The sequence below is a fragment of the Tenrec ecaudatus genome, chromosome X, assembly GCF_050624435.1.
Source record: "Tenrec ecaudatus isolate mTenEca1 chromosome X, mTenEca1.hap1, whole genome shotgun sequence".
Lineage (NCBI taxonomy): Eukaryota > Metazoa > Chordata > Mammalia > Afrosoricida > Tenrecidae > Tenrec > Tenrec ecaudatus.
The window spans coordinates 158,625,099-158,697,187 of record NC_134548.1 but is presented as its reverse complement, the minus strand read 5'-3'; the positions used below and the strand labels follow the sequence as shown (position 1 = coordinate 158,697,187).

General features: G+C 41.9%; 1 protein-coding gene and 1 non-coding gene across 2 annotated transcripts; both read left to right on the top strand.

The window, feature by feature from the left end:
• The first annotated feature begins 27,311 nt into the window (after positions 1 to 27,311).
• Positions 27,312 to 29,913, top strand: SLITRK4 (SLIT and NTRK like family member 4). Its single transcript, XM_075539586.1, has one exon. The coding sequence runs from the start codon at positions 27,400 to 27,402 to the stop codon at positions 29,911 to 29,913; it is 2,514 nt and encodes an 837-aa protein (XP_075395701.1). The 5' UTR covers positions 27,312 to 27,399.
• Positions 29,914 to 40,171: 10,258 nt separating this feature from the next.
• Positions 40,172 to 40,229, top strand: LOC142435329 (small nucleolar RNA SNORD56). Its single transcript, XR_012781405.1, has one exon. It is a non-coding gene; the product is annotated as a small nucleolar RNA SNORD56 (small nucleolar RNA).
• Positions 40,230 to 72,089: the final 31,860 nt, after the last annotated feature.

Here is a 72,089-nt window from a genome sequence, read left to right as displayed (position 1 = left end):
TTTCAGTTTTTAGTATTTTTTTCTATTGAGGTTTCTCTGTTATATTTTTTCATTGTTGTTGGTTTTGTTTCCTGTTTTTTTGTAATTGTATGATTTTCCATATATGAAATCCAGGGTAGGTCAATCTATAAAGAGAGTCACTGGATTGAGAATTACCTCAGGAGTATGGTAAGGGAGGTTAGGGGTGGGGTGGGTGGTGGATAGAGAGCTAAACATACTGAGTATGAAAATTAAATATTTTGAACTTGATGGTTGGGATGATTTCATCATTCTTAATATGATTGAATAATCCTATTGTATGTTATGTGAATTATATGGCAATAAAACTATTTTAAAATAAATAAACTTTATATGGAAGTGGGGGCACTCTCAAACAGATTAGAAGAGGGTCCTAGAAGATCTTGAAATTATCTGAATGTCTCCAAACTCAATGTGATCATGACGCTTACCAAGAATAATGATGGTACAAAGATGGATCTACTTTGGCTTGGCATCTGAACAGTTAAGCTTAGCATGCAATGCCGAATTACCCTGTGTTGCACTTGTTTTAAAAACACCATGGGTTTCCTTTGTTCTGATTGCAAATTGTCTCTCTTATTATCAGAGTGGAAGCTCCCATTTTTCTGTGTAGATAGCACAGAATGTACCTTAATCTAGACACAGAATGAGAAATAATAAGAAACAGTGCCTCTACGTATTTTGAAAGATCCTTTACATCAACATGAGCACCATCCGGTGTTTTCTGTTGCGCTGCCGAAGTTTTACTACAAAAATGCCTGAGCACAAAGTCAGTGTTGAAAAAATTGTTGTGGAATAAATGAAGCAATGGTATTTTCATTATCCTCCATTTTTTTCCTCATGCTGATAAACAAGAAAATACGTTCATGAAGGAGGACAATTGGTAGTGTGCAGGAAAGAAAAACCGCTAAATCCTCTTCTGCTGTCAGTCTTAAATTGGGGTTAACCCTGAGAGTCTACGATGCTTGGTGAAAAAGATAAAGATGAAGAAACACAGAATATGGAATGAGGAAAAACAAGTGTTTAGCGAGCCTGTCTGGAACAGGGACATTTGTCATGTGTAAGGCCAGTGTTGCTCCCTTAAGTTTACCATCTATTTAATTGTGAATCTACCTGGTGTATTGTGAATGCCATCTTGGAAGTCATGTCAATCTCTTTAAACGTTAAGCCATCACATCTAACTAAACTCAGTTGGCTATGCTACCCACATTTTTCCACGGGTCACTTGTCACAATGTGTGCCTACTGGTCCTTCTCGCTGTGTCAAGCTTCAGGACATGGGCCATGTTGCCTCCTGTGGCTATCTGGAAAGTTGGCACCAATAGCAGTGGCAATTTAATGAACTGTGATATTATTTCACAATGTGCCTGTGAAAACCACCTGCTACTTATACGTTTGCCATCTCAGAAGGTTGATCCTGATCTCCAAGGGGAATTTGGTTCCTGTTACTCAATGTGAGTCATAGAACAATGTTTAAAACTGCCTTCCTAGTGCTTCCAAATGGTCTCTTAGTACTTTCTTGATCACTGGGAAAAGGTTAATGGAAAACTAAGGGAAAAGGAGGAGAGGGTGCAAGGCTAAAGTTTCATATCCTTCAAGAAAGATTTGGGTCACTGCACCGGGGAAGGACACAGGCCGGCAGAGTCCTGGCTCCAGAGCAAAGGAAGCATGGGGGAGGGGGGGGGTGGAAGGACGTAATTATAAATATTATTTATGGCCTCAAAAAGGAACAAAGACTATAGCAGCAATGCTTAGTTCCTTCTTCACTTTCCCTGTGTGTGTATGATTTGCCCCAAATGGCCGCCATTTACCCTGGCAGTAACAGTTGGATCTAGTCCTTAATTACGTTAACTTCCCCAAATCACTTTTTTCTGTTCATTATTGATCATATTTAAATTTCCTGCCTTATACCATCAGAGAAGATGACTGTAGTGTATCAAACTAAAAACCAGGAGACCCCGGTTTGTTTTGCTTTTTCAAAAATGGGTTTTAGTTTACTTTTTCCCAGCTCCTACCTTATCAGGTAATATAACTTTAATCAAATTAGTTCTACTTGATTTCTTATATTACAAATGGGGTTATGAGAATGTCTTCTTTGGGTAATGTACAGAGTCTTGTGAGCATTAACAACAACTGTCTGCATCACGATCACTGAAGGCAAAGTAAGTACCTAAGCAAATATGGTGAAGAAAGCTGATGGTGCCCAGCTATCAAAAGATATAGTGTCTGGAGTCTTAAAGGCTTGAAGATAAACAAGCAGCCATCTAGGTGAGAAGCAGCAAAGCCCACATGGAAGAATCACACCAGCCTGTGTGATCACGAGGTGTCGATAGGATCAGGTATTAGGCATCAAAAAAACAAATAAAATCATATCATTGTGAATGAGGAAGAGTGCAGAGTGGAGGCCCAAAGCCCATCTGTAGGCAACGAGACATCCCCTTGTTGCGGGGAGGAGAGGAGCCAATCAGGGTGCAGTAGAGCACTGATGAAACATACAACTCTCCATTAGCTCTTGAATGCTTCCTCCCCCCACTATCATGATCCCAATTCAACCTTACAAATCTGTCTAGACCAGAGAATGTACACTGGTACAGATAAGAGCTGGAAACACAAGGAATCCAAAATAGATAAACCCCTCAGGACCAATAATGAGAGTAGCCATACAAGGAGGGGAAAGGGAAGGTGGGGGAGAAATGGGGAAAAGATCACAATGATCTACATGTAACCCCTTCCCTGAGGGACTGACAACAGAAAAGTGGGTGAAGGGAGATATGGGACAGTGTAAGACATGACAAAATAAATAATAATTTATAAATTCTCAAGGGTTCGTGAGGGAGGGAGAGTAGGGGAGGGAGAGGAAAATATGAGGAGCTGAAACCAAAGGCTCAAGTAGAAAGAAAATGTTTAGAGGAGGATGAGGGCTACAAATGTGCTTGACACAATGGATGGATGTGTGGGTTGTGATAAGAGTTGTACGAGTCCCCAGTAAAATGATTTTAAAATAAAGAACTGTCTGCGAAGCTTCCTAACAATGGAAAACAAGAGCATTTTGAGCTAAGATTCAGTATGGCCAAAGAAATGACAGATTTATAATATACACAGCTACCAATCTAGATGAATAACTAATAAGGTGGAAACCAGTCAAATAATAATACGGTAGCAACAGCAGAAAATAAAGGGTTTTTGGTTTTTGCTTCCCAAATACGTTTCGCTAAAGAAAAATAAGTAATTACATTTATAACTCTCAACTAGATTGAATAGCAAAGGTGATTTCAGTGTAAATCGCTAGACATTAGATGCTTCGGTTTGGAGGTTGCTTGGTTTTTGGAAGGAGGCATAAGTGAGGGTGGGCTGTGGGTTTGGCATCTGAGAGAGCAAGGACAAACTCTGATGAACAAGTTATAATGGTCTTCCTGCTCAAACTCTAAGCAAGGAAATATTCCCCTAAGCACTGTTGACTGGTGGTGGACTGTGGAATAGCACCAATTAAATACCATGTTAGGGGAGGGGCGGAAATCAGAGCAACCAACAACATCAATGAAAGAAAGTGCAATGTCTCTTGACATCCGTAAACGACAATCAGAAGGCATCAATGTCAGGCTGAGGAAGGATTCCCAAGGCTAAGGGCTGTACGAAGAAAATCTACAGTCTGTTTTGACCTAGTAAGGCAGTTAAGAATATATAATCTTCTTTTCAGCCTTGGTTAAATTATTTCAGTAAAGAGGCTTCTCTTTCTTGAACTATTTTTCAAATGACCCATTTAAATATGACAACACATTTGTGTCCATCTGAGTGTGAGAAACACCATGTTAAAATGGACCCTCTGACATTTGGGGAGGATGGCACAGGACTGGGCAGTGCTTTGTTCTGTTGTATACAGGGCCGCTGTGAGTCTCAGTCGGAACTGACTTGAAAGCCCCTACCAACAGCAAGCCAGTACTCATTGCGAATAAGTTATGGTTTGGTTTTGACATCGTCACCACACCTGTTGCCATCCAATTCAGATTCCTGGTAACTCCATCTGCCACAAAGTAAAACTGCTCCACTGGGTTTCCTTGGCCATCGTTTTTGGAGAAGCAGATCTCCAGGCTCTGCTTCCAGGCCAGCACTAAGTGCTTTCAAATCTCCAAACTTTAGGCCGCATGTAGAGCAAAATCCTAGGGATCTTTTCCAACACCAGATACTCATATAGTGTGAGGGTTGTGGTGGAGGTGGAGGTGGTAGTGGTGGTGGTGGAGGTGGAAGTGGTGGTGGTGGTGGTGGTGGTGGTGGTGGTGGTGGTGGTGGTGGTGGTGGTGGTGGTGATGGAGGGGGTGGTAGTGGTGGTGGTGGTGATGGAGGTGGTGGTGGAGGTGGAGGTGGTGGTGGTGGTGGTGGTAGAGGTGGAGGTGGAAGTGGTAGTGGTGGTGGTGGTGGTGGTGGTGATGGAGGGGGTGGTGGTGGTGATGGTAGAGGTGGAGGTGGAGGTGGTAGTGGTGGTGGTGGTGGTGGTGGTGGTGGTGGTGATGGAGGGGGTGGTAGTGGTGGTGGTGGTGGTGATGGAGGTGGAGGTGGTGGTGGAGGTGGAAGTGGTAGTGGTGGTGGTGGTGATGGAGGGGGTGGTAGTGGTGGTGGTGGTGGTGATGGAGGTGGAGGTGGTGGTGGAGGTGGAGGTGGTAGTGGTGGTGGTGGTGATGGAGGGGGTGGTAGTGGTGGTGGTGGTGGTGGTGGTGGTGATGGAGGGGGTGGTAGTGGTGGTGGTGGTGGTGATGGAGGTGGAGGTGGTGGTGGAGGTGGAGGTGGAGGTGGTAGTGGTGGTGGTGGTGGTGATGGAGGTGGAGGTGGTGGTGGAGGTGGAAGTGGTGGTGGTGGTGGTGGATGGTGGAAGTGGAGGTGGTGGTGATGGTGGTGATAGTGGTGGTGGTGGTGAGGCTTCAAAGAGTTCATGGAAATAATGGAAGTAAAAGATAACGGAATGTATTTGTTATTAGAGTTCCCTCTTGGATTGACTTGAGAAGTCAAGTCTCTAAACCCGTGTGAGCTTCAATGTCCCGAAAACATGACGATTTCTTCCTTTCCATGCCACCGTTCTCCAAGTTTTCATGCGCAGCAGATCCTTAGTGTTTCTTTACCTTATTTCATTTTGTTTCTTTGGGTTGTTTGCTATTTCAATTTCTGGGCCTTTCAAATGATTTAATTTCTTATTTTGTAGGACAGTTCTTGTTAATGTTCTTTCCAAATATGCCTGGCAAACTGTCTATTTTGACTCTGTATTCTGGAGGAATACCAAAGTTTTGGACTGTGTCATCTCTAGAAGGACATATAAGCTGTTGACCTTGTCATTTGATGGAAGGCAATGTTCTGATTTTCTTAATTTCCTTGAATATGTGCCCTGGAAGCCTACCATGGCTGCTTTCAACTATAGCATCTCGCAATATTTAATAAAAGTGAGAAATTTGGTAAAGTCTAAAGATGAGCACTCAGTAGTTCAAGGGCATTCTCTTTCAATACTGTGAAACACTTTTTATTACAGCCAACTCCCATCAGGGAAAACAGAGGCTGTTCTTTTCATCTTGGTATCCAAAGCCTAGTAAATAATAGACGTTCAATAAAGATTTAGTGAACTGAGCTTTATGGTTGAGTAGATTATTTGCAATCAGGCTCCCTTACCAGAACTTCCTATGTTCTTGAAATTCATGGAGTTCTTTGAGTCTGGAAGGAAAGGCAATTTTATATTGCTAGAGTAGAGAGGGTGGAACATGTTAATTTGTTTTCAGTAAAACTTTTGACTCTGGGAAAGTGCTGCTATCAAATTAGCTGCTGGGACACATAGGATGAGAAGGAGTAAATGGTACTGCTGTCTTTTTATTGTGGACAGTAAAAAGATTTTGTCTGTGTGGTGTATGAGGCAGCATGGTTTTTCCCCACTCTCTCTCCAAAGAAACTCTGCATGCAAATGCATTCAATTTACAGTTAGTGGACAAAGGAGGGAAATGTTTGGTTATCAAAAAGTAATTACTTGAATTGGGTAATGATTTGAATGAGAGAGAAAAAAACCTACAAAAATTATGTATCTTTTTGCTATCATTTGCATGGCGATGCTCTAATGTCATGTGTGTCTCCTTTATCCATTCTCTCCATCTAGGCAAGTCTGTTCTTGCCATGAGACTTAATAACTGATAAAAGCAAAAGTACTAATGAATTGAAGATAGCTTATATAACAATATTTAATAATGAGCTCTAAAAGAGACTCAAACACATTTACCTTTCAAGCTAAAATCCACTTAATCACCAGTTCTTGTGAGTCCTTTATTATTATGGAAATACTATAAGAAATTAACTCCATATAGAGTCGGAGAAGTTGCCATCATTGCCATAAAAAGAAACTACTTTTATAGCAAGATATACCTCCTCTTTAGAAATAATACTTTCACAAATGTCTATAACTTCTTTACAAACACATTAGTAACTGAGAAGACGTTCTTCTCAATATATTTCATTTCAAGCTTTACACCAGTGGTAGCTCAGAGGCATCCAGACTAGCTTAAAGATCTTTGATTGGCCAATTGGCCAACAGACATCTGGCCATTCACCAACTTTTAGAATAGAGAAGGGTTCTTCTTATACTTGCATATGAAACCCCTCTGTGAGTGGACATGGCGAGTAACAATGAAAGCTCAGGGTAGGAGCACTAGCCCTACCCAAAGATGCCCTGCCTTTGGTCCCGTAAGACGTACTGCCGAGGAGAAAGCCAGAGCGGTGGTCAACAAAACTCTTCTCTCTTGAAGGTTCTGGAAACACATTTTTTGAAACACAGAGGACCGAGAAGAGTCTCCATCGTCCATGTATAATGCGCAGAGTATTTGGATCTTACAGTGGGTATCTTGATATTTCTTTTTCCATAAAAACTAGCAATAAAGGAAATTTCAAAAATAGTTTCAGCTATAAATGAAAGTAAAATGCCCACAAGCTTTAATTCTGTACAAACCAAAAAGAAAAAAAGAAAGAAACGCTGTTTAGAGGTTACACCTTGAACATTTTTAACTTTAAGGTATATTTATTATAAAACAAGTGCACACACACACAACCCCATTGCTTTCAAATTTAAAGTTGATTCCATCTCATAGCAACCCCAAAGAACAGGGTAGAGGAGCCTTGACAGGCTTCCAGCACTGTAAATCATTACTAAAACAGACTCTATCTTTCTCCTAGAAGGCAGATGGTGAGTGCGAACTGCAAACTTTTACGTGAGCAACTCAGAGCTTTAACCACGGCACCATTTTTATTTTGTGCCTTCCACTCATTTCCAACTCAGAGCTAACAGAATGAAACACTGCTTTGTCCTGAGCCCTCCTCAAAATTATTTCTACGTTTAGTCCGTTGTTGTAAACATTGCTATCGCATTGTCTAGGTCTTCTGCACCGACCCTATACTTTCGCAAGCATGATGTCCTAATGACAAGTCCAAAGTACATGGGATGAAATATTACCATCCTCACTTCTAAGGAGCATTCTGGATGCACTTCTTCCAATATACATTTCTTTGTTCTTCTGGCAGTTCGTGGTGTAGTTAATATTTTCAACAAAACCACCACACTCCGAATGCAGTAATTTTTCTTTGGTCTTACTTAGTCATTGTCCAGCTTCCATATGCATACGAAGCGATTGAAAATACCATGACTTGGGTCAGGTGTCCCTTAGTTATCAAAGAGAATCTTTGCTTTTTAACTACCGACAGGCTTGCTACATATAACACTTCATTTGCTTTCTTAAGTGATACTTCCATGGACAGTAATTGTGTATTTACGGAAAATGAAATCCTTAACAACCGCAATCTTTTTTGGGATTTATCATGATTCATGCTGTTTTATTGGTCCAATTTTAAGGAGTTTTGTTTTATGTTGAATTGTAATCCATAATGAAAATTATAGGATGCTATCTTCCAATAAGTCTCAAGCTTTCTCTGCTTTCAGCAAGGAAGGTGGTGTCATGTGCACATTTTATATCATGTATGAGTCGATCTTTAATCCTAAAGTCATATAGATTAGCTTCTCAGATTATTTGTTCAGCATACAGATTTAAAAGTGTGGTGAGAGGATACTACCTGACACACACTTTCCCTGATTGTAAATCAGGCAATATTCCCTTGTTCAGTTTGAACAACACCCTCTTGGTATTTGTTCAGTTTCTACATGAGCATACTAAGGTATTCTGGAATTTCCATTCTTCACAATGTTATCCGTGCTTTGTTAGGATGCACACAACAGGAGGATGACTTTCTTGCATACGCAGTACAACAGGTAAACACCGTTCTATTATTTTCTGCTTTCAGATAAGATTCATGTGACATCAGCATCAATAGCCCTTATCCTAAGTCATCCTCTGATTCCAACTTGAATTTCTGGCAGTTCCTTTTTGCTACCCTACTGCAACCATTTTTGAAGTGTCTTCTGTAAAATTTTACTTCGATATGATAATAATATAGGTTGGTAATTTCTGCATGCTATTGTATCACCTTTCCCTGAAATGGGCAAAAATATGGATCTTTTCCTATTAGTTAGCCAAGTACCTGTTTTCCTAGTTTTTGCTGTTGTTGTGCTAATATAGTGAGCACTTCCTGGATTACATGTTTGTTCTAACACCTAACTTCTTGGAACTTTGCTTTTCACTAGTGCCTTCAGTGCAACTTGGACTTCTTTATTCAATACCATCAAGTTTTGATCAGATGCTACTTCCTGACATGGTTATAGATTGACCAAACTTATCGGTACAGTGTCTCTGTGTGTGTGTGGAAAATATATGTAGCAAAATATAAACCAATTCAACTGTTTTGAGATGGATAATTTAGTCACGCTGGTTGCATTCTTTGAATTGTATCATCCTTTTTCGGAATTGCCCACCCTCATTAACATAAAGTTAATGACCCTTCCACTAAGGTTCTTTTATATCCATTCAAACTACTATTGCAAATTTGATCCCATATAATTTGTTCTTAAAGGAGTATTATGCTCAAAGCAGATTGTTTTTTACTAGTTAAGGTAAAATATTGTTTCATTTTAAGACTTCAGTGATTTTTTTAATTTTATGATTTAAAGATTATCTCAGGGCAAAAGATACAGGGGTTCATTCAGCCTCCCTGACTCCCCAAAATCTAGATACCATGGTGGTGTAATGTGTTATGGGTTGAGCTGCTAACTGCAAGCTCGCCAGTTCCAAACCACCAGGGCTCCATGGAAGGAAGATGAAGGTTCCTACTCCCATAAAGAGCAACCGTTTTAGAAATCCATAGGGCAGTTCTACTCTGTACTATATGGCAATGAGGGATTTGGGGTTCCATATAATCTAAAGCCCATGAGACTATGAAATTATAATCATTTCCCTCTTTTGATCAGGATTCTTCTGTGGAAATTTGATCAAATATTTATTCATGGCAAAGGAGGTAGTTATTTTATGGAGGCAATTACCAGCACATTCGATATCCTCCTCTCTCTCTCTCTCTCTCTCTCTCTCTCTCTCTCTCTCTCTCTCTCTCTCTCTCTCTCTCTCTCTCAAACTACTCATTGGAAGCATGGTTGGCAGCTTTATCTTAGGTAATTTGGACATGTATATCACAGTGGACCGCTTCCTGGAAAAGGTCATCACACTTGCTAAAGCAGAGGTCAAAGAAACAGAGGAAGACCTTCAGTCAGACGGATTGGCACAGTGGCTGCAACAATGAGTTCCAGCATGACAACCGTACATAAAGTCACTATGAATCAGAGCCGACTCAGCAGCAGCAACCAAGGCACTAAGCAATGAACTGGGAAGTAGAGTAGAGGCATCAATCACACAATCAGGCCTATTAGCTCAGATGTTCCATGAAACCATGACCCTAAACCACTGAAACTGGGGTCTAAAACCCATGAAGGGTTTGGTTTTGCACAGGCAGCCTCAGCAGCTACTCATAATTTTTTTGTGGTGGTGGTGGTAAATATGTCTAGTATACAAATTTTTCCAATCCTTCCATCTTCTTTTTGAGTCAATGTTGCCTATAGACTCTTTCAGTATTGCAACTTGTGGCTTGACTTTTCTTTCTTTCATTCTTTCAATTGAGAAATGCCAAGCATGTCCTTTCCTTTCAGTATCTAAGACCAAGTCTTTGTATGTTGTATTTTAATATTTTACTTTTACTTCTTGAGCTGCCCTTTGAAATCTGTTGAACATATTTTAATCACTTTATTAGGGGCTCATACAACTCTTATCACAATCCATACATACATCAACTGTGTAAAGCACAGCCTTACATTTTACGTTATCATTTCTTCTTCCCTTTTCTTTAGCTACTCTAGTCTACATTTAAGAGCAAGTTTGAGAATCTCTTTTGACTTCAGTTTTGGTTTTTCTATTTTTTTCATTATCTATTTACATATGCCTTTGATGTCATTTTGTCTTCAGTCATCAAATCTGTTCTTGTTATGGTCTACAAATTCATGTGAGATAGATTCAAGGTTATTATTTGATTCTCAAGGGCTTGTGTTGATTTTCTTCAGTTTCAGCATGAACTATGAGCAATTGATGTTCTGTTCTGCAGCCGGCCACTGGCCTTGTTCTGACTGATAATTTTGAGCTTCCTCATAGACTTATTCACAGACATCATTGATTTCATTCCTCTGCATTCCAGCTCATAAAGTCCATTGGTAAAGGTGCCATTATGTTGTTCAAAACAGTATTTACAAGGAATGAGTTGCTGATTTTTTGGATATTCTCTCATGCAAGTCCCAACTTCATTTCTATCAGAGAGGCTTTATTTATCAACTATTGATCCTTCCTCTTTTTTTCAACTTTTGCATGCCAATCATCAGCAATTATCAACACAACCTTATTACATGTTTGATAAATTTCAGACTGCAGAAATTATTAAAAGTTCTTCATCTTTGACATTAATGGCTGATACATACATTTGAATCGTAACCGGTGTTCCTTGTAGGTATTATTATTCTATCACTACCCATGTTATATTTCAGGATAGATCTTGAAATGTTTGTTGTTGTTGCTGCTGCTGTTTTGACAATGAATGCATTGCCATTTATCACCTAGTTATATTTCCAGGTTGTTAGAACATATGATTAGCTCATTCAAAATGACCAATGCTCATCTCTCAGCTCACTAATTTGAAGTTCCATTTGCTTTTGGACAACTTATTCCTAGATTCATACTTCATAAAGCCCATGTTATTTATTGATGGGTTCTTATGGGAATTTCTCCTCATATTAAGCAAATGAAGCCTCCAAAACTGCACTTCATCTGCTTCCTTAAGGTTGACTCTACTTTAAAGAATTAGCTCTTCCCCAGTTCTATTTTGAGTGTCTTCCAACCCGAGGGACTCATCCTCTTCTAATAATGTGTTCTATTGCTATCCCCAAGGTTTCCACTGATATATTTTTTAATAAGGAGATCACCAGATTCTTTTCCCAAGTCTGTCTGGAAGCTCTCCTGAAACCCGTACACCGTGGGTGACCTTGCAAGCATTGGAAATACTGGAAACTTAACCTACCAGCAAGTTCTCAACAATACTGAAGTCACCAAAGTAAGACGAACTGACAGAGAGTGGTGGATTTTTATTATAGGGAGGTGCAAGTAGAATCCAGACAATAGAAGTTATAGCTGGACATCTCCAACAATGTATATTCATAGAAAAGTCCATTAATAGTAGCTCAGATACACGCCAATCGACTCAGTATCTGTCTGAACAGTTAGTGAGTGATTGAGATTGAATTAACGTATGCCTACTTCACCACATTATCATCATCTTAGGTATAATTATATCATTTCTTGTCAGGTCTGACTGTCTTATCGAAAAACAGCATATGTCTTGCTTATGACAAAATATTCTGATGAATAAAAGAACAGTGGTTCTCTAAGTCAATAAGTTTATAAAACGATGGTTTGGGGAAAGCATATGAACAAAATGATAAAAAGAGTGTCCTGAAGTCACTTGAAATTTGTTTGCACATATATTACAAACAGCGAGGCTGTCTATTCTTGGTTTCCTTTGTCCCTCTTCTTTTCTCCTTCCTGTGTGTTTACTAAAACAACATATTCACTAACAAGCTTAAGTCAAAACATATTTTAATTGTCTTTCCAGGGTGTTTATGAGGATGTCTGTAGAGTTCAGAGGATCCGTACCTAGACCAGTGGCCGGAACAGAGTCTCTTTAAAAAAAAGTAATGAGGGGATTTGTGATACACAGTGTTGCAAAGGTTTGGTTTTACAATTAATAATAATAATAACAACCTATCTAGTAATAGACTGGAGTAGAACAGAAACTAAAGAAGAATGGGATGTACAAGAATACATGGGTTACTTTAAAATACTGGTTTCTAACTTTTGACACGATTAAAAATAAATGAGAAAATCACATCACACTCTCTTGCTCATCAAACTTAGATAGACTCTAATACAAAATGCATCCATATATTCACTTTTTGTATTTTAACCTTTTTGTATATATATATATATGATGTTTATGAGTGGAAGGAAAAAAGAATATTCTATGTACAAAAGGCACTTTGCTAGGTACTTCACATACATTGTCTTACAGCACATTGAAAAACAAAAGAAACAAAAAGCAGGAAGATTGACTTTGCTATGTCCATTTTACATGAGAATTCATGAAAGCTCAGAGAATTTAAGCTAACTATCCCAAATCACATATCTATCAAATAGTGAAGCAAGAATTCTACCCCAAGTTTATCTGGTTCCAATTTCTGTCTTTAGACTTCCCCTAAACATCTTATGTGATGTTTAAGAAACGTCTCATTTACAAAACAGGATAAAAATTCAAAAGCTCTCCAATTTCTAAGGATTGTACTGGGATTTTACCCTTTATTAGGAATATTGAAGCACTGAGTGTTCATCTGATGAGGATCTCAGATTTGACTATGAGGGATTAATCCATAAGAAGTTTAAGACTCCATTAGCCCCTGGAATTCTATAATTAATCCATACTGTCCACATAGAAGAGATAGTAGAATTTGTAATGAACAATTTTCCTATACTATGATAATCAATGGGCAGGATAGTTTTTTTCATGAAGACCTTTTGCAGGTAGACATTATTTAATTTGAGTCAGATAGAGAAATTAGAAGCTCCAATTTTGACCTGGGATATAAAGTCATCAATCACAGCACATGGCAGTAGCTTTACAAAGATGCTGTATTTTCTCTGACTCACCTTTTGAAGCTCAGAAAAGAATATATTCAATTTTTTATTTAATAATTTGGAGATGTCACTCTATAACTCACATCTTCATATTATACCTTGTATGCTTTCTTTATGTCTCTGATACTGACCCAAGTTTTGCCCTATCCAAAAAGAATCTGTAAAACAAAAGAGTGACTAGGAAGAAGACCAATTTTGAAGGGAAGGTTAAAGTCTACACTTCCAAGGAAAAAATAATATTTGGGGGGAAGCATTAAGGAAAAAGACCCTCAATGTTTTTATCAAAATTAAAAAAAAAAGTTTTCTGGCTGGGACAAGACCCTGGCTCTCCAGGTAGAGGTGAAAGTGTGAAAACGACAGGCTTCTCATCACCTTTCTGCTTCTCTGACAAAGCTGAGTTGATGTTATGGAACATGTTCAGCCCATGGGAATAATTCTCACAGTAAATTGTTTGGCTCTTAACTTCCTACTTTTTGTTGTTTCATGATCTTTATTATTTCTGAGTTGTCTGAGGGCAGTTGAGCTTGTTGCTGGGCTCTAACCTTTAACAGTGAGAGAGAAAGATGTGATCTGTGGCTGTGACTTAGCCAGATGCTAGTGTGTATAGGTGGTACCTCTGAGCCAATATCACAAAGACCCCTACAAACAGCATACCTCTCTTTGTTATTCCTCCAGAGGTAACAATTTGTGAATGAAAGGTGTTGAAAAATCAACCAGTTCCTGGATATACAGGCTTTAATGCATTAACAGCTGACACATTTGTTTCTGGGAAGGAAACTGGTTACCTCCTGTAATATAAGGAGACAGTCCGGGGAAAATGGAAGGTCAGGTGAGTTGATATAATCTATTCATGTAATCAACTAATCTCATATCTTCCAAATCATTTGGCACCCCACTGCATAACAGTCCTTTTGCCTTCAGCTCTGGAATAGTCTAGGGATCATCAGGTCTGTTTTACATAGCTGTATGTGCATCAGTTGGAGCTATTAGGCACAATTGTGACATCATTATAGAGCCAGAAATCAACTCAGGTATGAGTTTAAGGAGCAGTAAGAATGGATCCTCGCACTACTGACAAAGGATCTACTTAACGAATCAAATCAAATTTGATTAATTTATTTTGAGACACCCCCCCCATCATGTACACTTGAGAAAAACTCTGTCTCATGCCCTTCTTTGGTGTCTCCTGGTGATATTGATTCTATAATACTTGAAAATAGTTATGTCCCAAATGTTTATCTTTGGGCAAGGAAATCTATTTTGCTTTCAAAGCAGAATGTGCTTTGATTTCCCTGTAGAGTAGGAAAGGTCACAGGAAGATAATACAGATGTGGGGTCAAATACTGAACGTCATTTACTTGCTATGTAACCTTGGGAAGATTACTCAACCCTGAACTTCATTTTTTTTTTAAGTATAGTAATCTCTGCCTTATAGAATTTTTTAAGAAAACTGAATGGACGAATGGTTTGTATACAACCAGGTTATCAAAAGACCATAAATAGAAGGACCACGGGTGGTGCAGTAGTAAAGACTAGACTGCTAACCAAAAGGTCAGTGGTTCAAATCCACTAAATGTTACATGAAGATTAACAAAAACAAAAAACACCCAATATCATCAAGCAGATCCTGAGTCACAGCACCCCTACAGGACAGAGCAGAACTGCCTCAAGAGCGCTCTAAAACCAAGACAGATGCAAACAGGCACATATTCCCCACCCTGAGCCACTGGCGGGTTCAAATGGACCACCCTGTGGTTACTGGCTGATCCTGTTCACCACTGTTCATCAGTGCTCCACAAAGATTGTTGCTGTTGTTTCAGGTGTTGTTGGAGGTCCAGTCAGTGCCAACTCATAGTGACCCTATGTATAGCAGAATGAAACACTGCCCAATCTTGTTGCATACTCACAATTGTTCTTAAATACAAGCCTATTGAGACAGCCACTGTGTCCAGCTATCTCGTTGATAGAGGGCCTTCCTCTTTATCAAGCATGATGTCTTCCGGGGACTAGTCTCCTAATAACATGTCCAAAGTCCATAAGACAAAATCTTGTCATCTTTGCCTTGCAGAAGCATTCTGACTGTAGTTCTTCCGAGACAGATTTGTTTGTTCTTTTGGCAGATCATGGTATTTTCCATATTCTTCTCCAGCACGATCCAAACGCATCGGTTTCTCCTGCACAGCTCATTCCAAACGCAGCTCTTCTTCTTCTTTCAATGTCCAACTTTCACATTCATTGGAAGCTATTGAAAATATCATGGCTTGGATTAAGCATACCTTAGTCATCAAAGTGAAAGATTTGCACATCAGCACTTTAAAGTTGTCTTTTACAGAAGAATTGTTCAGTACAGTACATAATTTGATTTTTGACATCTGCTTCCTTGTACATTGATTACAGATCTTCATAAAATGGAACTATAAGTTGTTCAGTATTTTGCCTAAAGAACCCTTTAATATTGAAACTCAAGACTTGCATTTTTTTCTTCAGTGCTTTCAACCGAGAAATATTAAATGTGTTCCTGTCTTTTGGTTTTCTAACTCTTGGTTCATTATAATACTTAATCTTCTCAAGCTGTCTTTACATTTTTCTGTTCAGCTCTTTAATTCATAATTTCTTCTTCACTTTAGCCACTCTGTTCAAGAGCAAGTTTCAGAGTCTTTTAATATGCATTTTTATTTTTTCTTTCTGTTTTTTTATTTTAATTTTAACAGTTTTATTGACATATAATTCACATATGCAACTCAGTGGATTAAACTTATTAAAAAGAGTTATTCGATTATCACCACAGTCTATTAAGGCTGTTTTGTTTTAATTACAGGATCAAAACTAGAACCCAGAGCTACCCCTCAAACAAGTGCTCTTTTTGTTAACTGTATTAACTGAGGTTGACTTTTTAAAAATAGTAATAATTTATGAATGATAGAGGGTTCATGAGGTAGTAGGGAGTGGGGAGGGAGGGATAAATGAGCAGCAGATATTAAGGGCTCAAGTAGAAGGCGAATGTTTTGAGAATGATGATGGCAACAAATGTATATATATTCTTGACACAATGGATGTATGTATGGATCGTGATAAGAATTGTACGAGCCCCCAATAAAATGACTTTTAAGAAGTCAACCTCTTTCTGGTATTTTGATGACCCTTTTGCTTTCCTCACGTTTCATGACCTTTATGTCAACAACCAATTTAACTGCTCTTCAGTCATTATTGTTCAGAGCAACAAATCTATGCTTGAGATGGTTTCCAAATTGAGGTGGAATACACAGAAGCTTGTTATTTTCCTCTGGTGAACTTGTTTTAAATTCCTTCAGATCCAATCTGAATTCGCATTTGAGCAATTGATGGATTGTTTCTCAGTAAGCCCTTGGCCTTGTTTTGGCCAATGATATGGAGAGGCTCCATCATTTCTGTCCACAGATTGGGTCCATTTGATTCATGTGTATTCTATCTGAGGAGATCCACATGTATGGTCAACTTTTATGCTGTAAAAACGACGTATTTGCAATAGATAGGCTATTGGTCTTACAGAATACTCTTGTGATCTTCAGCTAGTTAATCATGGCTCAAAGCATGCAGCATTTCTCAATATTATTTGATCACAAATATATAGGGTAAGAAAAACTACTAATTGCTAGTTTTTGAAAATTTTATAGAATATAGTTGCTGTCACCAATGCTTTTCCAACTACTGTTTCTTCCTCTCTGTTTCTGATTTTCACATTCCAATCACCTGTAATTATCGCTGCTTTTTATCAATATCAGACTGAAGAAGTTAGTAGAATCCTTCAAGTTTTTCATCAATGCCTTTAGCGATTGATGCATACATATGAATAATACTTGCATTAACTTATCTTCCTGGTATGTGCTTGGATAAGACCTTATCACACACAGCATTGTACTTTAAGATCTTAAAATGTCCTTTATGATGATGAATGGGATATCATTCTTCTTCGGTTTGTCACTCCCAGCTAAGTAGACCACATGATTCAAAATGATTTTTTGTGTGTATACCATTTCATTTTTGATCACTCCCAATTTTCCTAGATTCATAGCTTGTACATTCCATGCTCTGATTATTAATGGGCGCTTGCAGATGTTTCATCTCATTTTGAGTTATGCCCCAACAGCAAATGAATGTCCCCAAAACTTTGTTCCACGTGCATTCTTAAGGTCTACTGTGCTTTGAAGAAGTAGTTCATCACCAATCTTAGTTTGAGTGCTTTCTAGCCTGTGGGGCTCAATGCTCTGTGAACATTCATAAGGCTTCCTACATTGTCTTTGTCTGGAAGCTTGGCTGAAACCTGTTCTCCATGACTGGTGGTATGTGAAATATTGGTGGCATAGCTGTCAGTATTATAAGAACACGGAAGCTACCCCAGTACGACAACATGACAGATGACTGGTGACCATAAAAAAAATCCAGCCTTGGAAAGCCTATGTAAAATCAGCTTGATCAAAATGATAATATTGTGTGGGTCAGGTTAAAACCTTAAATGTCTCTTTCAGCAACTAGCTTTTATAAAAGCTGCAAATATGAGCAATTGGCACAGGTTTTCTTAACCTGCAGACAATGGAATAATATTGGAAAATGTTGCATACTATAAATCATGATTGTGACTTTAGGGCAGTGGATTTTTTGTTGTTGTGGATACCCTTCTTCCTTAGTAAATCAGAATTCATTTTCAGTATGATTAAATAGACTGAGAAATTTTGAAGTTTAAAAAAATTGTTAAACTTTACATAACCAAAAGCTCTCCAAACTTATTTGATCATGGAAAGTTCGTTTCCCCAAAGATCTATTAACCTCCAAAGAACATTCTTAGAGAAATGTCAAATTGGTGATTTTTAAAATGCCAGAGTATAACTAAATCTTGTATAGTACAATAAACTGATTTCTGATACCTGGATACCAAAATTAAAGCTAATTTTATTTTAAACTGCAATGAGACAAGGAGGGATAAATGAGGGATACAATGAAAGTGAGACCACTTGCTCAGGCTATGTTTTGTGGGTGTTATAATACTTTTGCATTGCTAAGGTTCAACCGCTAAAATTTCCATTCCATGCAAGGATACACAGGAACTTGATGAAGTTCCTGGTATGATTGTAGATTTCTCTCCGGGGAGCAGGACACAGCTTTTCAGAGTGGCTCTATCATTCCAGTTGTACTCTGTAAAGTCAAGATTAAGTTCAGTGGACCATTTAAAAGGGGGGGGGGGGGCAGGAACTCAGGCAATTGTAAATCCATCATTTAACCAGAATGCTTGCATTCATATATTTTAGGAAAAATATTAATTTGCTCTACTTTCAATGACCATAAACATGGATGGGGGCTTTGGTTCTGCCTAACATTTTTTTACGTATTTATTTATTTGCTTCTATTTTTTGAGCTTGGGGATTCCTTTAGTTTACTCCATCTAGAAGTCAGAGAAGGTGCAATGGTGGTACAGTGGGTCGCTAACCACAAGGTCTGCAGTTTGAAATTGCAAGCCGCTCCCAGAGAGAAAAATGAAGCCTTTCACTCCTGAAAAGAGTTACAATCTCAGAAACCCACAGGGGCAAATCTACCCTGTTCTATTGGATTATTGTAAATTGGAATCAATTTGATGGCAGTGAGTTTCGCTTGGTTATTGGAGGGATCACATAATTCTAGAGGAGAGCAAAGAGTCTACAGGATAAATGGACTGAGGTTTGAAATTGCTTTGAAATAAAAAAGCGTACAAATAATGATTTATAGATTATCAAGGGTTCATGAGGGAGGGAGGGTGGGGGAGAGGGGAAATGAGCTGATACCAAGGGCTCAAGTAGGAAAGAAAATTTTTTGAAGATGATGATGGCAACTTATGTACAAATGTGTTTGACACAATGGATGGATTGGGTGCATTGTGATAAGAGCTCTATGAGCCCCCAATAAAATGAAACAAAATTAAAAAGGAAAGAAAGAAGCATAAGGCATGGGGGTCATTATATCTATTTTACTTCATGAATACGCATCTTTTCTTTCGGTAGCGTAAAATATTTTATTTTTTAAATGTTCGGGTTTTTTTTTAACATTTTATTAGGGGTCCATACAACTCTTATCACAATCCATACATATACATACATCAATTGTATAAAGCACATCTGTACATTCTTTGCGCTAATCATTTTCTTTTTTTTTCCTTTTCTTTTTTTACATTTTATTAGGGGCTCATACACCTCTTATCACAATCCATACATATACATACATCAATTGTATAAAGCACATCCGCACATTCCCTGCCCCAATCATTCTCAAAGCATTTGCTCTCCACTTAAGCCCTTTGCATCAGGTCCTCTCTTTTCCCCCTCCCTCCCCACTCCCCCCTCCCTCATGTGCCCTTGGTAATTTATACATTGTTATTTTGTCATATCTTGCCCTATCCAGAGTCTCCCTCCCCCCCCCCTTTCTCTGCCATCCATCTCCCAGGGAGGAGGTCACATGTGGATCCTTGTAATCAGTTCCCCCTTTCCAACCCACTCACCCTCCACTCTCCCAGCATCACCCCTCACACCCTTGGTCCTGAAGGTATCATCCACCCTGGATTCCCTGTGCCTCCAGCTCCCATATGCACCAGTGTACAACCTCTGCCCTATAATGACATGTTACTAACTAAACAGTTCTCAGCACCATTATAAAGTGTAATACCTCATGTTCTACAACCTGCCCTTGTTTCAGATTTCTGACCAGACTGATATGAAAAGGAACATTCTTTTCATTGCAGTTTATGTGAGGAGTCTTCAAAAAGTTCATGGGAAACATTATCTTTCAATCTCAAATGTCCAGTAACATTTTGAAACCCCTTCATATTATCAACTCTCAGAAGTTTCTGGAGTTGAATGAAAATAGGCATCGAAATGATCTGTTCTTTCCTGTCCAAATCTGGCCTTTTCAGCTATTACAGTACTTGGAATATATATTATTTCTTCAGGTTAAATTTTTTTTGCTCATTCTATTGAATCTTGTTAACATTTATAGTAAAGGACAAATAATCCACCTATCCTGATAACATATATTACAGCTCCCTGGGTCCTTGCATTTAGAATAAATGCCAACTTTCAAATTGCATTAATGAAAATGTGAGTTCTTAATGAGCAAACTCTGTTTTGTTCAAATGTACAACCAAAAAACCCAAGCCCACTGCCATCCAGCGGATTCCGGCCCACAGTGAATCTATGGGACAAGTAGAACTGCCGCCATGGGGTTTCCAAGGCTTTCAATCGCAGGCTGTACAGCCAGCTGCCGCAGCCCTCTGAGTAGCTTGTAGATTCCAACAGACCTGTTAACCTTTCTTTAATGCCAAGCACTGTAGCCAAGAAACCATCAGGGCTCCCTTAGTCAAACCAGAAAAACCATACGTCGATTCTGACGTATGGCATCCCTATATGGCAAGGTAGAACTGCCCCTATGCATTTCCAACACTATAAATAACTCTTTATAGGAATAGAAAGACAAATCTTTCTCCCATGGAGCAGCTGGTGGTTTTGAACTGCTGACTTTGCATAGCCACTACACCACCAGGGCTCCTGACATTAGTAACACGGTAGAGGGTTCTTTTCTTTTGGTTATTTTTGTTTTGCCCAACAGACTGCAGCTGTTACCTTTTGGGGGAAACGCATTTCATGTTACTCTGAAGAGCTGCACAAGTTCCGATGTTTTTATGGATGGATCCTTCCTTTCATGTTTTCTTAAGCAATGCTATTTCAGAATGGATTTCACATTGAATATAGCCAATTTTACCATTACTGCCCACTCAATTTCTGCCTCTAGGTTGTTTTTTAAAAGAAATGGTGACATTTCTCAGAGAAGTGGGGAGTGGGGTGGAAAAGGAGTCGTTAGGAAAACGCAATATTTACCAAGGTCAATAAAGAAATATGCCTACATACACATAGCTGTTTAAATATTCATTTGAATTTTGTATGTGCATCACTCTCCATGCTGTGCCCAGCAATCGTTTGCATGAACATAACCCGAAGGTAGCTTCATGAAATGACAAAAATGGAAAGAAAAAAAAGCTCATGTATGAATAGCTACTACTGATAATATCAAAGGAGGGACAGTATCCACACAAAATGATACAATAAATCAGTATGGTTTTTTTTTTCTTTGCCTAGATTTGGGCCTTTAAACATCAACCAATTATAGTGAATGTTTAACTGTAGGAGTTCAGGCAGACAGCCAAATTCTGGTTGCATCGCTATTGCTAGTTTTAGCTTTCGGAGGAGTTTTTCATCTTTAAGCAAAAGCATTACTGTGCACTGGCTATGCCCTACTGTGGCTGGAGTCACTAGGAGGTTGATTAAGTGGATTGGACAGAATTTGGGCCTCAAGAAAGGGGGCAGGCAGAATTCCTTGAAACGTGGCCAGGAGAAGGCACTAAGGCAGTCCTTCCCATTGCTAACTTAGCTTTATTTACCTAAAGCCACTTTACCCAGACAAAGTAAAGAGAGAGCACCGTTTTTTGTTTCTCAGCCAAGCACGAACCAAAACAGCATGGTGGAGGAAGGCAGAGAAGGAATGGTGCCATGGTGTCTGGCTTAGGAAAGCGGAGTATTGGAAATACACACCTGGTAAGTCAACTTCCTCATGGTGCTACTGGCTCCCCTCCCCCTTCCCCCCTCCCCCGCCAACCTTCCCCTTGGTCCCATAAGCAAATTAACTAAATTCCCTATTGGCATGACTTGGGGTTGAGCGGTAAATCTTCCTCAGGAAGTCGTTCCCATCTTGTGGAAGCACAACAAATGGGTGGGAGAAAGGGGCCCGGGCAATCCCTGCACACTGATTGCAGCCTGGGGTAAGAGAAGACAGGGCTGTGGAAGACGCTTAGGTATAGAAAGGACCCTGAGGGGCTGCTGAAGTGACTTTTCTTAGTCCATTTCAGCTTTTTCCTTCTGTGACTCTGTCACTCTTCCCTGAGCACAGTCTCTTCTGCAGGGCTCCAGAGCGGTAAACCTGGTCCCCTTTCCCAAACATTCCTTATCTCAGCCACCCACCCCCTCAACCAGAGTCCCTTCCCAGTCACCACCAAAGCCCGGAGAAGTGGAACACACACAATGACTCCCTTATAGGGCTTGAGCTGGGGAACTGGGCATGCTCAGTAGCCAAAGCACTTTGGGATTTTGTTGTTGTTGCTGTTTTAAATTTTTGGTCGCCTAGTGCAGCATCTCTCCCAGTCCCACACCTCTCTTTCCTTTACCCTGGTCCGCGCTCCCCACCCCCAGCACCCCCTTAACCCTTTCTGCCACGCAGACTCACTGAGTTCTAAGGTGCAGAGATGGAACTCTCCCTGAGCCCAACTCACTAGTCTCACTTTGGGCAAAAGCCTCACTCTTTCCCCTGCAAGCCCCCAGCCTCCAACGCGCAGCCAGGTACAGGAGTGAGACTACTACTGGGGCTCAGGACATGATCCCCAGAGGGCTGCCTCCAGGACCGCCTGCTCCCCAGAACTCTTGCCAAAGCCCTCGGCCGCGCAGGGTGACAATTAGCCTAAGGTACGGTACTCTGGCAGCCCAGCCCAGGAGCGACTGTGGCCTTTGAATGTCATTGTTATGGACTCACCCGCCTCCGGCAGGGATTGTTGGATTCCGCTTCGACTGGAAGCCCCCGTCACCTCCCATGGCTCCCTCCCCCAGGCTCGCCGAGGGTTTCTTCGGATTTGCCTGTGTTCTTGGTGGCGCTCTCTACAGGAACGCCCCGCGTGTGAGTGTGTGCGCGTATGCGCGTGTGTGCGTTCCTGGGGTGCTGGGGGAAGAGAAAGGACGCATGTTTGAGCGTTGGTGGCCGGCGGAATGGAAGTCCAGGAGTCCACCGCCCCGGCCCGAGGTCTCCACCACAAGAAAGCGGTCGTGGCTCCCCGCTGGAGCACTTTAGGCTGCGAGAGGGGGCCGGGGCCCAAAGGCAGCGCGCAGTCTCCCGGAGGGCATGCGGGTAGGAAGGGCACCCAGGGGGGGCCTGGGCGCTCGGGCGGGGGGCGCGGGGGCTGGGGCTGGGGCCGGGCTCCTTGGAGCGGGAGGCGGGCGCGGGGGCGGGGACTCGGCGCGGGGATGTAAAGGTGCAGCCCGGGGGCGAGGCCCGGGGGCGCGCGCCGTGTCTGGCTGGGGGCGCGCGCCGCTGCCAGCCTGCCAGGCTGCTCGCTGGGTTGGACTGGCGAGCGGGCACGCTCAAAGGACTGAGTCCGGATCGCGGGCATCCCAGCAAGGCAGTCTGTCCCGGAGGTGGGTGCCTCTCTCCGGCAGGGGCGACCCTCGCCGCGCCCCCCTGAGCTGCCGCCTTCCTGGCTGTCGAGCTCAGCGATGCGAGTGCGCGCGCGCGCGTGGTGTGTGTGTGTGTGTGTGTGTGTGTGTGTGTGTGTGTGTGTGTGTGTGTGTGTGTGTGTGTGAGTGTGCGCGCGGGTGTGAGCACGCGGGTGCGCGCGCGCGCCGAGGGGGGCAGGTAGCTTATTATTTTTAGTTTGCGTCGTGTGGGTTTGGGGCTGGCGGAGTGGTCGGAGCGGCCGCGGTGCCCCCTGATTCTGCCTGCTGACGGTCCACAGTCTCTGAGGATCCAGGAACTCCGCCGTCCCCAGCATCACAGCCGCAGGCGCCTGGCGGTGGGACAGTTCCCCAGCTTGGGCTGTCGGGGGCCCAGGCGCTGGGCTGGGCTTTGTTGTCTGCGCCCCACCGGTGGGTCCCCTGCGCGCTCAGGGCCCCGGGGCTCCGGCTGGAGGCGGCTGGCAGCTGATGAGACGGGGAGACACCAGGAGCCGGTGGGTAACTCTGCCTAGGTTGCCGGCCGGGCAGCGCGGGCGGCGCGACTTTGCAAGGTGCCCAAACGGGGCGGAGAGGCCGGGCTTTGCGAAAGCTGGCTGCGTGCTGGTGGAGAGAGGACAGACAGGGCCCCCGTGTTCCAGGGACTCTGCTGGTGGCTGGCGGGGCAGAGTTGCCCTGGGCTGGCGCCCCAGCTGCTCGCCCCCCTTTGGTCTGCACGCGGGAGCCTGGGGAGGCCGATGGCAGCTCCTGCAGCTGGCGGGGGGCGCGGGGGCGCAGAGCTGGGTGCTGGGTGCGCAGCGGGGCGGGAGGTCCCCGTGCCGCCCGTGCCGCCTGGAGACCGTGGCCCCGGTCCGGCCACAGGGATGCGGCAAAGCATTGCGGTAAGCACCCGCGCCAGACTGCCTCCAGCCCAGGCGTAGCCGGCCCGAGGGAGCGCACCGGGGGCAGCCCGGGGGCGTCTGGGTCCAAGCTGGGCAACCCCGCTCCTGGAGGCCGGTGGAGATGCTGCTAGCCAGGTGGTGCGCTGTTGGAGCCAGATTTGGGGTGAGCATGCTAGGTTGGTGTCTTCCGGACGGGCAGGGGAGATGGAGCGTCTCTCTCTGGACCTGCTTGAAAGAGCTCACTGGTGTGGTGGCTCTTGGTGGCCCACTTTGTTGTGGTCGTGTTTTGTTTTCCGCTCTTGTTTTGCTGTACTTTGTTTTCTCGGCTTTTCAAAATCGACCTTTTAGCAATCTGTTTTCCCACGAGTGAATCATTCCTTGTCTGTACACTCGAGGGGAAAGGATAATTCACCCATTGCCACGCCGAGGTAGAATTGAGGTAACTTTCCCTGTTTTTCTTTTCTTTTCTTTCCGATGAACGACCTGAAACAACCGCCTTACCCATTATTTGCTTACCCATACATTTTAAGGGGAGTGAAGGAAACCTTTGCCCACTTCATACAGCAAGGTGACAGTAACATTGATCCCACCCAGCCCCCTTTCAAAATTGGGATTAAATAATATAATCAGACGTTCGCCATCTCAACGTTCTGTACATGTACAATTCAGTGACTTTCATTACATTCATGTTGTGCAGCCCTCACCACTGTCTCCAAATGCCTCTACCCCCTCCCCCAGGGAAGCTTGGAATGGTTTCTTTCCTGTGTTTTTTTTTTTTAATGTGCAGGCTTTGCTGGGGCCACTTGAATGTGCAGATTCCATAGAGAACACCCCGTGGCTCTTTCGACCTTCCCCCCCCCCTTAGCTCTTTGGCTCCCTCTCTCTGGGTCCCTGTCCCCCTGGTCTCTTGCCCTTTGAGTCCCCCTTCTCTCTGTGGAGAATCCCTCCCCCTCCCTTGCCTGCCCCTCCAGCTGCATTTTGCTTGGCTTCCTCTGTTTCACTGGAGCTGCATTTGGGAACTTCCCAGCTCATCCTTGTGCCGGCTCCCCCCTTCCACTGAAAGTAGAAATGACAACGAAGGAGGGCAGTTCCTTATGCAATTTGAGATCTGTTGAGGCTGCTTGTTTTTGTACGGAATTTGGGGTTTTCAGGAGGGAGTGCTGTGTTTCTTGCCGATATATTTGGTGTGTGTGCCTTGTTTGGTTGCTCTCTTGTCTTTAGTTCGGTTGCTTTTTCATTTTACGTGTATTTTTGTCCGGAGGAGGGGAGTTAGAAACAAGAAAGGACTCCACAGCACCAGAAGAGCTGTTACAAGCCACATCAATAGCAAGTCCGAAGGCTCAAATTAAATGTTGCTCTTACATGAAAAAGTTGCTTTGGGTGATGTCATACTTCAGCATTAGTACTTCTTTTGGCCCTGCCAGTCATGCTGTTGTGCACAGGGGAAATGTAAGAGTATAGGGTGGCCCCACTGAATCTGGGCAGTGCCCACCTTATCCTGAGCCAAAGTACTTATAATTCATATCTTCCTGGGTCAGGTGGCTAATACAGTGCCCACCTTGAGACACGTTCAGCTTTTAGCACTAGCGGATGCCTCTTGGGCAAATACACAAAGGAGTTTCTGTGTGTCACTTTTATTCAATCATCCCCTCGTTGCATGTCCCTGGGCACAAGATTTATTTAATATTTGATGGTGACCATACTGAAATTGGCGGCCCACTGGGAAAGGCTCTCATGGCCTGGAATGGCACCAATAAAATGCATGACACGTGTGTTCTGTTTTAATGCTTTTCCACAAAGCATTGCATATATCGGTGTAGATCTGCAATGTGCACGAAGTGGCCTGCACCGCCTTAATTTGCCCAGCAGTGAACTCCACCAGCAAATGTTTCTCCATGTGCCTATGGACAGGGCAAAGAGGTAAGATGGGGGGAGTGGGTGTTTTGGAACTGAGCCTTTTAGGAGGAACATTTGCTTTGTGGAAGCATTCTGGCCCTGCAGGCAAAGAAAAACACCTCTAGAATGACAGCCTGGGAACTCTTCTTGCTTGCAGTGGCAAGCTGCGGGTAAAGGGAAAGAGATAAGCATTTTGAGTTAAGTGGCCATTGCACTGGGCTCAAAGCACTACCTAAAGGGACTGGAGAGGGCCAAGAGGTAGGCTGGCTCCTTCTCGGGGTGGGAAGGTGTCTGGAGCTCAGCTACGTGGTACAGGGACAAGGAGGTGCCATTCCTGCTTTCAGGGGTCCTACAGACAAAAGGCTTTTTTTCCTCCCTGTTGAGGAGATGTCTGAGAGGAAACTAAGATACAGTTTATTTGCCTAGAAATAAAATTTGGCCATACCCTTCAAAATGATTGTTCTAGAAGCCCACAGAGTGTGTAAGCCAGCAGTATACAGGAGGGAACTGACTCATGTCATGATGCTTCACTATGTGGACTGGAGTCCAAACAAAACTCTTCCCAAGACTCCTACCTTCATCTTCTGAGCAAGCCTCTCTATGGCAACCCAGCCCTCCATCACCATCCTCCACCAAGCCAGGGCTCAGATCTTGGCTCAGCCTCTTGTCAAGCTCATGCCTAGGTAATGGGCAGTCAGAAATTGAAATGCCATTGTGGGCCTCAGGACATACTCCTGGTCTGAGGTCATTTGAGTGGCAGGCAGATAGAAAGCTCATGGCCTGCCTTCAAGGGCTGTGTTTGGTGGTCCATCTAGAGAAAATATTTTCAGATGGACCAGATTAGTCCTCTCCACCTGCTCACCCACACCAACTAATTGCTGTGTGCTCTGGACGTGCAAAATCCATATAAATGAGATGGAGGACTGAGATCAAATGACCGGCACTGTTGGAGCCTATTGTTGCTCCACTGAGTGAGACTGCTTGGGGTTTCTGGGGCCATCCAAAGCAAAAGCTCAGGATTCTAGCTGGTTGTTCACTATGGTCTGCTTTAGACACACATCCCTTTTGCAAGGAATGACCATTGAAAAACTGTTTTTCTTTTTATTTTTTAGATTATTTCTCTTTATTCAGAAGCATAACGTTGTTTGCTGATTGCAAGAAGATGTTTCTTTGGCTCTTTCTGATCTTGTCAGCCCTGATTTCTTCGACCAAAGCAGATGCCGGCCTCTCGGTGGACATTTGCAGTGTGTGCTCCTGCGTGTCAGTTGAGAATGTGCTCTATGTCAACTGTGAGAAGGTGTCCGTCTACAGACCGAATCAGCTGAAGCCACCATGGTCTAATTTCTATCACCTCAATTTCCAAAACAATTTCTTAAATATCCTCTATCCAAATACCTTCTTGAATTTCTCACACGCAGTATCCCTGCAGCTGGGAAATAATAAACTGCAGAACATAGAGGGAGGAGCTTTTCTCGGGCTCAGTGCATTAAAGCAGTTGCACTTGAACAACAATGAATTAAAGATTCTCCGAGCTGACACTTTCCTTGGCATCGAGAACTTGGAGTATCTCCAGGCTGACTACAATTTAATCAAGTATATTGAGCGAGGAGCCTTCAATAAGCTCCACAAACTGAAAGTTCTCATTCTTAATGACAATCTGATTTCATTCCTTCCTGATAATATTTTCCGATTTGCATCTTTGACCCATCTGGACATCCGAGGAAACAGGATCCAGAAGCTTCCCTATATTGGAGTGTTGGAACACATCGGCCGCGTCGTCGAATTGCAGCTGGAAGATAACCCTTGGAACTGTAGCTGTGACTTGTTGCCTTTGAAAGCTTGGCTGGAGAACATGCCCTATAACATTTACATCGGAGAAGCGATCTGCGAAACTCCCAGCGATTTATACGGAAGGCTTTTAAAAGAAACCAACAAACAGGAATTATGCCCCATGGGTACGGGCAGCGATTTCGATGTTCGAATCCTGCCTCCTTCTCAGCTAGAAAATGGTTACACCACCCCCAATGGGCACACGACACAAACATCCCTACACAGGCTAGTGACCAAGCCACCGAAAACGACCAATCCTTCCAAGATCTCCGGAATCGTGGCAGGCAAAGCCCTGTCGACCCGAAATCTCAGTCAGATTGTCTCTTACCAAACACGAGTGCCCCCACTTACACCTTGCCCGGCACCTTGTTTCTGCAAAACCCATCCTTCGGATTTGGGACTGAGTGTCAACTGCCAAGAAAAGAATATCCAGTCCATGTCTGAGCTGATACCGAAACCCTTGAATGCCAAGAAGCTGCACGTCAACGGCAATGGCATCAAGGACGTGGACGTCTCCGACTTCTTTGAGTTTGAAGGCCTGGATTTGCTCCATCTGGGGAGCAATCAGATCACAGCGATCCAGGGAGATGTCTTCCACAATCTCACCAATTTGCGCCGGTTGTATCTAAACGGCAACCAGCTGGAGCGACTCTCCCCCGAGATCTTTTCAGGCCTCCACAACCTGCAGTATCTGTACTTGGAATACAATTTGATTAAGGAGATCTTAGCGGGCACCTTTGATTCCATGCCCAACTTGCAGTTACTGTACCTGAACAATAATCTCTTGAAGAGCCTGCCCGTGTACATCTTTTCGGGGGCCTCCCTGGCTAGACTGAACCTGAGAAACAACAAGTTCATGTACCTGCCCGTCAGCGGGGTGCTTGATCAGCTGCAGGCCCTCACCCAGATTGACCTGGAAGGCAACCCGTGGGACTGCACCTGTGACTTGGTGGCATTGAAGCTGTGGCTGGAGAAATTGAATGATGGGATCGTGGTGAAAGAACTAAAGTGTGAGACACCAGTGCAGTTTGCCAACATCGAGCTCAAGTCCCTCAAAAATGAAATCTTATGTCCTAAACTCTTAAACAAGCCATCTTCTCCATTCACTAGCCCGGCACCGGCCATGACACTCACCACCCCACTGGGTCCAATCCGAAGCCCCCCCGGCGGCCCAGTGCCTCTGTCGATTTTGATCTTGAGTATCTTAGTGGTTCTCATTCTGACCGTCTTTGTGGCCTTCTGCCTTTTGGTCTTTGTGCTCCGGCGCAACAAGAAGCCCACGGTGAAACACGAAGGCTTGGGGAACCCTGAGTGTGGCTCCATGCAGCTGCAACTGAGGAAGCACGACCACAAAAGCAACAAGAAGGACGGGCCGAGCGCCGAAGCGTTCATCCCCCAAACCATCGAGCACATGAGCAAGAGCCACACGTGTGGCTTGAAGGAGTCGGAGACCGGCTTCATGTTTTCCGATCCCCCGGGACAGAAAGTCATCCTGCGAAACGTGGCCGAGAAAGACAAAGAGTTATTACATGTAGATAGCAGGAAGAGACTGAGCACAATCGACGAGCTGGATGAATTATTCCCGAGCCGGGATTCCAATGTGTTCATTCAGAATTTTCTGGAAAGCAAGAAGGAATACAATAGCATAGGTGTCAGTGGCTTTGAGATCCGCTATCCAGAAAAACAGCAAGACAAAAAAACCAAGAAGTCACTAATAGGAGGCAACCACAGTAAAATTGTGGTGGAGCAAAGGAAGAGCGAGTACTTTGAACTGAAAGCCAAGCTTCAGAGTTCCCCCGACTACCTACAGGTCCTGGAAGAGCAAACCGCTTTGAACAAGATGTAGGTCATACAATCTTAATTCATACAGAGGACATTTATTTCATGATGAAAGTGCCTTTTGTTGACTTCTAACTTCCAAATACTATATTATCAATAGGCAAAGAGGCAGGTGTTTCTGAGGGTGTCTCGTTAACTGTAGCTGCAAAGATGTGTCAAGTAGAAGCGACTTTCTTTAAATAGATTTTACTACAGAAAACCTCTACTGTGGAGTCCTGTGGGGATACTGCAAACTCTATTGCCAAAGGGATGCTTTATACACATCATACACGGACTGTGACCTCTAGAGGCGAATCTGTTTGGTACCCTAACTGCAAAGCCGCCATCTCTTTGTGCTTGGGAACGCCAACTCAAGAAGACTGGTACCAATGTGGGTACCTCAGCTGGGTCCTTCGTCTTGCACGTAGATTAAGTTGGTGGAACTGGAAGAATCCTTTCGAATTTGTGGCATTGTAACAACTCTGTTTAAAGATTATCTGAACAATCAAAAAAGAAAAAAAAACCACAAAAACAAAAACCCCACAAAAACAGCATGCAAAGAGAGAACTTCTATTCGATAGTATTTGTAAATTGGTAACCTTTATGGCCTGCATCTTGAAACCGCTGGATTTATAATGTTAAATTGTGCAAATATTTGTTGCAAATATACCCTGCATTACGTAACTATACAATAAATCTGAACACTTTAAGTATTACCTGTCTATACATAAAAAGAAAAAAAAATCTAAAAGAGGAGTAATCAACGTGAATTAACTAGCGTTTGTGGTGATCTGAAGAAATATGTGATGTCTATCAGAATTAAACCTGGCTCAAATTAACTAATATTAGAGTTTGTTCTCAGTTGTGTGAAATACCCACAATCCTTAAAGGTTGTCCAAAATTAGCAAAGTGCTTACCGTGTGAGCGCACCCAAAGCTATTTTTGTAACATAATTCATATTTATGAAGTACTTTGTATACTAAGTAGGAAAATACGTACTCCTTAATATGTATTTAATATGCCTGACTTGTTGTCCTGATCACAATGAATTTATCAGTAAGTATCCATTTAGACAGAAAGAGAAAAAAATATGCCAAACTGAAATTACAACTGATGTGTATAGAACTATCCTGGACATTGTGGTCAGGTCTGATTAAAAGACAAAAACAAAAAAACCAACAAAACTAAAATACAAAAAAAAAAAGTTCTGTGCTATTCTTGTGAAATTAGCATATTACCTTCAGATTTGTTACCGATTGTGCATTTTAAAAATAGGTTCCTTAGTTTTATAGTATCTTGTCTGGGCAATTGTTATTTGCCATCAGTTGTCTTGCTTTTCAGGATTCTATGAGCTTAATTCCAATAGTTGTCACTATGAGTAAAAGAAAATTAATGCATAAGGTTAATAGTCCTATCTTATATGCATCAGTATCCTGTTCTTTCATCATTCTGACTACTATCAGATAATCAAGTAGAACAGTAAACACCATGGCAATCTTGGCTATCAAAGCCACATTGTAAAATGCTTTCATTGGTCTCTGATGACTTCACAGTTTGCAACTACAAATGAGAAGCTACTGTGTTTGCTGTGTTGTTAAGTTCTAAGTCAAAACTGGTCGAAGGAATGAAATACTTGATATGGGAGATAGTTGAAGATTCTTTAGGAGCTCCCAGTTCGCAAGGTGACATCCAGAAACACATTGCCTTCTCAGCCTGCCTCCATATCTATGTATTTTGTGTGTGTGCTCCATCTCTTACAATTACGCGAAGATGACCAACAAGGTAAGTGTAGAATTTTCCATGAATTTCTAGTGGCAGATATTTTGGTGCAGCTTCCAAATTGATAGTAGGGTTAAGTTATAACCGCAGTCCCTTTATTAGTTACTAATTTTCAGGGCTTTCTGTGTTTGTTCCAAGATGAAATCTTGACATTTTTGGGTTGTGTGTGTGTGTGCGTGTGTGTGTTTGGGAATATATGTGTCCGTGTAGAGAATTTGGAGAATTTGTGTTTGCTTTTTGTTTTTTTAAGTAGGGAAAAAAAAGTTATCTCCACCTGTATGTGCTGGTGCTCTTAAAACTGTAATGTTTAATTTTTGTGACAATGTCTGTGAAAACTTGATACGGATTTACAGAAATCCAAACAAATCATTGCATTCCATGATCGTGAAGAGACATTACGATACGTGCCCAACAGCTTGTTGTCATCTACAATTTCATAAGGACTTCTGATATGCCATTACCATGCATGTATGCAACCATGGATTAAAGGGCTCCTAATGCGTCCTGACAGGATAAAGATGCAAAAGCTTCAAAGAAGGTGTTTTAGTTGATCCTGTCAATGAAGTATGGATTGGGGAATCTTAAGTAGACACTTCTGGGAGGAACCGGAAAGCTCCCTCTCTGCTCTGGGGAGAATAGGTCATGGGAATGATGCCTTTTATTCAGTGTGGGGTTTGCTTTGAAGCTGTTTCAAGGTTTCTGCAGAGTTGTCAATAATGAGAGTACCTGCCACCATCTCAAAGCTGGCTGTAGCATATTGGCTATTTCATACTCTTCTGCTGAAAGGTATAAATGTCTAACTTTTTATTTCTAATGAAATGTAATATCACCATGCGGTTCTTTGGAGGTTCTCATTGTAAGTGAATGATAGTAACAATCCATTGGTTAAGGTTGATATATGTTCCTTAACTAAAGTCATTGTGCCTACATTATAAAGTGTGTCCTGTTTTGCACTGGTCTCATCAATTCTACTCGTCCATTTTATGATACTGTAGTTAGGCATAAGTTTTGAGTTTCGTGCCAGAGAAGTTAAAATCCTGTATCTACATTTTGTTGGTTTTCAACTATAACCTTGATGTTAGTTTCACCCCTTGAGAACTGAGATATATGTTGGTCCCGCATTTTTAGTAGAACTTTGATTCAGCTCTAGAAGAATCCAAGAATGCTACTTTGCACCATCCTGTGGTGCATCACGGGCTTCTTGGCATCGTGTTCCTGTATGAGTGGACTATTTCAGGTCAGTTGTGAAGAAAATTAGATCATCTGGAATCAGTGGAGGGGTGGAGGTAATATATTGTGTCCGTGTAATATAAATCAAGTTTTAAATTATTTTTTTATGAAATCAATAAAGATGATTCAATTCTTTAAAAGTAAATCTCTGTGAAATTTTATGAGAAAGCAGCTATTAAAGTACAGTGATCTAAGTCTATAAGGCAATTTATATTCGATATTTAGTTTTCCATTCTGAATAATAAACTGAATAAATGTATTCATCAGAAAACCATTGAAAACCGGCTTTCTTTTGTTGTTGTTGTTGCTTTTTAACATTTAATTTTTAAGCCATAAGGATACATCAGTTATACAGAACATGGCCTCACGAATCAATATCAACGGAAAACAGAGTTAACAGAAAACAGCTAGAAATCTAAGGCAGCAATGATATTGTTGTTTGCATGAATTGTACATTGACATTGTATGAAATGAGCACAGTGAGTTATTTTATTTTGTTTTATTTTTAATGTCACATCCAAAGAGCTGGGGAGAAAGTATATTAAGAATGTATTTATAATAACTATTTTGAAATAAAGAAAATACCTTGTATTGTTTTTACCCTGATATGACTATGAGTATTTGAGGTTAGTTTATAAGACAAAAAAAATCAATTCATGCTATCAGCGCTAATGTAAACCACCAAAAGGAATTGTTTTAATGACTTTTGTTTGCTTTTAATAATCTCAAAAGTATTAGAGAGAATTTATTAAATGCCATTTTTATGAAACTATTAATAAAATTGTTTGCTATAATGGTATTTCTGAAGCCAGAGTTTGTTAAGTATATATTTACCTTTCCATTATTTTTCAGAAGAAATAAAGCCGTAACCAAACTGATGATTTCCCCCTCTAGATTCGAGGGTATGGTATATAGCTTTAGAGTACTGTTTGTATTCAATATCATCGATAAATCTGTATTAAGGGATTCCAACCCCCACCCCCTGCCCAAACATCTTTGCAATCTGTGTTCTTTTCGACTGGCAGCCCCAAAGGAGAATGGTCAGGCAGTGCTAAGAGCGATATGTTTTGATTCTTGTCCATTCTCCATCACTTGGAATCTGACATCATTGCAGGCATGCAGATAATAGTATTCAACCTTAACTATCTTCTCAGACAGCTATAAAAGAGCTTCAGGGCAGCTGTCATCCGAGGCCAGCTCAACTAAGTTATGCATTCATGGGGTGAATTGTGATTTTTATGTGGTTCCTTCAAAGATGACCAAAAATTATCAGTCTATCACTATACCAAAGATTGTGGTTGAAAATAAATGAGTCCCATGGATCATGGCTAATTTGAGGGAATGAAGGAATATAAACAGACTGTGGTGACCAGTAGAGCGGGTTTAAGGCATGTTTACTTACAGGAAGAGGTATAAAAAAGAATACACATTAATTAGATTGTTGTGGCCTTCGGTCTATATCTATCAAGGCAGAAGGTGTGAAGAGTATATATACCATATGCAAGTGCCTGTGAACTAAATGTCTTAAGTGTCACAGAGATATATAACTTATTTTCGTTCTTTGTGGGCACTGAGCAGAGACCTTTTGAAGGCTCAGCCAGTTTGTGGCCTGACTTGCTGAGAATAATGAACGACACATTCTCAAGCTCACCTGGTAATTGCTAACCCTCCGCATTAGATTTGCTGCGGAGCCGACTATTGTTCAGTTAAAGACAAATCAGAAGCTCAATGCATTTTTAAAAACTTACTTTGTACAAAGCTTCTCTGAACCTACTTTTGAATTTCATTTGGACCTTTCTGCCACTGGGCGACAGGTTTGTGTTTCCGAAAGGGGATATCAAGGAGAGCCATTGTAATCGAAGAGGAGGGCTTTACTTTCACAGCCAGTCTCCCCCACTGTCCCTGTGGAAGGAGAAAGGGGTGCTGAGTCAATCATTGGAGTTTGAGGACCAGAACATTTCTATAGAAAATGAAAAGATTCAAACAGCCCCTTAATTCAGGATTACCAAAGCCAGGAAAGACGTGTTCAGCCTCTCTTTTAGTTTCCTCGTGTGGACACTGGCTAAGGTACTGTTCGTTCAGGCAATTTCAATATGACCAGAAAACTGCGACTTGAAACAGCCGAGGAATAGGGCTATCAGACCGAGAATATGGACATGTAATAAATAAACATGCAGCACCATTGTAAACTAGTTGTAGGAAGGAAGTCATCGTTTAATGTTTCTGAACAATATATTTCTCTTAGCATCTCACAAATCCTAGGTCATGTCAGAAGCTGCCAGTGACCAGCCGAAGGAAGCCTAGTTATTGAGTGGCACCTGCTCATGGAAACCTTTGAGGACCAGAGTAAAGTCTGCCGTCCCAACTAAGAAGTGATCTGTATTATCCCATCATTTCCTGTGAATTGACCCATTGTGGCAAAAGCTGGGAGTATCCAGCCATTTTAATGCTCTTTTCACAAATAAAAGTTTTTGCTTTGTTTTCTTTCCATATAGGTTCTGTTTGTAGCCATTCCTTTTGTTTACTCTAATTCGTAAACTGGAAGTAGTGAAGCTCAAATTTACAAAGAAATGCAAATCATCAGTGTCTTAGCTGATGTCTTTGTTCTATTTGTCTACAAGTACAGGACAGATCTACCTATACACTTATTTATACTGTACACACACTCAGAGGAATGCATACAAATAGCTTTAGACAAAGGGAACGGCTATGGAGTAAACAAATAAAATGCTCTGCCTCCCTATCAAGATTATTGTATAACTACAATAGTTATGGGGACCCAAGTGATAATTGACCCGATTTTTTCTTTTAAATAGAAAGAAGACCATACTGTCATATAACATAATATGCATAGAAAGCAGGTCCAGCAAATTTCTCAATTCCTTGAGCTGTGGTAACACCTACTGCCTTAGGATTTTGTTTAGCTGTTACTTATATGTGAACTCAATCATTGAGCATTACTACACATATGTAGTAACTAATATTATTCAGCAAACAAGCAAATTGTCAGGTCATTTATGTCCAAATTCTAGAACCCCAAGGTGATAATTTACTGAAACAATTGTTAGAAAATAGAAGAATTTTTTTATCCCCCTTAAGGATGAAGAGTTGATTGACAATTAGTGATTCAAGATTTATCAAGGAGGATAAAGGTCAAGGAATAAGAGGGAAGACATCTGCTTAGCGGGTACTCGTAGAACTCAGAACCTAATGTCTGAAAGTGAATCACAGTAAAATCTGTCAAATCTTATAATTTTCTTTTTCCCTGTCCCTGCTTTATTCTTAAAGTAAATAAATATAAAATCTAGGCTGTGTCAACACATCCCTAGTAATTCCTTCATTAGTGAGGAATTCCTAAGTCATTGATCAAGTAAAAGAGCCAGTTCTCTTTTTGACTCTCACTGGTTGACTGACACCGTGGATTCATTGTCAAGGGTCTTGAGACAGCTTTAGTCAGCAACAGCGATACATGTTATTTGTGTTCAATGAGGAGAGGCTGTGAAGCACGAGGATGGCACACAATACGTGGACATTTCCATGGGGAGCAAAGGACACTGGCATCAGCATCGTGCTTCCCGATCTCATGGTGAAATGCTGCTAGGCTTCACTTGGGGTTTTCAGTTCAAGAAAAAGGATAAAGTGCATACTTGAGAAGCCATTTCCTGCAAGAATCCCCAGGAAACCTTGTATTTGCCACGGATCACCTTGCTCCATAGCGGGATGTGTCTCATTTGCCAAGGCCTCCCTGCAGGGATTTCTTCTCTTCTGCTGTGTCTGAACAGCCAATGCCATCTATGGCACGAGCTACCTCAGGCAGATTATTTTTCACTCCAGTCTGGCAGTCAGTGGCAATCCACACGCATAAAAGCTATGATTAGAAACCCACACATATATTCACCATTGCAATACCCACAGAGATTTCTTCTGTTGTGTGTGGCTCGTGCATGTATTCACCATCATCCTACAATCCCCAGCAGCTACTGATAGTTTTATTCATGGCTCTCCTTCTAACTGGTAGGTAATCTCAGTCCTGGAAACAGTTCTTTATAGAAAGAATCATCATACGTCTCTCTGCCTATTTCCTTCTGTAACTTAAAGAAAGATAGAGCATTTAGTACAGGAAGTGATGAGTTGAGAAGGAAGGCTTGTTGACACACAAAACACCATGATGAGAAAGTGGAGTGAGTGATCAGAACGATGTCCATTTCAGGACGATCCTTGCTGTGCTTTAGATGCCCTGCCTTTGCGATTGGAATGCAAGGCTCCAGCTCGTGAGTTGGGCCCAGAGAAGCCAGTTTTCACTCTGGTGCCCTGGCAATCACTAAGGGAGTAGATTATTGCTGACATGCGAGCAGGTTAGCCATATGTTCCCATACACATGGCCGCTATTTTTTCGTGGTAGTTTCTTCTCAGATCATATGCATTTGCTCAGATTTGGCATTTCTTCTGCAATGCTGCTCTATCTATTCTCCCCATGACAAGGCACACAGCAACTGACTCCACCCTCCTAGGTAACTAAGCAGTCACACAGGTGTGCAGTGAAAACTACATGCAACCATCAGGATGAAGAGGCCAATTAGTATGTTCTTTAAAAAATACAATAATAATAAATACAGGGTTTAAGAGAGCCACCATGCACATCTTTTTGTCATAGGACGTTATGGGAGACCCACCTCACTCACTTTGAAGTTGGCTTCTGGGGGGCGTAGATACATGTGCCTCAGCTCCTGGCCAGCAAGTGCACCCCCTGCACCATCATCCTGGTGGCCGCGGGTGTGAGCTCTGACTCGGCGATTCCATCACACGTGCAGCTATTATTTCAGCTGTCCATTTGCCTACAAACAAATTGGAAAAGCCCATTGTCTGCTGTAAATACGATTACGAAAGCTGTGAGGGAACTGTTGGATGGTCCATCGCTCATTCTAAATATTACCAAAGTAGGAATAATTGAAAAGCCCTTTGGGTAATAGTCATTGTCAATAGTTAGGGAACCCCAGCAGATGATGGGAGTATATGTTGTCATTGAAATTTCAAATAAAAAAAAAAAGAAATTTCAACTCCAATAAACCCAAAGCCAAACTTCTTCCTGTTAAGTCTGACTCGCAGAATCCCTTAGGGGCAAGGTAGAACTTCCCCCAAAGGGTTTCCTGAACTGTACTCTTCACAGATGTAGACTGTTGCACCTTTCTCCCAGGAAGGAGCTGATGATTCCAAACCATTGGCCTTTCAATTAGCAACCGAGCATTTTCTCCAATGTATTACCAGGCCTTCGGAAGTCAGATAGGATGGTCCAAATCCCAACTCTTATTGAAGAACAGGGTGAGAGAAGGAATGTGATTTGACCTGGTCTGGTGTCAGACCTGATTCTCCTGTCTCAGAATCGGGAAGTTCTTGTGAGAACAATTGAAGATCTGTGGGTGGGTTTCAGGGAGACGTAAATATGTGCCATAAGGGTCGACAGCAGGGTCATAAATGGAATGAGCTAGATAACAAGTACCAAGCACTTTATCTGTGGAAGTGTCCAAGTTTTGATTGGTTCTGACGAGGAGGGTGGCTTTTCCAAATCAGTTATTTTCAGTATAAAGCTGTACACCACAACCTTAGAAGATATTCTGCTAAGGATATATTCCTTGAATTCCATGGGACATCCGTTAAAATACATATATCAAATAATGGATCAATGACAGTTTAATTACCAATAGGTAATGTCTAGCAAATGAATAACCTAAACTTTCAGGTAGAAAGATATTAGTCATCATGTTTGAACTATAACATCCCCTCTGGTTTGGAGCATTTTTATTTTGAGTCTCAGCATCCCACAAAGTACAGTCCCTAATGTTTGAAAATTTCACCAAGCAAAAACCAAAATCAAACAACCTCCTTTGTACATTGCACTGAAGATGGCACTATAGTAACAACCTCGCACTCAAAATGGTCAGATGTGCTTGGATTTATTATTTGTTGAGCTTGGCAAATGGATCTCAGGGTTAGTTTGTTGTGATATCATTTTCTCTGATTGGAGCTGGCTTCATTTTTTTAATTATTTGTCTTCAATTAAAAAGAATTAAAATGTATTCAAAACTATTTAGTTTCAGTTACAGCTCAACAGACTATGTTAAGGATAGCCACTCTGAATTCTCTGAACGAGGGAAAAGATACTATCAGAAAGTATTATTTGAATTTCATTCCATAGAAAGAACATTTTCTTTTTAAAAAGCCAGGTTGGGAGGTGGAGGGTGAAATCTTCAAGCCTCAAGGTATTTGGTTCTTTTGCTTTTGTTGTTCAATATGAAAGATTCTGGGTTCCACTAGGCTGAGTCTGAAAGGCAACGGTCTCCTTGTCTTTGAAAGATACCATTCGCTGTGGCCCTATAAAAAGTGGCTACTGTGAATTTGCTATACTCTTTCATCACAAAGCATATTCCCTTAGGTATTAGTAAATGACTCAAAATTAGCAGTTTTGCACCCTGAAATCATACTTCACATCTAAAATATCACACTGTTAAATACATAAATAACCTCTGCCTAATTGATTCTCTGTATAAATAGAGAAGAATAGAGGAAGGATAAACATAATGAGCTTGATTTGTTGCTAATGTAACCAGATGCCCATCAGAGCAAGGACTCTACCCACTGGACTCCTCTTTTTGTTCATCTCGAGTGTCCACTGATGTCACTCTGTTCTTCCTGTACATAGGCTGTCACACAGATCCTCTTGCGGGACCAACCCGAAAAAATACTTCTATGGAGTTGATTTCCATTCATAGCAATCCTATTGGACAGAGTGGAGTGGCAGTTGGGTATGAACTTTGTGCAACTGGCAGCTCAGTGCCTAACCACCATGCCGCTAGAGATTTTCTGCCACGCAAAATAAACAAATACATAGAACCACTGCCATTGATTCTCACTCATACGGCCCCATAGGACAGAGTCAAATGGCTTCCTAAGCTTTCCTAGATAGTCGGAGCAGACGGTCTCATCTTTTTCCTATGGGTCAGCTGGAGGATGTTGGTTTTATCCGCAAAACTCTTGGCCAGCAGTGTCATGCTTAACCCACTATGGCACCAGAATCTTGTCTCTTGGGACAGTGGCGATGTATTTCAAACGCAATCCCCTGCTCCCATCAAAAGCTTCTCTATTGTGTTTAGTGCATTATTTTTCACACCTAATTCACATTCAGATACCAAATAGAGATGCAGCTAATTCATATGCATCACAATATATGAGTATGCTCACAGTTATTTGTAGTTTCAAGAGAGGCTATCAAAGTGTAGAGGATACAGGGATGGTAATATTTTTGTCAACAGCAGTATTGATATTATGGGGTCTGAGTGAAGCTTATTTAAAAAAAAGAGTAGGGGAAAGATCCTATCAGTGGAACCAGTGGTGGCATTTTAGGCCTGGGATAGGCAGTACACTCAGAAACCTTCAGCCACAGAATGATAGAGCTCAGGTAGCACAGATCAATGGGAACTAGGAGACTAACTAAAACCTACCCTCTTAGATGCATTTTGATAATCATTGGTCTTGAAGTGACATGGAAGAGAGTGTGCCTACTAGAAAGAAATCATAACCAAACCGCTAGAAGGAAAACCAGGAGACTGTAAGGTCTTGGGAGCAAGGCTGCTTATAGGTGTTCGGTGATCTTCTGGTCATAGTTAGTCCCACTTGGATTTCATCCAAGACATATGTCAGAACAGCTGTGAGATTCCACGCTCTTTGAGAAGATGTAATCTTATCTAGAAACGCTACAGGAGCATCTTAGGGAAAGGGTGAGCTGAGAAATGAGAGAATTAAGGCCAGAATAATGGGCAAACTGGAATGCAGAGATCAGTATAAGGGGGTCTTTTGGATTCCAGCAGGGAGGCCTGGAAAGAGTAAAGGCAGCAGCGAGGCCACATGGAGTGCAGGAGGTCAAAATGGGCAGCCAGCAGCAAAGAGCATCAGGGGTGGCCTGGGGGCGGGGGTTGGCTTTCAACAAGCTCCATTACTATTAAAGATATTTGTGCCTAGTGGTCCTATCCTGCCAGGGATGAGGACCAAAAGGTCTTGGAACAGCACCTCAGCCACTGAAGCTGAAACTAGTTCAAGGTCTGCTGTTGTGGGGTCTCTCAAGCTTGTGGCTGGTGCCTGCAGTCTTAGAGTGACTTGGCAGTCTGGTGGATTCTACCCTTTAACCTTTGAGCTCTGATCTCATGCAGATGCTCCATATCAAGAAAGAAGTACTACGTGTGCAGCTGATGGCAGAGCACTGGAGCACAGAAGAGGCAATAGATGGAGATGGCAATTGATACTTAAAGATTGGTTTCAGAAAAGTGTGGTTTGATTTTTCCCACACCCCATCACTGTCATTACTAATATGAACTGTTTTTTTACTACTGGTCAGGTCAAATACCTAAGACCCAATGGGATGAAATCAAAACTTGTGAAACACTGTTCCAGATGACAGATGATAAGGGTCTAGAAGAGGGAGGGAGAAATACGCCAAAAGACAAATAATTACGTGCAGAGGATTGAGGAAGAAGAGTCAATGATGACCCAAAATAGCGAAGACCAAGAGATCAATAACATATTGATGTCTTGAATAAAGACAGCATGTGGGAAGAGGGAATTCATTCATTTAAGAGGTAGTCCAGATGCATCATTCCTGATTCATAGACATGAATAAAATGTGCAATCTGGCGATATAGATTTCATGATCCCGTGAACACAAGACTTGCACATGTAAGACCTATGAACAAGTTCGTATTGTGTGATCTAGAAAGTCATAAATGTCATAAGAAAAAGAAAAGCTTCATTCTATCTTTAGGGTTCAATAATGGCAGATGTTCTAATAGATACAAGCCATACAGATAGGTGACAATGAGGATGAAGGAGACTACCTAATCAAAGGCCCAGATCTGGAAGTGTCTAGAAAGCATTTGTGGCACAGTACCCCCAGGTTTAGCTAGGCAAATATATATTCTTCAGGCTTCTTTTGACAGTAAGTGACAGACAACCAACTGAAATACAAAAGGGAAATGTAATGGAAATATTCTAAGGGAGCTCACATAACTTGGAGAAGGGCAAGGAAAGAGGACAAATGTCCACAAGGTCATCGTAACCTCAGAGCACTACCAGACACCTCTCTCCTGCTCACATCGCTACCTCTTTCTGAAAGTATGTTTCCTCTCCTGCTACACACTGGTTTCTTTCAGATGGTAGAGGACTTGGCTGCTTACATCCTCAGGGCCTCATATATTTATCACCACTGGAAACTGAGCTGTCCGCTATGCTTCCAGCCTTCAAATTTGGGGAAACTTAGATTTCCAGAGTGGTTTAGGTCAGATGCTTTCACATTGACAAATCAATACTGGCCAAGTGCAACAGGACCAGTGCTTGTGGTGCCACATTGGTCCTAGGGTTTCACTGAGGCTTCTTGTACTTTGTTCTCCATTATCTCCATCTAGCAATTCTGTTAGAATTCATGATGAATGGACAAAACTTGCCTATTTCCCATTAGAAGCTAAACTTAAGCCATATCCAGTTGAAGGACAGAACCTGCTAATAAGCACCTGCAGTGAGAATGTGGAGTCACCTGTCAAACAAGAATAATGTGAGAACCAGAAGCCCTAGCTCAAGCCATACTGGCCCCGAAGACCTGCTTTGGTTAAGCCTTGCCTGCCTAGTGGTTACGCAATGGGCTGCTAACTGCAAGGTCAGCAGTTTGTAACCACCAGCTGCTCCACTTTCTTCTCTCATAAAGAGTTAGAGCCTTGGAAACTCACAGAGCAGTTCTACCCTGTTTCCCAGGGTTGTTATATGTTGGAATCGACTTGATGGCAGTGGGTTTGGCTCTTTTGGCTTAACATGCTCAAGGAAACATATTTTGATGAACAAGAGCTACTCTGTCTTCCTTGAGTATCATTTTCAATAGCATTCTCCATGTCCCTTCTGCTCTGCTTCATAAAATGGCTTACTTGCAGCAGGCTGCCCAAATCACCCACTTTGCATGAATACTTGACATTGAACTGCTAAGCGCAAAGTTAGTGGTTTAAACTCATGAGCCACTCCACTGGAGGAAAATGAGACCGTTTGCACCTATCATACTAGTCAGAATCGACTCAATGACAGTGAGCCTACATGATCTCATTCAGTTCCATTCCGTCTTTAAATAGTAGCAAGCACAGACAACTCCCAAATGTATAGCTTCAGCCTGAACCTCTCCCTTGGTTGGACTCCTACCTGCAAGGTAAGCCCCTGGAACCACCAGCCACTCTACAGGAGAGAGAGGAAGGAGGCTTCCTACACCTGTAAAGCTTTACAGTCCTGGAAACCTCCCAGGGGCAGCTCCGCAGTGTCCCAGAGAGTAGCTACTAATCCGAAGGAATCGGCTCCTTAGCAGTGAGGGTTTTGTTTTGTTTTGAGAAAGGGCCCTATGAGGAGCTCTAGGGGTGTGATGGGCTCTGCTTGGGCTGCTAATCATGAGTTTAGCAGTCTGTAACCGCCAACAGCTGTGTGGGAGAACGCTAAAGGTTCCTAGTCCCTTAAAGAGATACAGTCTTGGAAACCCAAGGTGGGGGGGGAGGTTCTACTCTGCCCTATAGGATCACTGTGGGTCAGAATCAATTCAGTGGCAGAGTTTTGAGTTTAATGGGGCCCTACACAATCTAACACCTATTTATTTTCTGGCATAATAACCCTCATTCACTTTGTTCTGTGTCTACTGTCTTGAGGTTCTTCAAACATGTCATTTACATCTCACCATTGCACTAGCTGTTTTGGGGGGATTTTTTTCCTGTCTGGGACACTCTTTCCCTGGTGAGCTTTATACTCGACTCCTTCACCTCTTTAAAATCGCAGCTCAAATGTTCTCTTCTTGCAGCCTGCCATAACCAACTAATTATAATTGTAACCTGACCCCAGTATTTCATGCCTCCCCCCTTACCCCATGCTGTACCTCCCTCGTCATGGCACATTGTATTTACTACATCATTAGTCTTCATCTTCCTTTTCTATACTATAAATTCCAGGAGAGAAGTGATTTTCATCCTTTTTGTTTATGGAAACAAAAACATCTTTTTTGTTTATGTTTTGTTTATTGACTCAATGGGAGCGCATTTGGTTTAAAAATCCCTAGTACCCAAATCAATACCTGACAAGAGGTAGGTGTTTAATATTTCAGTTGAAAAGAGTGGATGAGCAGTGCTCATTTGCAATCCACAGGTAGGAGGTACATGAGTGAGGGCCCTGGGCTGTGGAGAAAGAAAGTACCAAATGAAGGAAGGGATTGTTCCCACAGGTGAAAGAATCATTTCACAAAGCTTGGTGGCCACGTGACCGCCTCTCTGACATGGATGAACAGAGCTCTCCTCTCAAGACTTATGGATACTCTATTGGTCAGCAGTTAGAAACCCCCAGCTGCTCCACAGGAGGAAACAAAAAACCAACCCCCCAAACAAAAAAAACATGTAGTCAATGCTGACTCCTAGCAACTTCCTGTGGGTTTCTGAGCCCATAATGATTGATGGTAGTAGAAAGCCCTGCGAAAGGAGAAAGAGGAGGCTTTCTGCCCCCGTGGAGAGTTACAGCCCCAGAAACCTACTCAGTTCTAGAGGGTGCCTCTGAATCAGAATCTACTCAATGCCAGTGAGTTCCCTTGACAATACTGAAGTGTACTTAAATTAAGCACTGTACTCCTGGAAAATAGCAATGGTTAAGAAATACCCCCTGGATCATTTTGTGTTCATGGGAAAAGAGATTGCTGTGAGCAAACATTTATTTATGTAGGACAGGTGTGGGGAACCTGTTTTTTCTGCCAAGGGCCATTTACGACATATTGATAACATCGTGTATAGACCATGCTGGTCAATTATGTAATTAACTAGCCTCAAATGTGATGGCTGGATATGCTCTTTTTGGTTAAGTGTGTGATATGAGCTGGTATTTAAGATTTCGAGGGCCTTACACAGTCTAAGGGTCAGATGTTCCCCACCTCTTTTGACAAGCCAAGACATCACCTGGCTGACAAGTCCATTTTGTACACCTGTGCCAAAGTAGAGTGTCTCTTCTTTCTTCGGTGGTGGGTTCTGGTTTAGGGTACAAAAAGAGACCCTGATCTCAAATATAGTTTAAGCAGAAAATGTATTGAGTATTAAGGAGACCAAAGACAAAAACACGTCATCCGGATGAAAGATACCATTAGCAGAAGGTCTAAATGGCACCCAGGGATTCAGTCAGGGCAATCATGACACTAGTTAAATAAGTTCGCCATGGATGTCAGATTAATTCTTCACAGGTCAGACCACAAGAGCAGATATACGACCTTGGTTAGGACATGCACCTTATGTTAGATAGAAGGACTTATAAGACTGGTCCAGGATTAGCCCAGACTGACCTTGAGACACCTAGGCAAAATACTGAAGTAATGTAGCAGAGCAATGGGGGAAGCGGAGCAGGAAGCTTCAGAGGGAGTGCAAAGGATAGACTCTGGGGTCAGTGCATGGCACCCAATTGGACTTGACTGGAGGACACGCCTAGAGTTCAAAAATCAGACCTTGATCTATTTACAGGTTTTTCTTTCTTTTTAAATTTTTTTCTTTTTCTTTTTTAATTAATTTATTTATTCTTTTATGGGTCATTGGTTTTCTTTTTTGTTGTCATTGTTGTGTTCTCATTCGTCGCTTTGTCTTGCTGTGCCTTGTTTTTTGGTGCATATTATTATCTCTGCAGATCTATCTAGATAAGATAGGCTGGATGAACAGTCTGGAGGAGAAAACAATGGGACCGACGGTTCTGGGGGGACATGGAAGAGGGGGAGGCAGAGGTACAGAGGTGGTGTTGCCCAACCCAGGGACAGGGGAGCAACAAGTAATCCAAAATTAGTGGCAAGGAGGATGTGAGAGGCCTGGTAGAGATTCAGCAAGGGCAGTGTAACCAAGAGAAATTACTGAAACCCAAAGGAAGGCTTAGCATGATAGTGGGACAAGTGGAAAGTAAAAGGAAATAGAGGAAAGAACTAGGAGACAAAGGGTATTTATAGAGGTCTAAATAGAGGCATATACTTATGTAAATATATTTATTTAGGATGGTGAGGAAATAGATCTACATGCATATATTTATAGCTTTAGTATAAAGGCAGCAGATGGACATTGAACCGCCACCTCGGTTACTCCCTCAATGCAAGAACACTTTGTTCAATTAAATTGGCATTCCATGATGCACAATTTCCAGACATGACCCATGAAGACAAATGTGTGCATTAGCAAATGTGGTAAAGAAAGCTGATGGTGCCTGGCTATCAAAAGATATAGCGTCTGGGGTCTTAAAAGCTTGCAGATAAACAAGCAGCCATCTAGCTGAGAAGCAACAAAGGCCACGTGGAAGAAGCACACCAGCTCGTGTGACCATGAAGTGTAGAAGGGACCAGGTATCAGACATCAGAGAACAAAAAAATCATATCAGTGGGTGCCTACCTTACCGCTATGATCACTGAAGACAAATGTGTGCATAAGCAAATGTGGTGAAGTAAGCTGATGGTACCTGGCTATTAAAAGATATAGTGTCTGGGGTCTTAAAGGCTTGAAGATAAACAAGCAGCCATGTAGCACAAAAGCAACAAAGCCCACATGGAAGAAGCACACCAGCCTGTGTGACCATGAGGTGTTGAAGGAATCAGGTATCAGGCATCAAAGAAAAAAAATCCTATAATTGTAACTGAGGGTGAGTGCAGAGTGGAGACCCAAAGCCCATCTGTAGGCAACTGGACACCCCCTTACTGAAGGGTTCCAGAGAGGAGATGAGCCAGTCAGGGGTTGCAGTGAGCAATGATGAAACATAAAACTTTCCTCTAGTTCTTAAATACTTCCTTCCCCCACTATCATGACCCCAATTCTACCCTACAAATCTGGCTAGATCAGAGGATGTACAGTGGTACAGATGGGAACTGGAAACACAGGGAATCCAGGAGATATGACCCCTTCAGGACCAGTGGTGAGAGTGGTTATCCCGGGAGGGTGGATTGAAGATGAAGTAGAAAGGGGGAACCGATTATAAGGATCTACATACAACCTCCTCACTGGGGGATGGACAACAGAAAAGTGGGTGAAAGGAGACGTCTCACAGTGTAAGATATCACAAAATAATAATAATTTATGACTTATGAAAGGTTCATGAGGGAGGGATAGTGGGGAGGGAGGGGGAAATGATGAGATGATATTAAGGGCTCAAGAAGAAAGTACATGTTTTGAGAATGATGATGGAAACAAATGTACAAATGTGCTCAACACAATGGATGTATGTATGGATTGTGATAAGAATTGTACGAGCCCCCAATAAAATGATTTTTTAAAAAAAGGCTTGTCCAAGGTTCTCTGACCATGGCAGTCACAGCACAAACAGAGCATGACTCATGACTTTGAGATCCCTAGTACTGTCCAGGAAGTACCCACCCAAGCAAATCCCTAAGGAAGACTGTCCCTCCGTGGTCTAGGCTGGAGAAGAGTGGAGGCCTTTCCAGTGCCCCTTTTGAGCAAGATTGTTTTTATCCCTAGTTCAGAATCAGAAGGAGTTCAATGGAGGTTTATTCCCCACAGGAATGCTACTGCAAACAGAATGCTAAGAATTTAAGCTGCAATACAGTTTCAACCATCTACCTTTTGGTTCATAATCCAGTGATTAACCCACTACGCCCCCAGAGCCTTAGACAACGTCTCGCATAAAAAGCAACCCAAACCCAAACTCTCAGCCCTCAAGTTGATTCTGCCTCACAGTTAATCACCCCATCTAGGGTTTCTGAGATTATCAGTCTTTACTGGGCCTGACAACCTCATCTTTCTCCTGTAGAGAAAGATGGATAGGTTTGAACATCCACACTCGTCCTTAGCAGCCCAAAGCCTAACTCAGCACCAGCAAGTCACAGTGGCCATCTAGGACAGGGTAGAATTGCCCTGTGGATTTCTAAGACTCATTTACAGGTGGGGGAAGTCCAAACTTTCTCCTGCAGGGCAGTTAGTGGTTTTGAACAGCTGACCTTCCAGTGAGTTCCAACTTATGCCAACCCTATGCACAACAGAATGAAACACTGCCAAGACCTGCACCATCCTCACAATTGTTCCAATGGTTTAGCCTATTGGTATCGCCACTGTGTCGATCCATCCCCTTGAGGGCCTTTCTCTCCTTCAAGCCCCTCTACTTTCCTAGGTCATACACTCTCCAAACACCACCCCCCTTTGTTTTCTCATACGGAACTGAACAGTCGGTCTTCACTGATCAATCTGGACACAGTGCCTACTAACTTGGCTTCAACAAACTCTAGGCAGTTTTTTTCTCTCCTAAGCCTCAGAACGCCACTCGCCCTTCAGCCTGCGCCTGTGGGTCTCTGGCACTGTAAATCTTTATGAGAGCAGAAAGCCTCAACTTTGTCCCACAGAACAGCTGTTGGGTGTGAACTACTGGCCTTGTGGTAAACAGTCCAAGAGTAACCCACCAGGATACCAGCGCCCCAGAGGGTCAGCAATTTTTAAAGCCTTAGTAAACTCAAGGAGGAAATATTTTTCCGCAGCATACTCTATCCCACAGTGTAGCCAGAGTCTACTCAATGGCAGTGGGATGATTGGCTGCTGTTTTGATTTGTTTTTATTTGGTCAGCTTAACTGGATTTTGCTTTCTCCCGCACTGGAACCCCATTTGACTCACATTAGAATCTTCAGTACTTAGCACTGCACTGGTATCCATTAGTTAGAGAGCATATACATGAATAAATACACCATTCCAGGTGCTCTGGTTGCATAGTGGTTACTGGTTGGGTTACTAACCACAAGGGTGGCATTTAAGAACCACCAGCAGCCCCAGGGAGGCAAGATGAGGCTTTCTACTTTCATAAGGAGTTACTGTCTCAGAAATCCACAGGGACAGTGCCACCCTTGACCCCCTGTAGCTTCACTATGGGTGGGAATCAACTTGATGGCAGCGAGGTGGGTTTTGTGTGTTGGTTTGTTTTGTGCCAGGCGCTGGAATAGAGGCATGGAAAGACACAAAGGAGAACAAGATCTATTGTTCTCCTTCCAGGATTCTAATAAAAAATTAAACATCAAATGCACTGCGATCCAGTCAGTTCCTACCCTCAGTGACCCCATAAGGTAGAACTGCCCCTGCAACTCCTTAGAAGGGTGTAAAGCCTTGTCTTTCACCCAGCGTTTCGAATTGCTGATCTACACAAAGCTACAAACACCAGGACTCCTTAAGGATTCTGTAGCTCCCCCAAGTCCTTCCAGCCACATCCACAATGTTTATATCAAACTTCACTTTTCAGTTATGAAGGGGCTTCAAGAAAGTTATGCACAAAAAATGGAAAGACAACATGGCATTTTTTCCATGAGTTTTTTTCTTAAAACCCCTCAGATTTCTGGTGATTTGTCCTTGATCTTAATTAGAAAAGACTGAAGTCAAGGTGTTTTCTCAATCAGAGGAGAGACTGCTTCACCTTCTAGCTCAGCAAGGCCCAGGAGGGAGTTTGGGGTCATTGTTTTCCAAATCTTGAATGGAGAGTGGGGTGCCTGACTCCTATTTTCCATTGGTGGATTTACTCCTCAAGGGAAACTTTTGTTGTGGAGATTTGTGTTATTCTAATTCTCTGCAGACATTTCAGGGATGAAAGAACAGAGCATTGCAGATTTAAAAGCAAAACAAAACAAAACAAAAACCTAGCCTTCAACCCTTTCTTTCAAGGCAAAGTCTGGGGAGAGGAGTGTCTTTCCACTTTGATGTCTTTGCTTCCCTTACCCCTTTTCCCTCTCAGGTTTCCTGTTGGGCTAACTACCCCCAAGATCAGCAGTTGGGAAAAAGATAAGATTTCAGGCTCTCCTCACGATTTACAGTCTGAAAAACTCCCAGGGGAAGTTCCCCCCTGTCATACAGGGTTCCTGGGAGTCAGAATCCACTCAATGGCAGCGAATTTGCTTTGGAGCTGTACGGCAAGGTGGACTATTCAAATCCACTGTGTTCTTCAGCAGAGAGATGAGTTTGTTTGCTCCTCTACAGATTTACAGTTTGGGAAACTCCACCTATAGGACCCCTATGAGGGACATCTTGGTGGTATTGGTAGTGGGTTCTGCAAGGCAGGGTTCATTTTCACTCTTCCTTTTATAGATACATATTTCTGCTCTGCTGCCTCCGGACACTCCATATGGTCCTGACAACCAAAGCAGAAATCTGGGTGGTCTCAGCAAGGGTGCTGGGGTCTCCAGATGCCCACTAGGACCAAACCAGAGCTGGCTGAGAAAGCCATCCACGCTGCTGTGCAGTCTGTCCTGTCCTGTAGTATCTGGAGGCTGAGGTGAATTCTGCCAGGGCTCCTGGAATTGGCTTTGAAAAGGAGGGGCTTCCCTGGAAGATTTCCTGCCAGGAAGGAGTCTGCAGAACAAAACAGCAAACCCACTGGCATCCAGCAGATTCCAATTTACCGCCATCTCTCATCAGGCTGCATTGAACTGCTGGGGCCCCACAAATGTGACTTGCCTTTGTATTCTAGCATTGTGGTTTCAGTTGGCTGTTTATGGTGAATTAATTTGACTTTACTCTTGTCTTCTGGAAGTCAGAGATGAGGGTTACTTTTATCGAAATTATTTAAGGAAAGGGGAGTTAAACTGATTCATCGCAGGGTATGTGAAGGCTATGCTATATGTGCAGTTTTTATGATTTGAATGTAATTTGTTGTCGTTTCTCTAGTAGTAAGAAGTGAAACAAATGATTAGTTTGTAATTGAAACCAGAAGAACAGGAATACTTACTAAAAGATAATTTGACTGCAACCTATTATTCTAAGTATCAAGGAGAAAGTAAAATAAATTTTTCCATTGGGCTATCGCCACTTCAAGTATGCAGACTCCTCATCTCCAGAGTCAAATGTAGCTTAAGAAAGAAGACATGCTATTAACCCCTAAAGAGAGGCTTTCTACTTCCATAAGGAGTCACATTTTCAGAAACTTACAGTGGGGGTTCGACTCAGCCCTTCAGTGTTGCCATGTGTCAGAACGGATTTGAGGGCAGTGAGTTCGGTTTGGTTTGGTTTGATTATCCTGTAAGACGTTACAAAATAAATTACTGTTCCTTTTCCAGACCACCTCCCCCCCCTCCCCTTATTAATGTATATAAAATACCCTATTTTCTCTGTTTGGGGAACCAGTTGTTTGTTGAAATGGATGCACTTCTGTCTTCTTGGATATCACATTCATATTCAACAAAACTCTGACAACTCCCTCTACATGCCTACCCTCCCCACCCCCACACCTGTCTCATGAATTGACTTACAGTGTTGGAACAGGCTTGATGGCAGTGATTTTGATTAGGTTTGATTACCCTGTCTGTAACAAGTTGTGAAGGCAGCCCAAATAACTAATGCTGCATGAACATTAGGGACCCTATAGAATGACTCCTTTGGGTGTTTGTGGCTATAGATCGTTGCAGGCCCAGAAAGTCTACATTTTCTCCCCTAGACCTGCTGGTGGGTTTGAACTGCAGACTTTGTGTTAAGTATCCAACACTAACCCAACAGATCCATTACCATAGCTACAAGGGGGGTGGTTGGATGGAGAAGCATGTAAAATCAGATCCACACAGTTCAAATACTAGCTGCTTAAAGACATCTATATAGCCCCTGGCAGTGCAGAGACAGTTAATGATCTGGGCTGCGAATTGAAGGTTGGCGGTCTGAGTGCTCCCAGAAATGTCTTGGCAAAAAGGCCTGGCAATCAACTTCTGAAAAATCAACCATTGAGAACTCTGTGGGAGTGCAGTTCTACTCTGTTGCACATAAGGTCCTCATACATCAGAGTTCACTTGAAGGCTATGTGTGAAGTCAAAAAAAATTCTTACTACGGTTCTAGTTCATATTGCATAGATTTTTTGCAAGCATGTCTTTGTGATTGGTGGATGACTGCAGACAAGGGCTCTCAGTGATAGACTTGTGTTAGTCTCATTTGTTATCAAAGTAAAATCCAAACACATCACCATCACATCAATTCTGGTTCATACCAATTCTATGGGACAGAGTACAACTGCTGCCTGGGATTTCTGAGACTGTCTTTGTGGGAACAGGCAGCCTCTTTTTCCCCTCCAGAGCAGCTGGTGGGTCCGAACCTCATTCAACCTGATGGTTGCCTGCCCCATGCTTTCCCCACAGCAGCAAACCCAAGATCCAAACCCAAACCAGATCCAATGAAAACAATGGCTTCCAAGGGGAACCCACTGGGGCAGCTCAATTCAATGCCCAGAACTCATTGCAGAAGGTAATAGCGACTTGGTTTTCCCAACTCCAAAGGGACCCTTTGTGATAGATTTTCCTAAAGGATGCAAGATGATCCCAGAGAAGGGACATTTAAGAACATGGGAAACTGTCTTGATGAGAAAAATCCAGGAAAGCTACCCTGAAGGTTTTCTTTTTCATCATTAATGTATATGTGCTTCTTCTTTAAGGGCAGCAAGGGCTTTCATAGGAGAATTTCTTTGGGAAAACTTGTCCCATCCAGCCCTGCTCTTGACTCTTCTGAAGTATTTTTGTTTCCAAATCTTAGAGAAAATTTTTAAACTAAACACAATTTCAGCCATTTGAGAATGCCCAGCCTACCATTTTGATAGGGTGTAAATTGAAGAATTCGGAATTCTTTAGAGAAGGGTTAGCGAGATGAACATACCACCTTCAGAAGTTCCTAGATGTAGCGGGAGGGGATGTTGAGAAACAATAGCTTCACATTTTGATACTTTTTTTTGATAAAGTGCCTATGACTTTGTAGCAATACCTTTTGACTCACCCTCATATATTTTCTATGGATCAAAGGAGACCGGATGACACTGATATATAGCAGGTGGCTTCAAGAAGTTCGTGGAATCTTTCCATTACCTTTTAATTTATTTTTTACATGACCTTTGAAGCACTCTTGTGTGAATACACACATGTAAATATACATATTTCTTGGGGCAGAGGGTGGAAATAATTGTATGTTGCGTCCTGTGACTTTAAAAAGAGTTGCTAAATTTACCCTAAAGCAGAAAAGAAAGACCACCATCATTTGCAAACTCCTGGTCAGTGGTTCTTGTCCACCCTACTCACAATTCTGGATATGCAGGTTTTCCTGTCTATAAGGCAGGACTCAACTTCATCTTATAATTGTGCTCAGCTCTGTAGCAGCCCAGAGCAGGACTGTGATGTTGTGCGAGCAGGTGAATATGCTAATAGCCTTTTCTAGCAATAAACACCATTACCCAGTAACCCTGTGGAAGAAACAACTGGAAATTAGGGGGCCCGCTGACTGTAGGTTTTCCTAACCAAATTGACTAAATCGGAAAGGTTGGGGAAAAGCATGGGTCATGTGGGAAATGCAACCACGCCAACTCCTGCCAAGTTGACTCTGACCCATGGTGACCCTATAGGACCGAGGTGAACTGCTCCCTTGAGTTTCTCAGGCTCTACATCTTTATGAGAGAAGATTGTAAAATTAACTGGGAAAGAGACAGGAATTTAGTTGAGTTAAGCAAAGTGAAAGGATTCAACCCAATAGAAGGGTTTGCAACAAAGAGAAAAAGAATTGTTCTTATATGTTTATTAAAAATTGGTGCTAGGTTGCTTTCTTCCTCTCCTTTTCTCCTACTTCCATTGTCAACTTCCACTTAAATATGTGAAAAAACATAGCAGGCATTTATCTGTAATTTAGTGATATTTGATTGCTTGCTTGTTTGGGGTTTTCACTGTTGGACATGTTTCCTGCAGTCTGGCTATGCCAGGAACTGCTGTCATCGACCCAGTGGGGGCCATCCCTGACGGGGGCCTGGAAACAATAATATCGCTCTTGAAAGGTCAAAGGCAGCTAATGTCTGTTTTCATCTGGTGATGGATCTTTTTCTTCCTTTTTTTCTGTCTCCCCATAGGAGTGCTGTCAAAAAAAGGAGCAGGGCGGTGCGGTTAAATGTTCCAAACTGTCCGACGGAAGGTGATGTCCGCATATCCAAGGGCTTACAATGTCTTGGCAAGATCCTATGCCTGAGCAGAATATACCGTTTCTGCAGCATTGGTGTTTAGATCGGGACAGAATAGTCGCAATGTTAGAAAACTCTAGTCCACTGCGGTCCTTTTGCAGTTTGAAACCACCAGCCATTCCGCAGAAGAAAGATAAGGTTTTCTCCTCTGGTGAAGAGTTACCGGCTGGGAACCCCCCCCCCCCAGAGGCAGTTCTATCTTGTTCTATCGAGTTACGCTATGAGATCAATTTGCTAACAGTGACGTTTGAGTGAATGACTTTGTTGGATTGAAATTGCAAAGGTTTTCTAACAAAGATGCAAGCTCCCACTTACTTAACCCTTTCTATGGGTTTGCTCATTTGTGTGCTTTCATGCAGTAGTCTTACTCTTTTATGGAGGGTGGAAGTCTTCATTCAGGTCACGTCTGTCTCAATTCAGAGTGATCATATCTAGAACAGGAAAAAAGTCACCTGGTCCTGAGCAACCTACCTTGAATTCCCTAAAATGTTTGAGATATTTTCAATTGCTTCCTTTGCATGTGAAAAGTGGGCATTGAATAAGGAAGACCAAAGAAAAATTAATGCATTTGAATTGTAGTGCTGGAGAAGAATATTGGAAGTACCATGGGCTTCAAAAGGGATGCACAAATCTGTCTTGGAAAAAGGATGAGCAGAGTGCTCCTTAGAGGCCGGATGGCAAGACTTCATCTCACACATTATGGACTTGTCAGGGTAGACCAAATCCTGGAGAAGGACATCATGTCTGTGTTAGTCCAGGTACACTAGAGAAACAAATTCATAAACACACATATGTGTATAAGAGAGAGCTATATAAAAGGTACTTGTACATTAAGAATGCATCCCAAGCCCATAAGTCCAATATTAGCCCATATGCCTGATACCAATCTATAAAGTCCTCTTCAGACTCATGAAACACAAGCAATGATGCTGAATGCAGGATGATCACAGGCCAGTGGGTAGAACGTCTTTGGATCCAGTGGCGTTGGAATCATCTGAGCACTGGCAGGGGTCTCCACTTGGCTTCTCCAACTTCTAGGGCTGCATCTGGGTAGGTCCATGTGGCTTCTCCTCAGATATGTCTTGCAGGGAATCAGCAGAGAGAGAAGTGTCTCCCGCCTCCAAGGATGAAATACCAGATTTCCCAGAATTCTCAGGAGAAGGACATGCCTACACAAAGCTCATTGGCTATGACCGTATTGGCAGACTAGATTCCACCCGTTCACTCTAAATCCTCTCAAGTTCCAAATTGATACCAGAGTATGTAACTACCACAATGTCTGATATAGCAGACGGGCAGTGACAAAGAGGAAGGCCCTCAATAAGATGGATGGCCACAGTGGCTGCAACAATGGGCTCAAACATAAACACAATTGTGAAGATGGTATGGTGTTCCATTTCATTGTACACAGGGACTTTGAGTCAGCACAGACTTGACAGCACCGAACAACAACATGTTTGAGACCACTGTTGTGTCTATTAGGCTTTCCTCTTGGACAGTTTCCTCAACTTTGATGGTACCTACTTTCCTAGGATCCTTGTTGGCACAATGGTTAATGTAGTTTGCTGCTAACACAAAAGATTGGTGGCTGGAACCCATCAGCCTCTTTATAGCAGAGAGATGAGACAGTGTGTTTTTGTCAAAAGTTTGAGTCTCCGAAACCCTGGGGAGTTGTTCAATACTGGTCTAGACACCTCTATGAGTTGGAATCAACTTGATGGCAGTAGGTGTGGTTTTGAGGTTTCTACTTGACCTGCTTGCTGGCCTCTTCCTGATGACAAATCCAAAGTCAGTAAGCCAGAGTCTAAGCCTCCTCTTTTCTAAGAGACATTTTGATGATATTTCTTCTAAGGCTGATCTGTTTTTGTGCCTGGAAGTCCATAGTATATTCAATATTCTTTACCAGTACCACAAATAATATTGGGTAGGTACAATAATTAGAAGACCTGGTATCTGGACTTTTCAGAACCTGATTGTTGTGTAGATTAACTTTAAAAGACTGTGATGAAAGCCCACATGCAAAAAAGCCCACATGGAAGAAGCACACCAGCCAGTGCGATCACGAGGTGCCCAAGGGACCAGGTATAAGGCATCATGCAAGAAAAAAGATATATATATATATATATATATATATATATATATATATATATATATATATGGTATATATACATACCATATTGAATGAAGGGGGAAGTGCAGAGTGGAGACACAAGGCCCAAGTGTCGGCCACTGGTTTAGGAGAGGAGATGGGTCAGTCAGGGTGCGAGGTAGTACCGATGAAGAACACAGCTTTCCCCCAGATCCTGGATGCTTCCTCCCCCCAACTACCATGATCCGAATTCTACCTTGCAGGGCTGGATAGGGCAGAGGTTGTACACTGGTGCATATGGGGTCTGGAGGCACAGGGAATCCAGGGTGGATGATACCTTCAGGACCAAGGGTGTGAGGGGCGATGCTGGGAGAGTGGAGGGTGAGTGGGTTGGAAAGGGGGAACTGATTACAAGGATCCACATGTGACCTCCTCCCTGGGAGATGGACGGCAGAGAAGGGGAGGGGGAGGGAGACTCCAGATAGGGCAAGATATGACAAAATAACGATGTATAAATTACAAAGGGCACATGAGGGAGCGGGGAGTGGGTAGGGAGCGGCAAAAAAGAGGACCTGATGCAAAGGGCTTAAGTGGAGAGCAAATGCTTTGAGAAAGATTGAGGCAGGGAATGTGCGGATGTGCTTTATACAATTGATGTATGTATATGTATGGATTGTGATAAGAGTTGTATGAGCCCCTAATAAAATGCAAAAAAAGAAAAGAGGGAAAAAAAAGAAAATGATTAGGGCAAAGAATGTACAGATGTGCTTTATACAATTGATGTATGTATATGTATGGATTGTGATAAGAGTTGTATGAGCACCTAATAAAATGTTTAAGAAAATTTTTTAAAGTTTGAAAAAAGAAGACTGTGATGATATCAAACATTTTCCTTTGATTTTTACATATCTAAAAATGCATAAATGACTGAGCACTCTCAGACTTCATATGTTACCATGAAGACTGCTATGATTGTCAGTGAGACTTCCTGTTACAATATTCTCCGTCATGTCTGGATTGTACGCACAGAGCTTTCTGTGATGTTTGCAGCCTGGTATCCCCCTTGCTCCCTGAACAAATTATCCTTCAATTAATATGATGGGATTTTAAACATTCAAAATATTTATATCATTAAAAAGTTATATAATGTTTATTGAAAACTTTAGACAGTTCTATGAGGAAAATGAAGATTCCTTTTGATCCGAGGGAAGGATAAGAATGCTGAAGGAAAACTTAGGCAAGTGTTCTGTAATTCTTATTCTCCTATTAATTAGCTCCTAAAATTCAGGGGGTTGCTTCTTCTCTCTGGGCATCAGGCGCCCAATATGCTCAATGAAGATGTCAGTTGGTTTTATTTTTCCACTAAGATAGCTAGTTGCTTTTGTAATTTCTATTGAATGAAAAGACTAACATGTAAAAATTAACAACCAGAGAAAAGGATAAATTTGGCCTAGAGTAAATCTTTCCTTAGGAGGACTCAGCCCCCTTCCTTAGAGACAACCACCACTACCTGTTTCTGGCCTACGTTTCCAGGATTTAAACAATTCGATCCAGACATATGTGCATATCTTCTTTTGTGTTTCTTTAAATGGAAGGATCCTAAGTTCTCTATTCCAGAAGAGGCAGTCAAACAAAGCAGTTAATATAGTTTAGACACGGTGTCCATTCTCCTTAGGTTTACATCCCAGTTCTGGCCCTGCACCAGCTATATGAAACCTTAGTCATACCTCTTAACCTTCTCAGAATCTTCAGTTTCTCATCGGTAGCATGAAGATGGTACTAGGACCTACCCGCATAAGCTTTGAGGGAAATAATAAATGTATTAATAAATACAATGCTAGAGCACCAAGCACTCACTCAGTGAGCAATCACTAAATGCAATTTAGTTTATATATTATTTATTTTCATGTAATTTATATAGAATTTCTTGTCCTCTGAGTGCTTTCCCTGTTGACTCTCATTCTTTCTAATGGCTTCATGTTATTATATTACCACCACTTATAGAAGCAATCCTTTACTGATGAACACCTAAGTTATTTTCAGTCTCTTGCTATGAATAATATTACTACAGGCAAATAATTGGACATAGCATATTTGTGAACACATGTGCATATATTATTAGAATAATTGTTGAGAAGCAAAATTTCTGTGTTAAAGGGGACATTCATTCAAACTGTTGATCTATGTTGAGAGTTAACCTCTATTAATGTGTACCAGTTTTTTCTGCTATCAGCATTTGCATGGAGGAGCCAGTTTCTCCATTCCCACACCCAGGTTATGCAGCTTTACATATTAACCATTATGATATGTGAAAAATAGTATCTAGTTATTGCTTTAATTTTCATAGTTTCAATTCTGATTAAAGTTAAACGTTTTCTATTGTGTTCATAAACCATCTAAATTTTAATAGTATTTTTCTATTCTTATTCTTTTTGACAATTGTGTAGTTTAGAAATGGATAATCATTTCAAAAAATTAATGTAAAGCAATCACATGGTCAGAAGCTTCCAGAGCTTGAACCCCAAGGCAATAAATAAATAAATAAACAAACAAACTCATCTGCCTTACCACTTTCATAGAACTGGAAACTAAGTAGTCATCTAAGAATGTAAATAAGTTAACTAAAATTACAGTGAGGTTATAACAAAGCTGGAAGAGTTACACTTCTGTGTACCAATTTGAATTTTTTAAAATAGCTTAACAGCTTTTGATGCACTATCATTTTTATCTTTGTTTAGTTATTTACATCGATACACTCATAATTGTCTCCCTACAGCATCGATCACTTTCCTTTTTAGCAACCATATATGCTTTATAATACAGAATTCCCCTATTGATTTGGCATTGTCTATAAATATAGATCATACTTAAAGTATACATAATCTCACCAGAACTTTCCATTCACTGGAGTCTCCTCTAAATATTTCCTCTTGAGAAATGTTCACCATTCCATAAGGGATGTCTTTTCACAAGACCATTTATTACAACAGTATCACCCACAGGACCTTGTTAGTCCCACCAAGTTCACACTTTTGGAGAAATTAATACGTTTATAATGTAAACTAAAAGTTGAACTTATGAACCTAGCATATGCTACAATAATCCCAATTAGAATATTGAAGAGTATTCTTCTGCGTATTGATGATCAAGGATTTTACTTTGAGGACTAAAGTGTGCCTCATCCAAGCCACGATATTCTCCACTGCATTACATGCATGTGAAAGATGGACAGTGACAAGGAAGATGGAAGATGAATCAATGCATTTAAATTGTGGTCCTGGAGAAGAATACTGAATGTACCATGGACTGCTAAAAGGACAAACTGATTTGTATGAGAAGAAGCAAGTAAGGCCAGAGTGCTCAGGGGCAAGGATAACAAGACATGGTCTTACCTATTTTGGACATACTGTCAGGAGTGACCAGTACCTGGAGAAGGACATCATGTGTGCTAAAGTGGAGGGGTGGCAAAAAAAGAGGAAGGTCCTTGACGAGATGGATTGACACAGTGACTGCATCAATGGGCTCAGGCTTGGAAACAGGTGTGAGCACAGGGCAGGACGAAGCAGTATAGTTCTATTGCACATAGGCTTGCTATTGGTCAGAGCCAACTTGATGGCACCTAAGAACAATACAATAATATCAGTAGAATTGTTTTGATTAAAATTTAACCTATCAAGATGTCAATCTCACATGTATCTGAGTGGTTCAAGCATAAATCTCTGGAGAGCCTTAAGGAAAGGAGGTGAGTTATATATATGAGTCAGGTGCATTTTACTGCGAACTTAAGACTTCCCTCTGCATTTTTGTAGTCATATTTATGGATGAAATAAATATTTCTATTATGCATTTTTACTCTGTTCTAATAAGGAATACAAAGAAGAATTATACCTTTCAATTATAGTGTTGGTGAAAAATAGAAAATACACCACAAACTACCAGAAAAATGAACAAATCTCTGTTGGAAAAAGTATAGCAGAATGTTCCTTAGAAGCCAGATGACTAGATTTCTTCTCATGTACTTCGGTCATGTTGTCAGGAGAGAACAGTCCCTTGAAAAGAACACAGTGCTTGGCAAAGCAAACGGTCATCAGGAAAGAAGAAGGCCCTCAACATGATAGATGGACTCTGGCTGCAACACTGGGCTCAGGCATGGGAACGATTAGGAGGATGGGCACACGGTTGCTGTGACTCGGAACCAAAGGCATGGCACCAAACAACAAGAAGACACATGAGAATAAGATTTTGATTTACATGCACTTATTGTATTCTCACAACCCTGTGAGATGGGCATGGTGATTTTCCACACTGTATAGAGGCGAACATTTAAGTTTGAAAAGGTGTACAATTCTCCAAACCACCACTTCTGTCAGACTGTGGTGGTCTTGGTGTTGCTATGATGCTGGAAATGATGTCACCCTATTTGAAATGGGAGCAGGGTCACTCAAGTGGTACAGGTTTAAATATAGCTTTCACACACACACAAAAAAAAAAAAGTAAAAAGAAGGCATATGCTATCTACTTACGTCGACTGAGTCACAGAAAACCTTTGGAACAGCAGCAGAACACTGTCAGAGACAGTGATAGAAGGTGAGTTCCTCAAGTTGGGGTCCCTCAAAATAAGACCGAGGCGGAGCTGCCTTCTGAAAGCAGAGTCAGCCCCAATGGTGTGGGTGCAATATTCGTGGCTAAAACCAGCCGAACAGCTGACTGTGGAACAGAGTATATATTGCTTACATGTAAGTTAAAGCTGGAGAAAATTAAAACAAGTTTCTGAGCACCAAATACAACCTGGAATGGATCTGAATTTTGAGAACATCTCAAGGACAGATTTGATGAATTAAACCCTCATGAAAGAATGCCTGATGAGCTGTGGAAAACATCAAGAACATCATACAGGAAGAAAGCAAGAGATTCTTTAGAAGACAAGAAAAAAATCAAGATGGATATCAGAAGAGACACCGAAACTTGTCCTTAATCCTAGAGTACGTAAGAAAAATGGGGTTTTAAAAAAAAGATGAAGTAAAAGAGCTGAGCAGAAAATGCCATAGGGCAATTCAAGAAGACAAAGTAAAGTATTATAAAGAAGCGCGCAAAGACCTGGAATTAAAAAGAAAAAAGGTAAGACATGCTCAGCATATCTCAAGAACTGAAGACGAACAACACCTTAAGTTGCGATGGTAAACGATTCCATGGGCAAAACATTGTGCCATGAGGGAAACACCAAAAGAAGACCCAAAGCCCGTCTGCAGGCAAGTGGCCACCCCTCGCCGAAGGGCGCCGGGAGGAGACGAGCCAGCCAGGGCGCAGTGCAGCAACCAGGAAACATACAACCTTCATCTACTTCCCTAATGCTTCCTCCCTTCCCCTACTATCATGATCCCAATTCCACCTGACAAATGTGGCTAGACCAGAGAATGTGCACTGGTACAGATAGGAACTGGAAACACAGGGAATCCAGGATGGATGATCCCTTCAGGACCAGTGGTGAGAGTGGTGATTCTGGGAGGGTGGGCTGGAAAGGGGGAACCGATTCCAGGGATCTACATATAACCTCCTCCCTGGGGGACGGAGAACGGAAAAGTGGGTGAAGGGAGATATCGGACAGTGTAAGATATGACAAAATAATAATCTATAAATTATCAAGGATTCATAGGGAGGGGGGATGGGAAAGGAGGGGGAAAATGAGGAGCTGCTGCCAGGGGTTTAAGTGGAGAGCAAATGATTTGAGAATGATTAGGGCAACGAATGTACAAATGTGCTTGACACAATTGGTGTATGTATGGATTGTGAGAAGAGTTGTATGAGCCCCCAATAAAATATTTTTTTCAAAAAAATTATTTCAAAAAGAACTATTTCAAGAGATACATATGATCAAGGAACAATTACATGTAAGGAAAAATCCTAGCTTCATTGAAGGCATTACCAAAAAAGAATGATCCAATAATTGATATAAGACCAATTGAAATGTTTCAACACACCGATAAAGCACTGAAAACACTCCACCATCTGTGGCCAGGAATTTAGAAAAAAGCTGCCTGGCCAACTGACTGGAAGAGATCCATGTTTGTACCCATTCCAAAGAAAGGTCACTCTTCGAATTAGAAAACTATCCAACAAAATCAGTAAAATTACATGCAGATAAAATGTTGCTGAAGATCATTCAGCAACAGTTGAAGCAATATATTGACTGGAACCTGCCAGAAATTCAGGTGGGATTCAAAAGAGACCATAAAACAAGGGCCATCTTTATGAATGGCAGGTGAATCTTGGCTCAGAGCAGGAAATAGTATGTGTTTACTTCTGTTTTATTGATTATGTAGAGACTTTCGACTGTGTGGATCATAACCAACTAGAGATAACATTAAGAAGGATGACAATTCCAGAACATTGCATCGTGGCCACGTGAAACTCGTACAGAGATCAAGAGGCAGCTGTGAGAAAAGAACAAGGGAGTACCGCATAGTTCCGAATACGAACAGGAGTGCGAGGCGGGGTTGCATCTTTCACTGTACTTATTCAATCTGAGCAAATATTCGCGAGGCTGCACTCTATGGGTAAGAATGTGGAATCAGGATTGGCGGAAGGCTGATTAACAACTGGCAATATGCAGCTGACCCATGCCTGTTTTCCAGAAGTGGAGAGAGCCTGGACATTTGCTGATGAAGATCGAGGATTGCAGCCTTTAGTTAGGATTACAACTCAATGCAAAACCAAACCAATGTCCTCCTAACTGGACCAATAGGTGGCATCATGATAAATGTTGAAAAGATTGAAATTGTCAGGGGTTTCATCTTGCTTGAATCCACAAACACTGCTTATGAAATCAAAGGATGCACAAGACTGCTTTAAAGTGTTTAACGAGCAAGGGTGTCTAACGCGTGCCTGACTCAAGCAGTGTGCTTTACATGGCATTCTATGCACCGCATAAGGAAGCCCGCAGAAGAATACGTGTTTTGAATTCTGGTGCTGGCAAAGAATATTGAAATGGACTGCCAAAAGGACAAAACAGATCAGCCTGGGAAAAAATATAGCCAGAATGTTCTTTTAGAAGTAAGGACAGAGAAGTTTCATTTTAAGAGCTCTGGGTACATGTTATAAGGAAAGATCAGCTCCTGAAAAAGAACATCATGTTTGGAAAAGTAGAATTTCAGCAAAAAAGCCATGCTGCGGTAAGGTCACTACAACCTGTGCCTCCGTCGTCACATGGCTGTTTACTTTGATCTTTTCTCCAGCTCTTTTTATAAATCCAATGAAATTGATGTCCATAAAATTTTGTTTATTTTACCTTCCATATTTTATTAGTTAGCTATCTTCTGACTCTCTGCTAACTTAATTAATTGCGTCTTCACAGATGCTATTCCAAATAAAGTTACATCCACATGTACCAGGAGTTGGGACATGAACATATCATTTGGAGGAACACAGGGTGATGCATAACAACAGGGTCATAATTAATAGGCGGTCCAGTCCACGTTCAAAGCCAGAGTTGCTGATAGCACAGTTCACATCCATGCCTCCATGCTGTTGCCTCTAGACAAAACACAGGGTCTAGACTGAAAGCTCCCAAAATGATTTGTCCTACAACCCCCATTTTCAGAAGAAAGAAAGATAGCTAGGAAGGAAGGAAGGAAGGAAGGAAGGAAGGAAGGAAGGAAGGAAGGAAGGAAGGAAGGAAGGAAGGAAGGAAGGTACCTCAGTGTCCCCTGGCAATGACGAACGTTTGTAGCCCACAGTCCAGGATAAAGTATATGTGTATGCTTTGGCAGCCTCTCTAGGATCTTTCTAGATTCCTTGCAGGGGTGCTATCACTCACTTTAGCAAACACTGAAGATGTATTTTATATTAAAAAAAAGACCAAGGACAGTGAGCAGATGTATGTATAAATAATTAACCGTGTCCTCACATGGCATTATTGGTCTTCAATTTTAGTGACACAGGACAAAGATGAGGCTTTCTAGTGCCATAAAGAGTTACAATCTCAGAAACCCACAGGAGGAGGTCTACCCTGCGCCAGAGAATCACGCTGAGTGAGTCTGAAGGGACTCAATGACAGTCAGTTTGATTTTGTATTAAGTGAAGTTTAGTGAGCTCCTTTCTGGTAGGACATGGAACTGAGTATTCATGCATTCGATGAGCAATCTCCTACACTAGCGTTTCACAACGTTGTCTCACACAATTTTGATTTTCTATTACCTTATTTTTTCAGCTAATCAGTCTTGTTAAAAGATTTCCATGTGCAAATGATTTTGAGAAACACTAATTAAGTTTACAAGGTATTGACTGTGACATTTCTCAGAGGGTTTATTGAGATTATAGGCATTATGACACCCTAAGATTCATGATAGTCAGTGTTTCCTAATATCTGTTAACTTTATAGCCTCATTTTGAAGTGTCTAGTATGGCATGGAACATTTTCTGGGAAATGGTTAGAGGTTGAAATCTGAAGTCCTTTCTGAGTACTGTGCCGGCCCAAAGAAGGCTGATATTTATTTGTGTACAGCCTTAGCCTACATTCTTTGCCTGAGCAGTAAGTGTTCTGCTGTTTAAGTTTCCAATTGTTCCACAGGTGCTATTTGCTGTAATAATTCCTAGTAGGTCGATGGATAGGTTACACATTAGATGGAAAGATGAACTGGACCAAGGTTCTCAAATCTAGTACATATAAAATTTGCTTAATTCATTATTGACAAAGCAGATGCTTCGCCCCAACACCCAGAACTTGTGATTATTTATTTCTGCAGTAAGGCTCTAGAAATTATTTTTACCAAGTTCTCCAGGTGTTCTGAAGCATATGGTTGGTCCATATGTGATTATTCAGAAATAACTTAAAATACTGAATCAAAAAAAAAAACCTGTAGGGTCGCTACAAAGAAGTGGTTTACAGACTTGCCCATGCTCCAATTTCCAGAGTTCCAAATGCAACACCCTCATCTGGAAACTCCAAGTGTGGGGGTCTTTGAATATCTCCTTCTCTACAAATAAAATGGGGTGCTGCTGAGCCACATACATATACTTAAGGAACCATCTGCTCAGGTGACTTTTAATCCCTTCCAATCCTGACACCCTTTGCTTGTTTAAGTGTGTGGTGACTTCTCCAAAAGTGCTTACAAGGTAAGCAGAAACCAGCCTTGAGAGTGAAGCTGGTCATTGTTCCCACTTAGCGCTAGGCTGATGAGCTCACAGCTGGGGCATGACGCTAACATATGGTCATCATTCTCAAAGGCAGCTAAGAGAATCTAGAACAAAGTCAGTAGGGAGGGCCCAGAACAAGGGCCTTATTCGAACACATGCTATTGGAGGAAAGGTTGGAGGGGTCATGTTTAGCTTAGAGAAGAGAAGACACGCTAGGGCAAGGATGCTAATTTAAATATTCCCAGGGCTGCCCTGATGCGTTGCTCTTACAAGTTGGTTCGGACTCTGAGTGACCTAAGGTCTGCCAGAAGCACCGCCAAGTCCTGCACCATCCTCACAGGCCTTGCTTGGTGAGCCCACACGGGAACATTTGATGAGTGTATGTGCATGTACATGAGCGTGTGTGTGTGTGTGTGTGTGTGTGTGTGTGTGTGTACCCACACCCACATGTATGGCAGAGTATTCTTTTTCCTCTCTTCCCATCCCAGAATATATTCAGACGAAGTGGGCCTTTTAGTCTTTTTTAAGATAATTTGTCTTTTCTCAGAAAATAGAGTCTCTCTCTTCTTTTCCTAATAGCCATGAAAGCTTGCATCAAGCCACAGTGTATTAGCTTTCATTTCTGATGACTAGTACACAATTCATCCTTATATTTGTTTGTAAGTTTGCAGTGTTGCATTTTCCTGTAGGTGTCGGTTCCCTGAGGTTACTATCATCTCAATTTTATGTCATAATAAACCCACTGCCATCGAGTCCATTTTGAATCACGGCAACCTTCTAGAAGAGACGAAAACTTCTCCTTGCTTCTGAGGCAATGATTCTTTATAGTAGCAGACAGCCTCACATTATGTTGAATCTACTATGCCACCAGGTTCCTTCTGGAAGACTAGGGATGGGGAAGAATTTTAACTTGAGAGTTCCTCATTCCTATAATAACTTCCATATCAGCGCTAAACCCCATATCATTTTATGAGTGGCCCCATTATAGCCAAGATGCAATAATGATCAAGAAAAACGTATCTATCATATTCTAATCCTCCCTTCTCTCTCTCTCTCTCTCTCTCTCTCTCTCTCTCTCTCTCTCTCTCTCTCTCTCTCTCTCTCTCTCATTACCATTGAACTTGTATTAACATTTCTCCACAAATGGTGACAAATAACTAAAGTGCAGACAAACTATAATCATAAAGTGTGGTCAACATTATAAATGTGGAATTATAAGCTTAAAATATCTTCTGGTTTAAAAACAAAATCTTGTAGTCAATACAGCTCTGAAGGATCGTGTCTAGTAGGACATGTCTGTGATCCTGGCTGTGTTTACCTTTTCCCATGAGTTCTGTTCCATCAATGATCCAGGGGCCCCCAAGGACCACCTTCTCTTCCTCAAAGAATGTGTGTGGCAGAACCACCACACAAGTCACCTCTGTCTACACCACAACCACCTCTGAACATTCTGCTAAGAACACTGTGGTCCTTGAGGCCACCTCTCCCACACTGCATGCCACTAGGGTGCTGCCAACGCTACCCCCCTGAGGGCTAGTCACTGTTGTCATGATGATGCCATGCGCATAAGTGCCACAGCCCTGGACAGGCTAGCTGTAGGCCTGCAGGGCAACAGGTGTACTAGAACCTGTTGGAGGTTATTCATAAGCTAATGCTTAGGTGGTCTGCCCATAGAATGCAGGGGTCTGAGCCTGGGTATAGCTGACATCAGTAGGTTGTCCGTAGGTTCCCCAATTTTGCCTAGGTGGTTTGTACATATGCCTGGGTAGTTTGTACATATCCTGAGTGGGCCGGAAGTGTAACTACTGTAGCTCTGCTGGCCTGCTGCTTGACTGTAGGTACTGTCATCCGTGAATGCCATTTTGTTTCCTTCCTCCCCATTCTCTCAATGTCTATCTCCCTTTCCCTCTCTTTCACATCCTCTTACCTCTTATCTTAGTTTTTTTTTTAAATTAAGCCACACCAGCCCACGTCATGGGAATCCTGTGTGTTTCAGAGTGGCACTGTGTGCTGTAGGGTTCCCAATGGCTGGGACCTTTCAGGAGGATATCCCCAGGGCTTTCTTCTGAGGCATTTTGGAAGCACGACCAACCAACCTTTCAGTTAGTAGCACAGCATTTTACCCTTTATACCACCCAGAGACTTTTTATCTTGGTTCCTACTCAGGTAATCCATCCAAATTCAAAGATACTTTTGATGAAGAAAAAAATGAAAGGACTTAATTAATAAAAGCTTTACGAAGAACACCAATGACAAATTATTTCACATATAGTGAATGGTAGCGGGCCCCAGCGATGAAGGTGGGGAATGCTATTGTCAGTACATAGGACATGAAATCCCAGAAACAAAGACTTCTCTCCAGAAGGGTTGGACCAAACTTGTAAATGTCACTCTCTAAACGGGACAAGATTAGGCATCTTTAAAATAACGCAGCCTAATGAATGGCCTGTGAATCTGACATTATTGAAAAAAATGCTTCCTGCATCTACACTATGAAGATGAGAGTGTCTCTTAATCAAATACAGAAATCAGAGTGCCTTTCTATCTAATTAAGGTCACCAGAATATGTGTGTGCCCAGAAATGTAGTTAAGCAGCTATCCAAAGTATGCTCAATACACTTGCTGGTAAAATACTTAGAGAAAAACAAGTTTCATGGTCAAGTTGCTAAAAGCTACTCCCACCCCCACCCCCAAAAGGCTTTAAAATGTACATTTACATAACAAAGGCTTTGAAAAGACACCTAATTAGCTTTGCTTATCCCAATATTCCCTAAAAGTATGTACTAATGACCTTTGCTTTTCATTTCTGTTTTTACAAAATTGAAACAAGCAAGACATACATTTTGGCAAAGACTGAGTAGGTAAAAAGCAAGCACTGAGTGGATCATATATTTTACCAGAGGGCAATTGAGTTGGCCTGAAGATTCCTTTTCTTTTCCACTTGCATTCCTTTGAAAGACCTAGGAGCCTTTGCTCTGCATCTCAGTGTCCTCTTATACAAGCTGAGGATGGAAAGTCCTTCTTGAGCCAGTTGTTGTGGAGTGAGATAAAGCATGGCAGCCCTGGAAAGGCAATAGAGCATGGTGATCTAGCACAGAAATCTATAAGAGATAGGTTTTCCTTGGATTCCTTCAGCTTCCATTTTCTCCATATTCTTATTTGTAAAACGGGGTCATTGTGAAGACTAAGTGGTGTTCAAATATGGGGAATGAGTATTCATGAAACATGCACTATTATTATAGCTTAGGCAAATACCTGGCTTGGCGCATGTGCTCAATGAATGGTGACTGAAACTGATTCAGAGGGAAATATGTGGGTGGAAGGGCTAGAGTCTGTGGACATTTAGGATGAAAAAAATGGAGCAGAGAACCAAAGACAGGGATACTTCATGTGTTTAATAGCCCCGTGGATCTCTCCTTTGCTCAGTGCCCACCAAGATGGTCTTCCCTTTGATTTTCCTAGTGCCTCAGTTTGTCACGGCTGGAGATTACTGATAATATGTTCTAGGTCTGCGCATGCTAGGCAGCTCCCTAATCACCGAACCCTCCTGGTCAGGGCTTTTCCAGGAGTTCTCCTTTAAGGGGAGATGACAGGTTTGATTATGCCCCCTTCAAGACTTCTTCCTCAGTACTAGTTTCTACTGGTACATGAAAGGTTGGGGGTTTGAGTCAACTTACAGGCATTGCAGAAGAAAAGCCTGATCATCTCCTTCGAAAAAATTAGGCACACCAACCTATTCGGACACACATAGGGAACGAGTCTGAGTTGACTCCATGGCAACTGGTCCTCGTTCCTAAGGTATGTCTACATAATAGCTGGGGTGGTAGACTGCCAAAGGAGATTTGAGGAAGTCTCTACATATGAGCCCTGGTAGCACAGTGGACTATGCATCCTGCTGTTAAGGGTGAAGGTCAGCAGTTCAATCCACCAGTCACTCCATGGGAGAAAGATGAGGCTGTCTTCTCCCATAAAGGTCTAAAGTCTCAGAACCCTAAAGAGGGCAGTGCTCCTGTTTCCAATGTGTTCACTATGAGTTGTAATGGATTAGATGGCAGTGGGTTTGGTGAATTTGATAGTAAAAGTATATCCACACAGGCGGGCTAAAATAAATACCAAGAAGAGCAACAACAAAAAAAAAAACCCCAAAGAGAGATGGGAAAGATAATTGTACCAGAGAAAGAGGAAGATATAATTATTGTAATTAAGCACTAAGTTTAGCTCTGAAGTCATTAGGATCTGAATTGCACTTACTTTTCAGATTCACTCACTCCATTCCAGGTTTTAATCACCGCTCTCACAACTTTTTTTTTTTAAGTGAGAATTGTACTGGTCATTCATTCAAAGCGTCTCTAATGGGTAGTATCCATAGTTCTCTAAAGCCCAGTGTTTAAATGCTAAATCCTCACACTTTGCTAGTAATTTTTTAAAAGGCACTATAATGTCTGAGCCTTTTTGAAGCCCTTGTCTATAAGGTGATTATATATATATATTCTGTATATCATTGGAGCATATTTGCCCTTTCAGGGAACAATATGCCTTTCATTTCATTTCGGTTCTTCTCAACTCTCTTCATCCCTATATAATATCATGTCAGCCACTGAAGAAATGCTGGCACGGAAAATAACAAGCTCCATAATGTTACTAGACCCAACAGACGGTCCACATTGTACTTAACTTCAAAACAGCATTTGACATAGCTAAATGCTCTGTCTTCTCTAGTCTCAGTTTCTACATAAATACTTCCTTAGTTTTCTTTCCTATCTCATTAACAGCTTCTCTGTTTGCTTTGATGCTTCCTTCTTATCTTCCTGATCTCAAAATATTGAAAGTTCTCAGTATTCTGTTCTGAGGAGCTGGTTTTCTACATATTTAAGAGTAACATCTCCGTACAACTGTCCCTTTGTTGTACTGTGGTAGCTTGTTGCTGTAATACTGCAAGCTATGCCAACATTATTTAAGATATCATCCTGGTCGCTCTTGGTGACCAGGTTTCTACTGCATTGAGAGAAGAAGAACAGACTGCAAAGAAGGAATAAGTGCAGGAATTGGCACTGTTTCCTTCTGTTGTACATATGGTCGCTGTGAATTGAAACTACAACAACAATCTTAGAAGTAACTGATTCGTGCAGAAAGATGGTAAAGGTCGGAGTCAGCTAAAAAGAGGAAGACTGTCAATGGGATGGATTTACACAATGGCTTCAATGAAAGGTTCAGACTGCTCAGTTTTTCTACTGTATATAGGAATGATGTGTTAGAACTGAGCAGGGCACTAACCCACCTAAGGGGATGATATTGTTTATATCTCCACAGGAGAGGGAGAGAGCGACCACACTTCAACCCCGTGCACCAAGAAAATTGATACAACATATCAGCATATAGCAGAAAACCTATAGATAGCTCTGTGGGGGTCTTCCCCAATCTCAACTATGTGAACAACCCTACCCCACCCCACCACCCCCTGCCTGAAAAATGCTCTCCAGAGGACAGAACTGAAGCTACTGGGGAGAGGAACATGTCTGATCAGAGCACGCAAGAGCTAATGAAGAGGGAAAGGACTGGAACACATCCTGGCCCACCAAGCCCCGTGGACAATATTCCTGCTCAGAGCAGACAATGCACAGAGAGAACCATAAGGCCTGCCCTACCACTAAACACAATGTCCCTCACTGAACCAAAGTGCTATGGGGAGCAACACTGGAGACACAGTGCGAGAATTGTGCCCGAACTGACCCCATCACATTGAGGCTAAACACTAAGGGCATGCAACAGAGCAGCAAGGGGAGCAAAGCAAAGAAGTCCCAGGGAAATGAATACCCAAAATAGACTTTGGAGCCAGAGTGTGGCACCCCATCAGACTGAACTGGAAAACACTCCTAAAGGTCAAAAAACAGACCTGGAACTATTTATAGACCTTTCCTTTTTTGTCATTGATGGCTTCTTTTTGTTGTTGTTATTTTGTTGTTTATTTCTTTTTTTTTTTAACAATTTATTGGGGCTGATACAATTCTTTTCACAGTTCATACATATACATACATCAATTGTATAAAGCACATCTGTACAGTCTTTGCCCTAATCATTTTTTTCTCTTTTCTTCTTTTACATTTTATTAGGGACTCCAACAACTCTTACCACAATCCATACATATACATACATCAATTGTATAAAGCACATCCATACATTCCCTGCCCCAATCATTCTCAAGGCATTTGCTCTCCACTTAAGCCCCTTGCATCAGGTCCTCTTCCCCCCCCCCCCTCCCTTTGTTGTTTATTTCTGATGTTGTTGTTGATTTTGTCTTCCATTATTGTTTTGTGACTTTGCTCTGTTTTGAGCTTATTAATGTCTCTGCATGTCTATCTAGATAAGATAGACGGGATAAACAAATTGGAGGAGAAAACAATGGGATCAACCCTGAATGGTTCATCTAGGGGGGCACACAGGAGAAGGGGAGGTGGGAAGAAGGAAGGGGAGGTGTCAACCAACCCAGGGACAAGGGAATAACAAGTGAACTAAAATCAATGGAGAAAAGGGCATAAGATGCCTAGTGGGTCTTAAGCAAGGGCAGTGTAATGGCAAGGAATTACTGAAACCCGAATGAAGGCCAAACATGATAGTGGGACAAAAGGAAAGTGAAAGGAAAAAGAGGAAAGAACTAGGTGGCAAATGACATTTACAGAGGTCTAAATGCAGGCATGTACATATGTAAATATATTTATATATAACGATAAAGAAATAGACCTATGTACTTATATTTATATTTTAAGTATTAAAGTAGCAGATAGACACAGGGCCTCGACTCAGGTATTTCCTCAATGCAAGAGCACTTTGTTCTAATGATCCAGTATTCTGTGATGGTCAGCTTCTGAACATGATCACTGAAGACAAAAATGGGTGTATAAACAAATGTGGTGAAGAAAGCTCTTGTCCAGCTATCAAAAGATATAGCGCCTGGGATCTTACAGGCTT

Coding starts and splice junctions, on each gene's coding strand:
- SLITRK4 (XM_075539586.1), top strand. CDS start 27,400: ATGTTTCTTTGGCTCTTTCTGATCTTGTCAGCCCTGATTTCTTCGACC.